The following is a 72,089-nucleotide window of genomic DNA, read 5'->3' as shown; positions in this document are numbered from 1 at the left end:
CTTCTGGAGCTGGTACTTCTCAGACGGAGAGGAGCTCCGAACCGATGGGAGATGTTCATTATCGCCGATTAGCGAGACGGATGGACACCATGCATGACATCCACCAGAGGTTTGCTTTTGATTTGACACAGGCTCTAGGTAGTGCTTTTCAGGCACAGGGGGTCACAATTCAGTGGCCAGTATTCGGAGCGGGGATGCAGTATCCTCCACCTGATTCACCTCCAGCAGAGGAGGGGGAGGACTCAGACTCCGAGTAGGTATGTGGGTGCTCTAGCCTTTTTATCACTTTCAATGGGGACATTGAAAATTTTAAGTTTGGGGGTGGTAATCTAAGGAAGAGCATATATTATATATTTTATTGCATGTGTTAGTTAGTTCATGTAGTTCACGTTTATTTTATTTTATCTTTGATTATTTCTCACGTTTTTTTTATTTATTTTCTCACGTTTTCTTCCTAGTTTTCTCATTTTTTTTATTATTTTACATGTTTAGTGGTAATTATCGTAGTAGTATCACGAGCATTTGCATGAATTATGAAGTTAAGCCAAGTTAATTGCCTATGATGAGTTATGTGCGTAGTTCTTGATTAGTAGTTTCAATTGCAATGCTAGGTTAGTACTTGGAAATTGCTTGTGTTGGAAATTGTACTTCACATATGTTCTTGAGATAGGATTTAGACGAATTTCCATGAATTCTAGGATTGAATTGAGCATCCTTCAGCTTAGGTCTGTAAATCTTAAGTTTGGGGGAACTGAGGGGTAGATATGCCTTTCTAAATAGGAAAAAAAAAAAGAAAAGAAAAAGAAAAAAAATAGTAGTAAATAAATTCACTAGAAAAAAAATAAGTGGTAGAATTAACTAGGTTGAGCTCATTAGTACTCGAGTAATTAAGTCTGAGGGGACTTTGTGCCTAACAACCTAAAGCCCTTCGTGGTTTGGGATTGTTGACCCAACGCTCGCTACATGGGTACTAGTGCATAAATCTTTAGGGATCTCAACCATTGCACGGTTAAATAAACCACTAGAATAAAGTGAATAATTGGTGTGTGAAGTCTTTTGGTGTTCGTAACGCATTTACACTGCGAAGCGCTCTGACCTTAGACCAAGCAATTAATCACCAATAGAAAAAGAAAAAAAAAATATATAGTGAATAAAATAGAAGGGTGTGGACATTCTTTGGGACCTTGGCTTTTAGTAGGACTTAAGTGACGGGGTGTTAGTTTTAAACTTTTACGATTCTTGATGGGGATTCTGTGGGAGTAGTAGTTTTTATCTTGTCTCAATAAAAGAGCATGCTTGCACACACTGGCACTCCACACTTGTAAATAGAGGAGTAATTGACTTAGTAGCGAGAGAGATGAATTTCGAGAACATTAGCACAATCTGAGGTATAAAAATTGGCAAGGCAATTACTTCATAGTTTACTCATTCATCACGTAGTTGCATTCATGCATTGCATTGTATTATTGTTAGTGTCGTTGACGCTTGAGGACAAGCATCAGTTTAAGTTTGGGGGTGTGATAAGTGGTATTTATACACACTTATAGGCCTTCATTTCCACTTAAATTGGTTGGTTGTACTTAAGTGTTTAGTGTCTTTTGATATGTTTTTATTGTTTTTCTGTGCAGGTCACGAGTTGAGGTGATGAAGTGATTTTCTATCATTTTAGGTTGGTTTTGGTGCATTATTTGCAAGAATAGAGAATTGTGGATTCATCACGACTTGGGATTTTGTGGGTATATCTTCTACAAACCCTCACGAGAACACACTCGTCCACTAGAGCTATCTAGGGGTTTAAAGGGCTTGTTGCATGTGCTAAATGCAACCGTGATCACCTACGGAAGTGGTACTAGAAGCGAGGAAGGACATGCACGCGAGAACGAGCGAGAAACGAAGAAACGAAGCTGCCATGACAGACAGTAGCGCGCCCGCGCTAACTTCTAGCGCGCCCGCGCCCAGCAGAACTTCCCCGGGCCGATTTTTACAGCTTTTCTGATGGATTTTCGCAGCGGTCGAGGCCCGGTTGACTTGGTCAATGTATTTTACTTTCTCGTGTGTAAAACCCTAGCCGTATAGAAGTAGTTTTAGTAGAGAACAATAATATAGTTTAATTTTTATCGAAGCACATTATCAGTTGTATTGGATCGTTCTTTGCGAGGAAGTGACAGTTTCGAGCGAGATCGTGAACATCAAATCTGTAACGTGTGATCCTTATTATTATTAATTCAAGCATTTTTATTCCATTCAATTCTTGTCTTTTATTTATCATGTTTTCATTAGAACCCATGATGTCGATTAGTTCGATTAGGAACTAACCGCCTTCATGGGATTCTAATGGATTTATCGATGTAATCTAGTAACGAATATAATTACTTGATCTTGTGATGTACGTTGATTTCTTTGCATGAGCCGTGCTTATTCTTCTTAGGAGCGTAGCTAACTTCTAAGTTGTTTGTTAATTCTTTCTGAAGCGAGAGTGGATGATTGAATTTAGAACTTTGCCATGTAAACATAGGATTATGTGAATGAAACATAATTTGTGATAGACTTGAGCTATTTTTATCACCCTGTGTAATCACGATAGACGACTTGCTATTAAACCTCTCTGCTTACACTACCGCTATAGAGATATAGGGTCTGAGCTTTGTTGGTGTCCATGAGATTTCTGTCTTAATTGTGGATTTTGATTGGTATGATATGTGTGCAACGAGAGTTGGCATGTATTACTTTCGTGTTGTCTGATTAGGATCAACAGTCGCATGTTAATCAGTAATTTCAATTCTAGATGAATTCGATAATGAAGTTAGAATCCCATGTGTTTTCCTATTCTGATTTTGATTAGTAAATTTAGTTATTAGTATAAAAGAAAACCATCCTTGTTAATTGTCTTGGCAGTGAAAATTGATCATACATTGTTGCATAGGTGCGTATTCTTAATTCACCAGTCTCTGTGGGAACGAACTTAATATATTACTTGTGATCACGTGCGCTTGCGTGTAGATTTTTGCGAACATATTACCTGATAGAAATCAATTCTTTAAGTTTGCTGGACCCAATCAAGTGTGGGTCCCAAAGAAGGTTTAATCAGTATGTCTTTTGCAGGGTGCCAGTGGAGTTGTTCGTGTTACATGGGTGCTTGACAGTGGAGCGTCAATGCACATGACTGGCAATAAATCCCTACTGGAAGACATAAGAGAAGGAGCTGGCCCTACAGTCAGTTTTGCTGATAATAGCAAAGGTCGTACTGTGGGATATGGCAAGTACAAAATTGGAAGGATCATCATAGAAGATATTGCAATAGTTGAAGGACTTCAACATAATCTCCTAAGTGTCAGTCAATTCTGTGACAAAGGATATTATGTTCATTTTGAAAAGGAGATATGTATCATTAAACATATCAAGGATAAGCGTCCTTCACTATGTGGCATAAGGAAAGGCAATATATTCGTGGATGATTTGTCTTCAGGACCAGGAAACGAAGTTCACTGTTTCTACGCCAAAGCGTCTGCTGAAGATAGTTGGTTATGGCATAAGAAGCTCTCACACCTCAACTTCAAAACCATGAACTCTCTAGTCAAGAGAGATCTAGTGAGAGGCTTGCCTTCCCTGGAATTCTCAACTGATGATCTTTGTGAAGCTTGTCAGAAAGGAAAAGCGAAGAGAGCATCTCACAAAGGCAAAACCATCAATACCATTACAGATCCACTTCATTTGTTGCATATGGATTTGTTTGGCCCTGTGAATGTTGCATCCATTGATGGAGGAAGATATACCTTGGTTATTGAGGATGACTTCTCAAAATTTACTTGGGTTTACTTCCTGGCTTCTAAGGATGAAACCCCGTTGACAGTGATTGATCATATAAAGTTAGTTGAATTGGGTAAAGGTGTGCCAGTCAAAGCTGTAAGGTCAAACAATGGCACAGAATTCAAGAATCAAACTCTAATCAACTTTTACTCTGAAAAAGGAATTAGAAGGCAGTATTCAACACCAAGGACTCCTCAGCAGAATGGAGTCGTCGAAAGAAAGAATCGTACACTGATTGAAGCTGCAAGAACTATGATTGCTGAATCAAAGCTTCCACTGTACTTTTGGGCTGAAGCTGTGTCTACTGCCTGCTATACCCAGAATAGAACTTTGATCAACAAGGATCATATGAAAACTCCATTTCATCTGTATAACAACAAGAAGCCTTATGTCAAATATCTTCATGTATTTGGAGCCAAGTGTTATGTTCTCAAGGATGGTGAAGAGAACTTGAACAAGTTTGAGCCAAAGGCATCTGAAGCAATTTTTGTTGGTTATACAAATAATGCTTATAGAGTTTTTGTAATTGATACTCTGTCAGTGAAAGTTAGTGTCAATGTAACATTTGATGACACTAAACTACCAAGTTTACAATCTGCTGATCCATCTGAATCTCTGAGGTTTGACAACTATCCAGATTCTGATTCAGATGATGATGTGCCACCTGAGGTTGCAACAGGTGATGACAACAATGATATTGATCCAGGCAATGGTGGAGGAAATGGCAATAATGCTGGAGATTCCACTGATGCTAGTGGTGGATCATCAAGTCAACCTGGCAACAGCTCAGGGAGAGCTGGTGGATCAACTAGTCATACACATCAGCCTAATGATAATACTGCTAAATCATCAAGGACACAACTTCCAAGGGAAAGGATTTGGAGCAGAGATCATCCCTTTGATCTGATTATTGGTGATCCTGATGTTGGTGTAAGGACTTGAAGTGCTACGACAAATGAATGTCTATTCTCTGGTTTTCTTTCACAATTAGAACCAAAGAAAATAGATGAAGCACTTGCTGATCCTGATTGGGTTCTTGCCATGCAAGAAGAACTCAATCAATTTGAGAGACAAGAAGTCTGGGCTCTGGTTCCAAGACCAAAAGGAAAGTCTACAATTGGATCTAGATGGGTCTTCCGTAACAAGTTAGATGGTGATGGCATTGTTGTGAGAAACAAAGCCAGACTGGTTGCAAAAGGTTATTCTCAGGAAGAAGGAATTGATTATGATGAAACCTATGCTCCAGTTGCTCGTCTTGAAGCCATCAGAATATTTCTTGCATTTGCTGCACACTCCAACTTCAGAGTTTATCAGATGGATGTGAAAAGTGCATTTCTGAATGGAAAGCTGGAAGAAGAAGTATATCTGGAACAGCCCCCTGGCTTTGAAAATCCATAATTTGCTGATTTTGTGTACTTCCTATTCAAAGCTGTATATGGGCTTAAGCAATCACCAAGGACATGGTATGACACCCTCTCTGATTTTTTAATTGAAAATAAATTTACTAGAGGTGTCATAGACAAAACTCTCTTTTACAAATTGCATGATAATGATATGATATTTGTTCAAATATATGTTGATGATATTATATTTGGTTCTACTAACGATAACTTGTGCAAGAGATTTGCTAAGTTAATGCAGAGTAATTATGAAATGAGTATGATGGGTGAGCTATCCTACTTCCTTGGTCTTCAAGTAAGCCAAAAGGAAGATGGAATATTCATTTGCCAATCCAAGTATGTCAGAGATCTTCTTCGAAAGTACAATCTAGAAGACTGTTCACCGGCAAAGACACCCATGGCCACTGCCACTAAGCTTGACCAGGATAAATCTGGTAAGAAAGTTGATATCTCAAGCTATCGAGGTATGATTGGCTCATTACTCTATCTCACTGCTAGTAGACCAGATATTATGTTTGCAACATGTTTATGTGCTAGGTTTCAGGCTGATCCTAAGGAATCACATCTTATAGCCGTCAAAAGAATCTTTAGATATCTTAAGGGTACACCTGGTTTAGGTATTTGGTACCCTAAGAATACTGGTTTTGACTTAACCGGCTATACAGATTCTGATTATGCAGGTTGCAGGATTGACAGAAAGAGTACGTCTGGAAGTTGTCAATTTCTAGGACGTCGGTTGGTTTCCTGGTACAGCAAGAAGCAACACTCAGTGTCCACTTCTACTGCTGAAGCTGAATACATAGCTGCTGGCAGTTGCTGTGCTCAGATTCTCTGGATCAGGAATCAATTAAATGATTATGGTATGTCTGTCGACAAAATTCCAATATTTTGTGACAACACCAGTGCCATAGCCATTTCAAACAATCCAGTGCAACACTCCAGAACCAAGCACATAGATATCAGGTATCATTTCATTCGAGAACATGTCATGAATGGTACTGTGGTGTTACATTTCGTACCCACAGCTGATCAAATTGCAGACATCTTCACTAAACCACTTGATGAATCCACTTTCTCTAAGTTGGTTTGTGAGCTAGGGATGTTAAATATGCCATGATTCTCTTTGTATATATTTTATATGTATTTTATATATTATTGTATATTTTTGTGAATTTTCTGTGTAATTATATCTATTTTATTAGATTTTATATAATTGTTTGTAAATTATCTGATAATTTTCTGTGTAATTATGCATGTTCATATATTTCTCGTTAATTTTCTAAGTGCTGCATACTCCCCTGTAATATTCTCTGTGCATTTAGATAATTATATGTATTTATTTTGTATTTTTCAAAATTAATTAAGCATAAATATTTGATTTTAAGTTAATTCATTTTAATGAATTAAAGTTAAATTCATAAGTATTTATATTCAATTAAAGTTGAATTTTATGAAATATATGTGCAATATATTATATATTATGTGTATTAGATTTTTGATTAAATGTGCAAAAGGTTTTATTGTTTTTAAATAATCAAAAATCATAATATTCACTAATTTTTCTTTCTAAATTCTGTTTATTTCAGTCGGTATAACATTTTTATAAAATGTCATACCGCTTCTAGCGTGTCTGGTAAGCCTCAAGAACGCGGCATGACTTTTCTTTGAAAAGTCATACCGTGTTATGCATACTCCCTTTGTATTCATCGGTATGACATTTCTGGAAATGTCATACCGAACGCTCAACATGACTTTTGAAGAGCACGGTATGACATTTCCGTAAAATGTCATACCGACCCCCACATCTCCATATGACTTAGCATTTGAAAGTCATACCTACCCCTTTTCATCTCCTACACGCATACAGACATATACACACCGTCGCCATTGTTCTTACTCTAATCGGTTTTCAAGTTTTATCCACAAAACTTGCTGGTTACTTTAATTCAAGCCCATAAAGCTTGCTTGTTACTGATTTATCACGAAAACAAGTCGAAGTGCTGCCCGATTTCGTTGAGTTTCGAACCCCGAGTCACCGAGTTGAACCGAGTTGCTCCGATTCTGATCATTTCTTGCCCGATTCCGTGATCCTGTGATTGTAGTTTGTTTATTTCAGTTGATTTGTGGCAGTTTTGGGTTGTTTGAGTTGAAACCCCTTTTTCTTGATTTCGAAATTAGGGTTTCCATAACTTTATTTGGGGATTTTTGGACTAAGTTGAGATTAAGGCATTGTTTGGAGACTTATTTGAGCCATTTTAAGATTAATTAAGTTTTAATTCGAATTTACTCAATTAATTCGAATTATTAATTAATTAATTGATTTGTTAATTATTAATTGAAATTTGTGAGAAATTTGAAAATTATTATCAGCACTGCTATTACAGCCTCTGCAGAACTCCAAATTCAACCGATACAGGATTTCTACTCTTCAGCATTAAATACTACGTTGTTGGATAATTATCGAATGTCTGGAGAAGTACATATAGGACGTACCATTCATATCAACTCTGACGATGTGAATAGGATACTGGGATTTCCGAGGGAGAATTTTGCTGAGCTACCTACTGAAACTGAGATCACCCAATTCTTTCAGACTATATTATATCAGGGTGAAATAAATTTGCCTCGGATGTTGAAAAGCAATCTGAAGCCCGAGTGGGACCTTTTCTTCGACACTTTGGCTAAAGTGTTTCCCCCTACCACTCGCAAGAACTTCAACGTTATAACTTCCTTGCTTCAGAAGATTGGATTCTGCATTGCTTTTAATCGACCGATCAACTTTGGTAAGCTTATACTCCAATCCATTCTTACCAAGTTGGGACCACTGAGAAACAGATTTGTTGAGCAGAATGCCAAAGTCTCTTGCTTTTATCCAAGGTTTATTATGCTGTTTCTGAATGACAAATTGACTGACGCTGAGAAGGAACACTACTCTAATTCTCCTGTGGCACCAGTTCCTCGTGCCTGTTCCAAGTTGATGACTCAGTTGGACAACAAGAATAAATTTGCCAGTGTTCCATTAATCACCACTCCTCACATGCTCCAAATGTTCAATGCTCCTCTTCAACCATATCAACTTCAAGTGGCTCCTCCACCTCAACCTCAACAACAGCAACAGCAACAGCAACCACAAGAACCTCAACCCCTGCAGATTCAACAACCTGCACAACACCATCAACAACAACTTCTACAACAACAACAACAGCAGCATTCACCTCAACAATCCCAAGAAGCACAATCTTCACACCATTCATCCAACCAATCATCATATCACTCCCCTATCCATCAACAACAACAATCTAACCCTTCATTTGAAGATCAATCTTTGGATTATGATCTCTTCGAGCATCAACCATCTTCATCTGAACCTCTCCCACACCAAACACAATCCCAAATCATACCACAAACACAATCTACCTCACAACCCCTTCCCTCTGACTCTCCTATCGACCCGGAGCTGCAGTCCTTCCGTCAGGACCTACAGGTAGCTCAGGTACTTTCTAACTTATCATCTAATTTTAATGTTGATACGTCAGATTATGGTTGTGATCTTGTTTGTGACCTTGATTTTGTTTTCCAGCCTACCAGCAATGAACCTGACAACACACAGGTTCATAACCTAGCTGACGATTCAATTCAACAAACTCTCGTTTCTCCAAACACATCAACCAACACTTCAATGCAACCTGTTCGTAAAGTTGCGAGGAAACGGAGTTCGAGTAGTTTAATGAGTCAACCCACAGCTCTGTCTCCCTCAAAGAAGCAAAGGGTGGAAGCCTTGGAGACAACTGTAGCCTCATCTTTGCCTTCCCAACAAGTCTCAGATTTTGAAATGGCATATGAACAGTCTCTGGACCCATTCTCTCTACAGGATGTGGCCATTGAAATTGACCGTCCGGCCGCGGTAACTTGTACAGAGTCAAGCACTGCGCTAGCACTCACGCTAGTGCCAGCCCAAACAGATACACAGGTTACTATGTTTACTAAGTGCACAGATTTTCAAAATCAATGTATTATATATGAAAACTTTGCTGATCACCCTTTCTTTTCTGATCAGGCGGAACTTGGCAGCGTGCAAGTTAATCTGCCCTCACAGGCTTCCGGAGGACAATTTGTTCCTCCACTACCTTTGAACCCATCTCAGGGGACATTGGTAGTATATACAGGTACAGCGGGAAGAGTGACTGAACATAGTGATGTAAGGCAAACACCGAGCGATACACATGCACGTGAGGCTAGTGAAACAGCTTTGAGTGTACGTGAGGTGAGTGCACACACTGACCCTGCTCTGTTTGAGGAACAAATGGCAAAGCTAAGAGCTGAGCTTTCCAGAATGATTGCTGAGAATGAGAAGCTAAAGGGTGCACAATTGGTGACCCTGGAACAGAAAGCTGAGGAGAGGCCATCCAGTTCTTACAGAGATGAGCTTAAAGAAGAGATCCATGACTTGGCTGTTGAAATGAGGTCTAATCATGAACTTTACATGTCCAAATTTGAGACCATCGACAGCAAGTTAGATCAACTCCTCAGAAACTCCAACAAATCTGATGATCAACCCTCTGGAGAGGATCCCTCAACTAAGGGGGAGAATAGAGACAAAGGTGACAGGGATGATAGAGGCAATAGCTCAAATCAAAGCAACAAAGATAATACCACTTCTGGATCTGCCCCTGACAAAGAAACTCATAAGTCTAAAGGCAAAGAACCGTTACATCAGTCCGACAATGTTTTCAATTCTGATAGTTATGATGACTATCCACAGGATATGGATGATGATGACCTCTTCGATGCTACCTATCGTCAAGCAGAAGAAGAAGAAGGTAAATTTGATGAGGGTTATTTGTTTCAGGATGAAGAACCTGTTGACCTAGAACATGAGGAGAATGTCCGGAAGTTCAAAGCTGAAAATGAAGCTAGGAAGCGTAAGCTTCGTGATTTCCAAAAACTTCTAGAGGACAAGTTGATCACAGAAGAACAAATCAAGATCGAGAAACAGAAAATCTATGATGCTGCAATCAAGCAGAAGAATCTTGATATAAGGAGGAAAGAAGGAAAAAGCTGGGACATTGCAAGAAGAATCTTTAATGGACCTCAAAGGGAGCCTTTCGACGACAAAAAGTTCTTATCTCTGATCTATGATCTTAGAGAGGTAAACCCTGACGAGGATGTCTTTATGCATGCCTTTGCTTTGGAATTAAATTATGTGACTGTGGGGGTCAACAATTTGCTAGAGCAATGGGAGCTAATTGTCTATACACAGAGGAATGGTTCTTTCAGACTATCTGTCGAATCTCTGAAATCATTCTATGTATCTGAGCTCTGGGTGCTTCGAAACAAGGTTAGGCGAAGCTCCAACCTGAATGAACTCCTTCGTGACAAACTGCTGGAACAAGCTATATTCAACAGTCCTCAGGTTGTCAGGAATCCTTACTGTGTTAAGTTCGTTCACAAGGAGATCTTCAGCACTGTCTATCTCAACGAAGAAGCCTTGCCAAAGTATCCAGCTAAACAACTTGCTCTTGCCTCCACTCTTTTAAGAACCAAGGGCTTTGCTTCTAAAGCTAAGTCTGATGCTGATGATGTGATTCTTGCTTACTGCACTCGAAAGAATATTGCTCAGTACTTTCGAAGGATGAAAAATGTTACAAAATCTCAGCCATCAGACTTCCGCGAAGACCCTGTGGATTTGGAAGTACTACATCAACTGGCTCTGACAAAGGAACGAAAGAAGCGTGGTGAATCCACTACATCTGAAGTGCCAACCAGGGAAGAACCGTCAACTCCTATCCTTCACAATTCTGATATCGAAGAAGGAGAAGTTGATCTTTAGATTCATTAGGGATTTGTAATATATGTTCAGTAAGAACATCCTTTTGTAATCTAATGTAATCTTTTGAATTCTGGTGAATGTTTAATGAAATACCAGAAACTTTTTGCTATTTACAATTCATGTTTAATCCTTTGTCTTATCAGTTAGTTGAGTTATCCTCTCGATAATTTGCATGTTATATTAACAAACAAATAGGGGGAGATTGAAAGGCATATGTTTAGCCTATTTGTAATTAAAGAGGTACCAACTCAACTCTGATAAGAAAGCAAGGTAAATAGCAAGTACTGTTGAAAGAATCCGTACGAAGAACGTCAAGTGACTTATTGAAATTATATGTCTGAAGAATTTCAGGATGCTGCTGCACACCACTGGAAGAAGTTCATTAATATGTTCAAGCCTCAGTGTACAAATAATCTTTTGTAGCACGTCCAGAAGTCCAGAAGGTATAAAGTTTTAATACTTTATTTATTCAGAAGATTCCATACTATTGTTACTAATGAAGAAGAACTACAAAGACAAAGAATCGACGAACAAGCCACGTCTCAAATGTTTATTTGATAAAGAATATTTAATTCAGCTAGATACAGATGAACCAGACAGTACATTTGTGTGTCAGCTACTCTGATTAAATGTTCTGCATCAACTATAAGTGGCCGTTCAATCAAGACGAAGATCTACAGCGTTTAAACATGTCTGGAGTCCCTGCTGCTTAAAGAAAAGAATTATTTAAATATTTCTTTAATCACTTCACTCTTCAAAATAATTAAATTGGTTGTATAATTTATTTATTAAATTGATTCACCTTCGGATTAATTTAATTTATGAATTTATATGATTAATATAATTAATTAAGTGATTATTGAATATTTATTTAATTAAAATCAAGTGTTTACATACATTTAGCAGTCGGTATGACATTATTCAATAATTTCATACCGTGTCACTCATCATGGCATTGTCAACATGACTTAGAAATGTCATTCTGGTGTGTTTTGTATGGTTTTATCATTCGGTATGAGTTTCCTTAGGAAAGTCATACCGTGTGCACTCACATGACTTCCCCTTGTATGACTTAAGAAAGTCATACCGTGTCAATCAGTATGACTTTCTTGGTTAATGTATGTCTTGTGCTTGTATGACTTTAATAAGTCATACCGTTTGAGCCCTTATGACTTAATATGTCATACCGAATGGTTGTGTATGACTATGGCTAGTTAAGTCATGCCAAAGGACCCTTGAAGGCCAAGGAAATAATGTCATACCGTGTGTGGCAGTATGACATTCCTTTTAAATGTCATTCCTTCCTTCCTTTTGGCATGGCTTTGCTTTGTAATGTCATTCCTAAGCTACTAAGTCATTCCTTTCAATGTCATACCTAGTTCCAAGTGCTTTGCCTATATATATGGCTTCACTTTCTTCATTTTAAGTTGTTCAAGCATTGTAAAAAGCTTTCAAGTTGTTTGTAACTTGCAATTGTTATATCCACAGTTTTCTGTGCTTTGATCACTCGATTGTTTTAATCACTAAGTTAGAATACATCCTGTCGAATTTATTCTACGAACTTTAGTGGACATTAAAACAAACCTTATTAATTATATAACGACTTAAAACATTGTTATATTAATTAATTAAAATCTGATTAACAAGTTTAATTCAAATCAGATTATTCCGCCGCGATTTTTAGTGACGATTGTATTCAACCCCCCCTTCTACAATCGTTTCAGGACCTAACAAGGCAAGTTAGAACAAAAAACCCATAAAAGAACATTAACAATATCATAGTGTTACGGCATATGTCAAATGTACTAATCATAAACCCTTGTATGATATTTCTTTGCATATTCCTTAGCTTGTTTTATCATCACCACTGACTGATTTCGGTCAGGTATACCGGCTTTGTACATACAATTCCAAAATTTCATTTTATCAACATAAAAAAACTTCAAAAAAATTTCATAAAACAGAAGCAAATGGTGAAAATGAGAAACCGATACCAGCAGTACACAGATGCAAACTACCCGATTCTATTCTGTTCTTATATGATACTCAGTCAAACAACAAGCCTTCTGCATGCTCTTGTAGATCATAATCCTCTATGCTGAAGGAATCAGATTTTGCAATCTTTGAGTTGGTGTCATCTTTGTCAAGGTCTCCCACAGAACTTTTTATGTAACTTTTGATCTCTTGTTGAAGACCAGTGGTTAATGTTGGTTCTCGAGCTAACGAAAACTGAGTTTTTCTGCCAGAATCTGCATTCTTATCTCCTCCATCTATTGCAGATACTAAAGGACTGACATTAGCAAGCAAAACAGAATCCATGGGACTATGCAACAACTGACTATCACCAACTATTTCCTGTTAAGCACAAGGACAGATTATTAGAGAAAAATGTTTTAGATAGTTTTGTACCGTTTGCTTCTTTCATAGGAAAAATAGAGAGAACGTAAAGGGAAATGCTGGATGATGAATGTAAATGGTCAAGGAATTAAATATATAAAAACCATATTCATTTATTAGTGAATATTGAACATGTATTCACAAGCAAAAAAACTAACAATATTAGAATTTCAACAAGCCATTAGTATATATTTTAGACTCTTGCAAGGATAATAACAAATCTACTACTGAGAAAATGGAAAGATTTTTGAAATATGAAACAAAAATTAATAATTATGATTTGCAAAATGTGCTTCTATTTTAAGCATGATATCACATGGCAGCATGCTCACAATAAACAAGAGATAATGTTGTTGGAACCATGTTAAAATTTACAAATAAGCATAAAGGAACACAACACTGATCATGCAGCATGAATGAAGTAAAGGAAAAGAACCAAAGATGTCACTCTGCCTTCCTCCTGTCATGATCCCAGAAACCTAATTCATCACTAAAAAAAGGACACTTCCTAACAACTAATTCTAACACGTTAGGCAACATTATATCATTAATATAGCATTTGTATAGTGGAGAGTTGCACTCACAGAATCACATCTTCCAATTGACCTACTCCTATGTCTATCATCATCATTTTAGTTGGACCCGATCATTATTGATGACTGGGAATTTTAAATGCTCAATGGATATGGTTATTAGGTTATACAATTATTTGTGTAGATTATACAGTAAATGATAATAACATACAGGTCTAGGAACTGAACCTTTTTGTGATTGAGACAATTGATTGGGCCATTAGTTGCTGAAATGTACGGAGTTACTTCAGGTAACGATGAACTGGAACCCACCAGCCTTGCATCTCGAAAGGAATTCACTGATGCATCTTCCGCTGCTGAGAAATCAGAACTATCAAATGTTGATATGGATACACATTCATCAAAATATGACATGGCTTCTTCTGTCAACGTTTTGACATCCTTTTCCGTTCACTGCTACTCTGCTGATCAGATACAGATAAAGAATAAAGTCACATCAATCTTTCAGCAAATAAGAAAATTTATTATGTAAGTGGCAACTTATTTATAGTTTAGATATTTAATCAGTAGAAAGACACATATATCATCACACTTTCAACGCAGCCAAATAGGTGAAGTACCAAAGTTTGGGGACGTCCCGGGGACAGCTTGGGGACGTGCCCAAAAATCCGGGGACTACTGAATAAAAATGGGGACTTTTCGGGTGCTAAAAATGACAAAAATATGCGTCCCCAGTTAAATAAAAAGTGAGAAACCCTATATCTAATTGTGGAACTCTCACTTGATGAGCCTCAAAAGGAGAATGAGTTGCTTTCTGATGATGTTGATATTGATGATGATAATGTCTTTTATGTTTTTTGTATAATGTTTAATAATTTGGATGTTGAATATTACCTCTATCTTATATACAAAAAAATTATATTAATATATTCCTTACCGAATTTAAAGACTGATATAAAAAAACCCTACACTCTCTCCCGCAGCCGCTCTTTTCTTTCTTTCGTTCACAGCCGCAGGGGCTTCCACCGGATCTCTACCGGTGGAAAGCCCCAAACAGTATTTATTTTTTTGTTTTCTCCCTTCTTTTAATAAATTTTGTGATTTTCCTAAAGATCTTTCTTGTTAGGTAAGATTGATCCAATTTTTCTTAAACTTTGGCATAAGTTTATTTTTCGGATCTAAGAATTCAAAGCCTTTTCCGATTTGACCTACTTTTTCTTAGATCTCAATTCCACGGAACTGCGGATTTCTCATTCTTACAGGTAATTTTATTCTATAAAGTGGTCCGAGTTATTCTGTTTTGTGGTTTTGTTCCCCAGATCTAGGGATTATCTTGGTTTAGTTAGTATTTTATTTAAGTATTTGCAGATCTAAAGTTGCTAGTTTATCACGTTTAGTTCGTGTTTGATCTTGGTTTTTTATGTTGTCGCACCGTTTGTGCGAGTTTTGTTATTTTCTCACCATTTGTGTGAGTATAATTCTTGATTTAGTAATGAAAGTTGTTAGGGGATTGCATTCTCAGTCGATAGCTCAAACTAGTTGTGGCGGAAGCGAATGTGGCGAAGTATGTGTACATATCATCTTCAACAAATCACATGATTTTATCTCCAATAAGAATGGATTGATCAGTGATTGTTTCTGTGTTTTGTTTGTTCGACGCGACTGTTTATGTAGATGCCGTATGGCTTTTTATTATTGAATTAACTCATTTATCAAAAAAATATATATATGCCTTACCGTGTTGGAAAAATCTTAAATTTAGGTGTTATTAATTATTTGTTTTATTATTTGTTTTTATTTTGTTTTATGTTTCTTATTTGTTAAATAATTTGTAGCTGTTACGTGCATATAAGTGGAAGCAAGAATGGGTTTGTTAGGAGACTAGGTCTTATTAGTTGTTTAGCGTTAATAGGAAGTGTAGGTGTAGTGGATATATATCAGCACTTATTTGCTGGTTTTTCTCCAGGTTTGGTGCCACAACCTTTGGTGGGCTTGGGCTATTTATATTCTGGTTGTATGTAGTCAGTAATTATCCTTTTGAGTAATGTATACTTTTCTGCAAACGTGAACTCCAGTTCCTTTCATATACAAACACATAGCTCAATATTTATTCACAACAAACACTCTTTTGCATATTTGTTTAAGTCATATGTTCCTACAACTGGTATAAAGAGATCCTTTTCATCACTTGGTATCAGAGCCAGGTCTTTTCATCACTTGGTATCAGAGCCAGGTTGTTTATGCCAAAATATATGTCGAGGTTGATGACTATGGAGGCATCAAAAGTCAAGGAGGGAACAGTGAGTATAAACTATCCAATGTTATCAAAATCCAACTACACGGCGTGGTCATTGAAGATGCAGGTCTTCATGGAAGCTCAGGGAGTTTAGGAGGCTATGGAGCCTAGTGACCCGGAGGTGGATGTAACAACACGGATGGATAAATTGGCGCAAGCAGCAATTTATCAAGGCCCCGAAGATGGATGTAACAACACGGATGGATAAAATGGCGCTGGCAGCAATTTATCAAGGCATTCCAAAGGAGTTTATGTACTCTGGCCGGTAAGAAAACGGCTAAGGTGGCAGGGGATTAGTAAAGACTATGTCTATGGGGGCAGAAAGAGTTCAAGAGGCAAAGGTGCAGACACTCAGGTCTGAGTTTGAGGCTCTGTCCATGAAGGAGACAGAGAGTTTGGACGAGTTTTACATGAAGCTAGGTGGTATTGTGACAAACATACGCACCCTGGGTGAACCGATGGAAGAGTCCTACGTGGTGAAAAATATTGTGTGTTGTCCACACAAGTTTGTACAAATTGCTTCTACGATAGAACAATTTGGTAACCTTAAGACAATGACTGTTGAAGAGCTAATCGGGAGGCTAAAAGCTCATGAAGAGAGGGTTCGTGGGCATGTTGAAGACAATGGGAATCAGTTGCTTCTAAATCAGAAATGGAAGGCAAGAGGTTGTGAAGGATCATACGGCAAAAATGATGGACATGACAAAAGCAAAATAAAGTGCTATAATTGCAACATCTTTGGACACTATGCTGCAGAATGTTATAAATATCGACGAGACAAAGAACAGAAATAAGAAGTGAACCTCGCACAGGTTGAGGATGATGAACCAGCTTTGTTTTAGACAGAGTGGCGTGCCAGACGGGAAAAATAAAAATGCTAGACGGGCAAATAAGACATGCCAGACGGGCAAAACAGAAGGCCAGACGGGCCAACCAGACGGATTAAGTTGAAAGCCAGACGGGCGGATCACAAATTTAAGATTAAGAGATTGATTGTTGAAAGAATCTTAAATTTAGGTGTTATTAATTATTTGTTTTATTATTTGTTTTTATTTTGTTTTATGTTTTTTTTTGTTAAATAATTTGTAGCTGTTACGTGCATATAAGTGGCAGCAAGAATGGGTTTGTTAGCAGACTAGGTCTTATGCGTTAATAGAAAGTGTAGGTGTAGTGGATATATATTAGCACTTAGTTGCTGGTTTTTCTCCAGGTTTGGTGCCACCACCTTTGGTGGGCTTGGGCTATTTATATTCTGGTTGTATGTAGTTAGTAATTATCCTTTTGAGTAATGTATTCTTTTCTGCGTTCCTTTCATATACAAACACATAGCACAATATTCATTCACAACAAACACTCTTCTGCATATTTGTTTTAAGTCATATGTTCCTACAACTGGTATAAAGAGATCTTTTTCATCATACCGTACCCCATAATTTTAAAATTACCGTCATGTCCGCGTCTCCGTATATGTTCCCGTACTATATAATCTATATGGCCTTAGATAATACTCACCAAGTACCACATACCATATAATGTATATATCCTTAGATAATACAAACATTACATCTCTGGTGCCATTTAGGGACTTGTCGGAGGTGCAACCCGAAATAAAATTAAAAAGACCTCAAATCTTTTAAAAATAAAGTAACTTCATGTTAAGTTAGAATTAGGTATTAGCAACAACTTGCTTTTATGCCTCAACATTTTCCAGTCTATGTAAATTGCTAAGTATTGGTTTACATGCTCAGCCAAAAGAAATCCCATTCATTTGGACTGTTTACACATCTAGAGGAGAATATATTGCAGAATAACAGACTAACAGAGCTCAAAGACCTACTGTCAGTAATATCACCACACACACACACACACACACACACACACACATATATATATATATATACACAATGGCAGAGATTTAATATATTAACAATCTTGGAGAATAGATATATTGCTTACTCTTCTTCCTATGTAAGATCTTTGAACACTAGATACTTTCGGTTCTGAAAGTGTCTCCTTTAGTATTCTACTTAATTCTTGACCACGATGTTCCTCAACTGCAAGATCTGATCGAAGTTTTCTAGCCTGTTCTTGAGACTTCATTGATTAAGACATTATTTGTTTAAGGGAAATTTTTAATGGTACACTTCTAGTTTTGGCTTTTCCAAATGGTACGCAAAATGTTTTGGCTTCTCATTGGTACACTTATACTATTCTAACATTCTATGCTATACCCCTTCCGTCAACAGCTGTTAACCAAACGTTAACTTTTCCATAAAAACAGTATAAACATGTTAAGAAATGTAAAAACCGGCCAACAAAACAGTAAAAATGATCCAAAAAGATTCATAGACACTAATTTAAAAATTCCAACATGATCCAAGTAGATGCAACAGAAGTTCAGGTTTCAACAACATATTAAACATTCTAAACACACATCAACCACAAAACATAAGGCATGAATGTTCTTAAATATTAGATGAAGCAGGCTGAGAAATGTTAATCTCAGTAGCCTGTGATGATTTAGATGCTTTTTTTGCTGCCTTAGTTGCTGCCTTAGTTGCTGCCTTAGTTGCATTGGATTGGTCTCTCACTCTTGGATTTCTTATCACCACAGGTTCACCTTTTTCTTGTGGTATATATAGATTGGATTGGATTGACTATGTGGTATATATATATGCGAAGGGTAGATATGTATAGGTATTAATGTTTTTCAGAGTTAGTTAATCTGTTTAATCCTACTACTGAAATACTACTTTACCGTCGTATAGAATTGAACGAGACATTGATTGAGAAGTGATTGGAATCGGTATTCAGAAATAGCCAAGTAATGTTGCAAGTTGAATTAGGGCGAAATTTGCTAGATAAAGTCTTGTCAGAAACTGACCAGTAAGGAATGATATGGCGGTATATAGTGTTATTAGAAATCTAAGCTAGACACCGGAGTTAAGGCAAGTACTTCTACCTTTCTCTTGGAAATTAGAAGCAAGTGCACTTTCCTTAAACTTTTACTTATTGCAAATGCATGACTTAAGTACGATATATTTTGATTTGAAAGGTGGACTTACCAAATTGATACACATGGTTTCAAAATCTCTATAAATAATTTTTATAACTCGGTTTAGTTCCTTTGATTGTAAGGCTTATCTGTTATAAGTATACTTCTGATGGAATAAACCTTTTCTTGAAAATATAGAGTTGTAGCTCTTAAATCTAACATTGGGTAGTTTTGCGTAAGAGGTTAGACACCGGCCCAGCGTGAAGGGTGGCTCCTTCAGCCCGAATCATCTGTTATAGCCAGGAGTCTTATTTAAACCCGATTAAATATTGATTAATTTCAAAGCAGATTATCTTATGTTCAAAAGATAATGGAATTTATTTTATCTCTATAGCTTTAAATTCATATATTGAGGCAGAACTGCTTTACCATTGTATACCATTTCACTCTTTTATAATGAATTGTTGATTTACAACATCATGTTTAATCTAGAGGTTACTTTTACTTCAAATGTTTAAATTCACTTAAAAATGTATATCTTGTGGCTTCAACTATCATATACTTGCTGAGCATTATTGCTCATTCTTGCTATTCCTTCAACCCCTTTTCAGCTAGGATAAAGATGATTCACTTAAGACTACGCGTAAGAGTAATGATAGGCAATGATCTCAAGTGGTTGAGTCACAAGCAGTTGGTCAGGTAGAGTATCCCAGAAGATGTCATTAAGACTAGTTGGAGTTGTGCAATTCAATTCAGTTGAAAATTAGATTTGTTTATTTGGTTATCAGCTACTCTTCTTATCGATGTTTAACTGATATTGTAGTTTAATTTGTAATTAGATTTAATAGTTCGGCAATTCATGCCATGTCGGATGAGTATAAGATTTGTAGTATTGATTTCTGATTTCAATACAATAGCCTGTATTTGATCCTGTTTTCAGGGGTGAAATTGATTTTTAATTTAAATCATTTTTTAAAATATACAAGTTTTAAAATATCCATTTTTACTTTCTAAAACAATAAATACAGGTTTTAAATATATTTTTCTTTGAGTGGCACCATATCCCGGCCCCAGCATCCGGTGGATGTCATAGTATGCTTGCAGTATTTGGGAGAATGAGTATGGAATATGGATAATAAATATGCGTGGTGGTATACAAGTAACAACGTCATCCATGTAAAAATATTAATGAGAATGCTACTTAGGAACAATTTCTAATCCATGAATATCCTTTTCAGTCAACATTGAAATTATGTAAGAAGTAAATGTAAATCTTCAGAGCATAATAAGATGAATTTCTCTTGCATTTACAACATTCGATCTTGATTGTTCCAGGGTATGTCTTTGTCTTTATTCAAACTGAACTAGATGGATCAACCAAACCATCTATTGCTATTACAACTACAGGTGTTAACGGAGGAATCTGGTGATAACAAGATTCGGGGAGGGTTGCTGGAACTTGTGGTGGACGATGACGGCGGACGACGGAGTATGGGTGGTGATTTTAGGTTTGGCTGAGATCGTTCAGGGAATCAGGGTTTCTCACAAGATAAGGTAATTCAGTCCTAAATAACAGTAATTCAACGTTCACAGGGTATACAATTGTAAAGCAAGTATAAAGGAAGAGTTTCACTTGCCTGGATAAAGCTTACTGAACTCTTGTATAGATGCTTCTAGGGGTTCCTTGCCTGGCCTCCTACTTGCACCTATAATTAATAGTATCCTCGTCACTAACTACCCTTTCGTGTATAAATATATATATATATATATATATATATATATATATACATATATATAAAATATACACTTAAACTTAATTAAAACAAGTAACATAATCATCAAGTAATGCACATAACAAGTAAAGCATGGCATTTGTTACTTAACTAATATCACTTAATGATCCTCTAATTATACATAAGTCACTTAAGCAATTAATCAAATAACACATAAGGTCTAAGTCCAATACCTTCTAACTAGACTCTATTGACCTTAACTTAACCAATTATTAGTAGGGCACACTTGTGCCCCACCTCCCAAGACTTACAAGTGAAGTGCAACCTAAGTGACTCACTAGTATGCTTACCTTGGCGACACTTGGGTGCCTTGGTAAAAATAATGCATCTATACTAAGTGAATTGACTTAAACTAACTTGCACTATCTAATATGACTTAAAACTAACTCATGGACTCAATATGAGGTCAAGGCCTCACTGATCACACACTCAAATGAAATGCATCTTAAGTTAGTACTAGAATGTGGCTCCATGTGTGACACTTGTGTTCTTTAGTGGAAATGAGGCATCTCCACTTAAGGCATTGGCTCTAAAATAATTTCTATAGGTTTATACAATGCTAAACTAACATTATGAAGTGGTGTGGCTCAAAGGCCTTGCCTATATGGGTCCTTAAAAACTAGTGTACTTAAAGTGACCATTCTGCATTGGCAGTTTGACACCTCCTGGGGGTTTTGGCAAAAATAAGTGTTTCCACCATGTGCATTGGTGAAATTGTGATTCTTCTGGATACCTAAGACTTAAATCTAAGTTGTGCACTTGGAATGACACCAAGGCCTTGCTCAGGCCTCCTTGGGCCTCCATGCCAGGTTGGCACAGAACACCCTGACATGCTGTGTGGACTGCCCTGACTTTACCAACTTTCAAATCACTAAAATCACTCAATATACCAATCCAATGACTCAAATAGCTTCCTAAGACTTCCCTAAACTCATCTAAATCAAGGCCCCATGAGGGCCTCATCAATGACAAGGTTTTTAACACTCAAAAGTGCAAATGACACAATTGTGCCCTGGTCTGGGGTGTAACCTGAAATGTGTGTGCGCATCTATGTAAATGATGGTTTTTATGACTTTTATGGCTACTGGAGACTTGTATATACCAATTCCTAACTCCAGGAGACTTGGGCCTATGAGGGCCTAAGCATGACACATCCAATTCTCTAGTTTTCTAGTGCCAAAAATTCTGTCATGGTGTGTGTGTGTCTCCTTCCACCTTAACACCCTCCAAAACTCCATAAACCAACAAACCAAGCCTCAAATCCTAGTCTATACTATCCATATATCTACTGACTATTCATACTAAGCAAGATATCACAAAATTTGACTATTTAAAAGCACAAAACCGAGGCAAATGTAACTCAAAAACAGGGCAGATTTTCATGAAGCATTCTTGACCAAATTTTCAAATAAAAAAATCATGGTATTCACACAATGGCTACTGACTACTACTAGATATCATCATACACACCATAAACTATCATTTTAACACTTAGAACATGGTATGCATTACTCAAAAATCACATACAAAACTCAAATTCATAGCTTTATATTCGGTTTTCACATAACTCAACATGCATTACTATAATCTCTCAAATATAGCTCTAAATCACATTGTAACATCAAGAGAATAGACATGCAAGGGCTGATTATTCACCAAAATCTCACCACAACCAAATACCCTTCAAAAATTCAAGAAACAAACTCCCAAAACCATGAAATTTTCGAGTGACCACACACATACATTGGGCTCTTCCTTAGAGTCATGGCCGGATGTGATGAAACATGAGTATGACTTGGTAAAATAGAGGTGTAAACCCATCCAAGATCATCTCAAGTTCATCTTTAGGAGCCACCAAAATAGAGACCCTAAGCTCATAAGAACCAAGGCCCTATTTCGGCTCCAAACTCAACATGCAAAGCAAAACTAACCTTGAACTTGAAAGTACTCACAAGATATTGCTAGAGGAGAGTGATCCATGCTTGGTTTTGTGAAGAAATGAAAAAAAAATGGTGGAAAGGGGATGGGGGTGAGCTTCGGCCGAATGGAGGAGAAGGGAGAGAAGAGAGGAGAGTGGAGAGAGTTTGTGTGGGTTTGTGTGTGTTAAAATGTGAGTTTTGTTTGGTTTATGTGGCTTGACTTGACCAAAAGAGTGAGTGGGTTTGAGAGATTACAAGACTATCCTTTTGACAAGTATAGGTGGATTTGCATGCAAGGGTTTATTGGTAACTTATATGGTCAAGTGAGGTGATTGTATGGTCTTACCCTCGGTCATAATGCTAGTCAAAGTTGCATGCAAGGTCACACTAGTCATTTGCTAATTAATAAAAGTGTGATTAAAGAGTATTAAAAGAAAGAGTTTTAGTAAATAAAGTACAAATCTATAAATCATGAAATTAATATCACAAATAATATGGGATTTTAGAAGTTTAATAAAATTGTTTTCACAAATTTTGGACAAGGAATGAATTTAAAAGAATATATGCGATTTAAGCTCTAATATTAACATTACACATAATTATAAAAGCACGGATATAATACACGTAAAATCTCGAGAAGATCGAGTATATATATATCAAGTCGCTATTTAACAAGTCTTAGTTTATCGGCTACTTACAATACATCGATTATCACTAATTTATATCAATATCTATTATTATTAAATCGGGTAGCGACAACGATCACATTTATTAATATAAAGTCAAAACCGTCGCAACTAGTAATATTATTTAATCGCGTAGCGAAAATTATTCGCCAAAAATCCTACAAGCACATTCTAACGATATACGAAAGTCACGTAACGATAAACGAGTCAAATTCACATAATTTGGCAATTAAAACACGAAATTTTATATATCACCAAAAATGAAATACTGTAATATATATAAGTCAAATATTACAGGCGTTACATCCTTCCCCCCTTAAAAGGATTCTGACCCCAGAATCTAAGTAAACAAATGAGGATACTTATCCAACATATCACTTTCTAATTCCCACGTTGATTCTTCAACCTTGGGATTCCTCCACAAAACTCTAACTAAAGGAACTGTCTTATTCCTTAACACCTTATCCTTTTTATCTATAATGCTAACCGGTTGCTCGATATAAGACAAATCGGGCTCTATCTCGACTGGTTCATTCTCTATGATGCACTTGGTGTCGGGGTTGAACTTCTTAAGCAATGAGACATGGAATCTTCAACAGAACGGCTTCTCCCACTTCAAATTCAACATCCTTTCTGTGCGGGTCAGCATACTTTCGTTGTCTATCTTGAGCTGCAATCAATCTGCTTCGAATCACATCTACTGCTTCTTTTGTTTGCTGGATCAATTCTGGACCAATTACTTTCCTTTCTCCAACTTCATCCCAATATATCGGAGATCTACACTTCCTTCCATAAAGAGCTTTGTACGGGGGCATTCCAATGCTAGCATGATAACTGTTATTATACGAAAACTCAACCAATGGCAAATGCTCGTCCCAATTTCCTTTGAAGTCTAAAGCGCAAGACCTTAACATGTCTTCGATAGTTTGAATTGTACGCTCGCTTTGTCCGTCCGTTTGTGGATGATAGGCAGTACTCATCTTGAGTCGGGTTCCCAAATGTTCTTGAAATTGCTTCCAGAATCTAGAATTAAAACGAGGGTCTCGATCTGACACAATAGATACTGGAACTCCATGACGAGTAACAATCTCTTTCAAATACATGTGAATCAGCTTGTCCATTGAGAATCTCTCGTTAATTGGCAGAAAATGAGCCGACTTGGTCAATCGATCAATGATTACCCAAATAGCATCATGATTACATTTCGTCCTTGGCAATCCAACTATAAAGTCCATTGCAATGTGCTCCCACTTCCATTCTGGTATCTCTAACGGCTGTATCAATCCACTTGGCTTCTGATGTTCAGCTTTTACCCTTTGACAAGTGTAGCATTTACTGATCCATTGAGCAATTTCCTTCTTCATATCTGGCCACCAAAAGTTTTGCTTCAAGTCTTGGTACATTTTTGTGCTTCCGGGGTGAATAGAAAACTCTGAATTGTGAGCATCTTTCACGATTTCATTCTTCAATTCCTCCATGTTTGGTATCCAAATTCTTGATGAAAATCTTAGGATTCCGTGATTGTCTTTCTGAGTACAAATTTCTTCTCCGGTCAACTCATTCATTTTCTCATTCATCACTTCTTCTTGGCACTTCTTTATCTTTTCCATCAATTCAGGCTGAAAAGTCATGGTACAAATCATTTCTGTAGGTGCACTTGGAGCTCGAATTTCAATTCCCATCTTCTCAAATTCCTGTGATAGTTCTTGAGCCATGGTCAACATATTCAACCTTTCTTTGTGACTTAAGGCATCTGCTACTACGTTCGCCTTTCCGGGATGGTAATTAATCCTGCAGTCGTAGTCTTTAATCAATTCCAACCATCTTCGCTGCCTTATGTTCAACTCTTTTTGTGTGAAAATGTACTTTAAGCTTTTGTGATCCGTGAATATTTCACACTTCTCACCATAAAGATAGTGTCTCCAAAGCTTCAAAGCAAACACAATTGCTGCCAATTCCAAGTCATGAGTCGGATATCTTTGTTCATGTGGCTTGAGTTGTCTTGACGCGTAGGCTATCACTTTCCCGTGTTGCATTAAGACACAACCTAATCCTTTATACGACGCATCACTGTAGATAACAAAATCTCCTTGATCATCTGGCAAAGCTAGAACTGGAGCGGTAACTAACTTCTGCTTCAACTCTTGAAAGCTCTTTTCACATTTGTCGGTTCATTCAAACTTTTCATTCTTCCGAGTCAGTCTTGTCAACGGTACTGCAATCTTTGAGAAATCCTTCACAAACCTTCGATAATATCCGGCCAATCCCATGAAACTTCTAACTTCAGTTAGGGTCTTTGGCCTTTCCCAATTCATCACAGCTTCTATCTTCGCTGGATCCACTCGAATCCCTTCACTTCCAACAATATGCCCTAAAAATTGTACTTCTCGTAGCCAGAATTTACATTTAGAGAACTTTGCATATAACTTCTCCTTCCTTAAAGTTTCCAAAGCTATCCTCAGATGTTCAGCATGTTCTTCTTCAGATTTTGAGTATATGAGAATATCGTCGATGAATATAATGACGAACTTGTCTAAATACTTCTTGAATACACGGTTCATCAAATCCATGAAGGCGGCTGGCGCGTTTGTCAATCCGAATGCCATAACCAGAAACTTGTAATGCTCATACCGAGTTCTAAAAGCGGTCTTTGGAATGTTTTCCGGCTTAATCTTCAATTGATGATATCCCGAACGCAAGTCAATCTTCGAAAAGTAAGTTGCTCCTTTGAGTTGATCAAATAAGTCATCGATTCGAGGCAAAGGATACCTATTCTTGATTGTCAACTTGTTCAATTATCTATAGTCGATGCACAATCTCATGCTTCCGTCCTTTTTCTTCACAAAAAGAACTGGAGCTCCCCACGGGGATACACTCGGCCTTATAACTCCTTTATCCAACAGTTCTTGCAATTGCTTGGCCAACTCCTGCATTTCTGCCGGCGCCATTCGATACGGTTGTTTTGAAACTGGTTCCGTGCCGGGTGCTAAGTCGATAGAAAACTCAATTTGACGGTCGGGAGACAATCCAGGAAGATCGTCAGGAAATACATCAAGAAATTCATTAACTATCGGAATGCTTTCTATATTCGGCGTCTCTTTAGATTTATCAATCTGTTAGGTCCTGAAACGATTGTAGAAGGGGGGGTTGAATACAATCGTCACTAAAAATCGCGGCGGAATAATCTGATTTGAATTAAACTTGTTAATCAGATTTTAATTAATTAATATAACAATGTTTTAAGTCGTTATATAATTAATAAGGTTCGTTTTAATGTCCACTAAAGTTCGTAGAATAAATTCGACAGGATGTATTCTAACTTAGTGATTAAAACAATCGAGTGATCAAAGCACAGAAAACTGTGGATATAACAATTGCAAGTTACAAACAACTTGAAAGCTTTTACAATGCTTGAACACTTGGAAATGAAGAAGTGAAGCCATATTTATAGGCAAACCACTTAGATCTAGGTATGACATTGAAAGGAATGACTTTTAAGCTTAGGAATGACATTACAAAGGAAGATATGACATTGTTACACAAAGCCATGCCCTAAAACAAGAAAGGAATGACATAAATAAGGAATGTCATACTGCATAGGCACGGTATGACATTTCAGACTTGGCCACTAAGTCATTCGGTATGACATACAACTCAAAAGCCATTAGAATCACTTCGGTATGACATTTTTAAGTCATTATAACTCAAGTCATACACACAACCGACAATCCCTGGAATCAGGACACGGTATGACATTATTATGTCATACCAGTGTACTCCGTATGCAAGCAAACGGTATGACATTCAATCAGAATGTCATACCGAACTGAATGAGCACCCAACAGCCATTAGAATGACTTTTTCAAGTCATTTCTGAGAAAGTCTGGAGACGAGGCACGGTATGACATTATTTAATAATGTCATACCGAGTCAGGTGATGTAATAAACAGTTTAGTTTAATATATATAAATATTAGATAATTACCCACTTAATTATATTAATTATATAAATTCATAAATTAAATTAATTCGAAGGTGAATTAATTTAATAAATAAATTATACAACCAATTTAATTATTTTGAATAGTGAGATAATTAAATAAATACTTATAATATTGTATATCTTCATCAGCAGAGACTTCCGGTTTGATTAAACTTTGTATATCTTTGTCTTGATCGAACGGCCACTTGTAGTTGATGCAGAACACTTAATTAGGATAGCTGACACACAAATGTACTGTCTGGTTCATCTGTATCTAGCTGAATTAAATATTCTTTATCAAGTAAACATTTGAGATGTGGCTTGTTCGTCGATTCTTTGTCTTCGTAGTTCTTCTTCATTAGTAACAATAGAATGGAATCTTCTGAATAAATAAAGTATTAAAACTTTATATCTTCTGGACTTCTGGACGTGCTACAAAAGATTATTTGTACACTGAGGCCTGAACATATTAATGAACTTCTTCCAGTGGTGTGTAGCAGCATCCTGAAATTCTTCAGACATATAATTTCAATAATTTACTTGACGTTCTTCGTACGGATTCCTTCAACAGTAGATGCTATTTACCTTGCTATCTTATCAGAGTTGAGTTGGTACCTCTTTAATTACAAATAGGCTAAACATATGCCTTTCAATCTCCCCCTATTTGTTTGTTAACATAACATGCAAATTATCGAGAGGATAACTCAACTAACTGATAAGACAAAGGATTAAACATGAATTGTAAATAGCAAAAAGTTTCTGGTATTTCATTAAACATTCACCAGAATTCAAAAAGATTACATTAGATTACAAAAGGATGTTTTTACTGAACATATATTACAAATCCCTAATGAATCTAAAGATCAACTTCTCCTTCTTCGATATCAGAAGTGTGAAGGATAGGAGTTGATGGTTCTTCCCTGGTTGGCACTTCAGATGTAGTGGATTCACCACGCTTCTTTCGTTCCTTTGCCAGAGCCAGTTGATGAAGTACTTCCAAATCCACAGGGTCTTCGCGGAAGTCTGATGGCTGAGATTTTGTAACATTTTTCATCCTTCGAAAGTACTGAGCAACATTCTTTCGAGTGCAGTAAGCAAGAATCACATCATCAGCATCAGACTTAGCTTTAGAAGCAAAGCCCTTGGTTCTTAAAAGAGTGGAGGCAAGAGCAAGTTGTTTAGCTGGATACTTTGGCAAGGCTTCTTCGTTGAGATAGACAGTGCTGAAGATCTCCTTGTGAACGAACTTAACACAGTAAGGATTCCTGACAACCTGAGGACTGTTGAATACAGCTTGTTCCAGCAGTTTGTCACGAAGGAGTTCATTCAGGTTGGAGCTTCGCCTAACCTTGTTTCGAAGCACCCAGAGCTCAGATACAGAGAATGATTTCAGAGATTCGACAAATAGTCTGAAAGAACCATTCCTCTGTGTATAGACAATTAGCTCCCATTGCTCTAGCAAATTGTTGACCCCCACAGTCACATAATTTAATTCCAAAGCAAAGGCATGCATAAAGACATCCTCGTCAGGGTTTACCTCCTAAGATCATAGATCAGAGATAAGAACTTGTTGTCGTCGAAAGGCTCCCTTTGAGGTCCATTAAAGATTCTTCTTGCAATGTCCCAGCTTTTTCCTTCTTTCCTCCTTATATCAAGATTCTTCTGCTTGATTGCAGCATCATAGATTTTCTGTTTCTCGATCTTGATTTGTTCTTCTGTGATCAACTTGTCCTCTAGAAGTTTTTGGAAATCACGAAGCTTACGCTTCCTAGCTTCATTTTCAGCTTTGAACTTCCGGACATTCTCCTCATGTTCTAGGTCAACAGGTTCTTCATCCTGAAACAAATAACCCTCATCAAATTTACCTTCTTCTTATTCTGCTTGACGATAGGTAGCATCGAAGATGTCATCATCATCCATATCCTGTGGATAGTCATCATAACTATCAGAATTGAAAACATTGTCGGACTGATGTAACGGTTCTTTGCCTTTAGACTTATGAGTTTCTTTGTCAGGGGCAGATCCAGAAGTGGTATTATCTTTGTTGCTTTGATTTGAGCTATTGCCTCTATCATCCCTGTCACCTTTGTCTCTATTCTCCCCCTTAGTTGAGGGATCCTCTCCAGAGGGTTGATCATCAGATTTGTTGGAGTTTCTGAGGAGTTGATCTAACTTGCTGTCGATGGTCTCAAATTTGGACATGTAAAGCTCATGATTAGACCTCATTTCAACAGCCAAGTCATGGATTTCCTCTTTAAGCTCATCCCTGTAAGAACTAGATGGCCTCTCCTCAGCTTTCTGTTGCAGGGTCACCAACTGTGCACCCTTGAGCTTCTCGTTCTCAGCAATCATTTTGGCAAGCTCAGCTCTTAGCTTTGCCATTTGTTCCTCAAACAGAGCAGGGTCAGTGTGTGCACTCACCTCACGTACACTCAAAGCTGTTTCACTAGCCTCACGTGCATGTGTATCGCTCGGTGTTTGCCTTACATCACTCTGTTCAGTTACTCTTCCTGATGTACCTGTATATACTACCAATGTCCCCTGAGATGGGTTCAAAGGCAGTGGAGGAACAAATTGTCCTCCGGACGCCTGTGAGGGCAGATTAACTTGCACGCTGCCAAGTTCTGCCTGATCAGAAAAGAAAGGGTGATCAGCAAAGTTTTCATATATAATACATTGATTTTGAAAATCTGTGCACTCAGTAAACATAGTAACCTGTGTATCTGTTTGGGCTGGCACTAGCGTGAGTGCTAGCGCAGTGCTTGACTCTGTACAAGTTACCGCGGCCGGACGGTCAATTTCAATGGCCACATCCTGTAGAGAGAATGGGTCCAGAGACTGTTTATCTGCCATTTCAAAATCTGAGCCTTGTTGGGAAGGTACAGATGAGGCTACAGTTGTCTCCAAGGTTTCCACCCTTTGCTTCTTTGAGGGAGACAGAGCTGTGGGTTGACTCACTAAACTACTCGAACTCCGTTTCCTCGCAACTTTACGAACAGGTTGCATAGAAGTGTTGATTGATGTGTTTGGAGAAACGAGAGTTTGTTGAATTGAATCGTCAGCTAGGTTATGAACCTGTGTGTTGTCAGGTTCATTGCTGGTAGGCTGGAAAACAAAATCAAGGTCACAAACAAGATCACAACCATAATCTGACGTATCAACATTAAAATTAGATGATAAGTTAGAAATTACCTGAGCTACCTGTAGGTCCTGACGGAAGGACTGCAGCTCCGGGTTGATAGGAGAGTCAGAGGGAAGGGGTTGTGAGGTAGATTGTGTTTGTGGTATGATTTGGGATTGTGTTTGGTGTGGGAGAGGTTCAGATGAAGATGGTTGATGCTCGAAGAGATCATAATCCAAAGTTTGATCTTCAAATGAAGGGTTAGATTGTTCTTGTTGATGGATAGGGGAGTGATATGATGATTGGTTGGATGAATGGTGTGAAGATTGTGCTTCTTGGGATTGTTGAGGTGAATGCTGTTGTTGTTGTTGTTGTAGAAGTTGTTGTTGATGTTGAAGTTGTTGTTGATGGTGTTGTGTAGGTTGTTGAATCTGCAAGGGTTGAGGTTCTTGAGGTTGCTGTTGTTGCTGAGGTTGAGGTGGAGGAGCCACTTGAAGTTGATACGGTTGAAGAGGAGCATTGAACATTTGTAGCATGTAAGGAGTAGTGACAAGGGGAATAGCTGCAAATTTGTTCTTGTTATCCAACTGAGTCATAAGTTTGGTGCAGGCACGAGGAACTTGTGCCACAGGAGAGTTGGAGTAGTGTTCCTTCTCAGCGTCAGTCATCTTATCATTTAGAAACAACATAATAAACCTTGGATAGAAACAGGAAACCTTTGCGTTCTGTTCAACAGATCTGTTCCTAAGAGGTCCCAACTTGGAGAGAATGGCTTGAAGAATAAGCTTTCCAAAGTTAATCCGACGATTATAAACAATGCTGAACCCAATCTTCTGAAGCAACGAGGTTATTACATTAAAGTTCTTACGAGTGGTCGGAGCAAACACTTTAGCCAAAGTGTCGAAGAAAAGATCCCACTCAGGCTTCAGATTTCCTTTCAACATTCTAGGCAAATTGATCTCTCCCTGATATAAGATTGTCTCGAAGAAATTGGAGAGTTCAGCTTCGGTAGGGAGTTCAGCAAAATTCTCCCTTGGAAACCCCAAAATCCTATTCACATCATCAGTGCTGATAGTAATTGTACGTCCTCCATGTATATCTCCAGAAACCCGATGGTTATCCAACAAAGTAGTATTCAGGGCTGTCGAGTAGAAGTCCTGAATTGGTTGTATCTGGAGGTCTGCATGAGCTGTAATAGCAGTGCTGACGAGCGATTGGCTATTCAGAAACCGGACCCACGGTCTAAATCGAGCTAAACTAGCCTCGGGGTCAAAGAATCCATTCAAGTTTGTCTCCTCGATAACAAAGCGACCGGCCATTTTTAAAATTAAAAATTGAATTAAGTGAGAATTTTTCAAATAAAATAACAATTTTCAAATTTCTCACAAATTTCAATTAATAATTAAATATCAAATAGTTAATTAATTAATAATTCGAATTAAATGAATAAATTCGAATTAAAACTTAATTAAACTTAAAATGGCACAATACAAGTTCCAAACGCGGTCTTAAGCTCCACTTAGTCCAAAAATCCCCAATTAGACTTTACAAACCCTAAATTCGAAATCCAAAATCAAGGGTTTTGAAATCAGTTGAGGCAAACCACCACAAATCGACTTAAACAGACAAAATACGGTCCAGGTGGCACGAAATCGCTGCAAACTCGGTCAAACTCGGCAAGAATCAGACAAACTCGGTCAACTCAGTCGACTCGGAGAAATGGGTTTCGAAACTCGGTGAAAACGGGCAGCACTTCGACTTAAAATCACGATTAGGAGTAACCAGCAAACTTTTTAGGCTTGAATAAATCGTAACCAGCAAGTTTATCACAAAAACTTGAAAAAATCGAGTAGAGCAATAATGTCTGTGTATGTGCGCGTGTAAGTGGTGAAGTGGAGAAGATGAGTGAAAGCGGTATGGCATTCAAATGATAAGTCATATGGGTTTTGAGTATTCGGTATGACTTTCTAAGACAAAGTCATACCGAGATTTCCAATACGACTTCCTGGGGTAGTGCGGTATGACATTAATAAGATATGTCATACCGAGATATGCATGTAGTACACAGTCAAACACGGTATGACATTTTCAAAATGTCATACCGATCCAGAAAAGATTGTGACATACGCTTCAGCCGGTACGACTTTCTTTTGAAAAGTCATACCGAGCTAACAAAACAGATATTTTAAGAAAAACATATTATGATTTTTGATTAATTTAAAAACAATAAAACCTTTTGCACACTTAATCAAAAATCTTATACACATAATATATAATATACTACACATATATTTTGTAAAATTCAACTTTAATTAAATATAAATACTTATGAATCTAACTTTAATTCATTAAAATGAATTAACTTAAAATCAAATATTTATGCTTAATTAATTTTGAAAAATACAAAATAAATACATATAATTATCTAAATGCACAGAGAATATTACAGGGGAGTATGTAGCACTTAGAAAATTATAGAGACACATATGAACATGCATAATTACACATAAGTTAATCAGATAATCAAACAATTTTATATAAAAATAATAAAATAGACATAATTACACAGAAAATTCACAAAAATATATAATAATATATAAAATTCATATAAAATATATACAAAGAGAATCATGGCATATTTAACATCCCTAGCTCACAAACCAACTTAGAGAAAGTGGATTCATCAAGTGGTTTAGTGAAGATGTCTGCAATCTGATCAGCTGTGGGTACGAAATGTAACACCACAGTACCATTCATGATATGTTCTCTAATGAAATGATACCTGATATCTATGTGCTTGGTCCTGGAGTGTTGCACTGGATTGTTTGAAATGGCTATGGCACTGGTGTTGTCACAAAATATTGGAATTTTGTCGACAGAAATACCATAATCATTTAATTGATTCCTGATCCAGAGAATCTGAGCACAGCAACTTCCAGCAGCTATGTCCTCAGCTTCAGCAGTAGAAGTGGACACTGAGTGTTGCTTCTTGCTGTACCAGGAAACCAACCGACGTCCTAGAAATTGACAGCTTCCAGACGTACTCTTTCTATCAATCCTGCAACCTGCATAATCAGAATCTGTATAGCCGGTTAAGTCAAAACCAGTATTCTTAGGGTACCAAATACCTAAACCAGGTGTACCCTTAAGATATCTAAAGATTCTTTTGACGGCTATAAGATGTGATTCCTTAGGGTCAGCCTGAAACCTAGCACATAAACATGTTGCAAACATGATATCTGGTCTACTTGCAGTAAGATAAAGTAAAGAGCCAATCATACCTCGATAGCTTGTGATATCAACTTTCTTACCAGATTTATCCTGGTCAAGCTTTGTGGCAGTGGCCATGGGTGTCTTTGCCGGGGAAGAGTCTTCTAAATTGTACTTTCGAAGAAGATCTCTGACATACTTGGATTGGCAAATGAATATTCCATCTTCCTTTTGGCTTACTTGAAGACCAAGGAAGTAGGACAGCTCACCCATCATACTCATCTCATAATTACTCTGCATTAACTTAGCAAATCTCTTGCACAAGTTGTCGTTAGTAGAACCAAATATAATATCATCAACATATATTTGAACAAATATCATATCATTATCATGCAATTTGTAAAAGAGAGTTTTGTCTATGACACCTCTAGTAAATTTATTTTCAATTAAAAACTCAGAGAGGGTGTCATACCATGTCCTTGGTGATTGCTTAAGCCCATAGACCGCTTTGAATAGGAAGTACACAAAATCAGCAAATTCTGGATTTTCAAAGCCAGGGGGCTGTTCCAGATATACTTCTTCTTCTAGCTTTCCATTCAGAAATGCACTTTTCACATCCATCTGATAAACCTTGAAGTTGGAGTGTGCAGCAAATGCAAGAAATATTCTGATGGCTTCAAGACGAGCAACTGGAGCATAGGTTTCATCGTAGTCAATTCCTTCTTCCTGAGAATAACCCTTTGCAACCAGTCTGGCTTTGTTTCTTACAACAATGCCATCACCATCTAACTTGTTACGGAAGACCCATCTAGATCCAATTGTAGACTTTCCTTTTGGTCTTGGAACCAGGGCCCAGACTTCTTGTCTCTCAAATTGATTGAGTTCTTCTTGCATGGCAAGAACCCAATCAGGATCAGCAAGTGCTTCATCTATTTTCTTTGGTTCTAATTGTGAAAGAAAACCAGAGAATAGACATTCATTTGTCTTAGCACTTCTAGTCCTTACACCAACATCAGGATCACCAATAATCAGATCAAAGGGATGATCTCTGCTCCAAATCCTTTCCCTTGGAAGATGTGTCCTTGATGATTCAGCAGTATCATCATTAGGCTGATGTGTATGACTAGTTGATCCACCAGCTCCCCCTGAGCTGTTGCCAGGTTGACTTGATGATCCACCACTAGCATCAGTGGAATCTCCAGCATTATTGCCATTTCCTCCACCATTGCCTGGATCATTATCATTGTTGTCATCACCTGTTGCAACCTCAGGTGGCACATCATCATCTGAATCAGAATCTTGATAGTTGTCAAACTTTAGAGATTCAGATGGATCAGCAGATTGTAAACTTGGTAGTTTAGTGTCATCAAATGTTACATTGACACTAACTTTTACTGACAGAGTATCAATTACAAAAACTCTATAAGCATTATTTGTATAACCAACAAAAATTGTTTCAGATGCCTTTGGCTCAAACTTGTTCAAGTTCTCTTCACCATCCTTGAGAACATAACACTTGGCACCAAATACATGAAGATGTTTAACATAAGGTTTCTTGTTGTTATACAGATGAAATGGAGTTTTCATATGATCCTTGTTGATCAAAGTTCTATTCTGGGTATAGCAGGCAGTAGACACAGCTTCAGCCCAAAAGTACAGTGGAAGCTTTGATTCAGCAATCATAGTTCTTGCAGCTTCAATCAGTGTACGATTCTTTCTTTCGACGACTCCATTCTGCTGAGGAGTCCTTGGTGCTGAATACTGCCTTCTAATTCCCTTTTCAGAGTAGAAGTTGATTAGAGTTTGATTCTTGAATTCTGTGCCATTGTCTGACCTTACAGCTTTGACTGGCACACCTTTATCTAATTCAACTAACTTTATATGATCAATCACTGTCATCGGGGTTTCATCCTTAGAAGCCAGGAAGTAAACCCAAGTAAATTTCGAGAAGTCATCCACAATGACTAAGGCATATCTTCCTCCATCAATAGATGCAACATTCACAGGGCCAAACAAATCCATATGTAACAAATGAAGTGGATCTGTAATGGTATTGATGGTTTTGCCTTTGTGAGATGCTCTCTTCGCTTTTCCTTTCTGACAAGCTTCACAAAGATCATCAGTTGAGAATTCCAGGGAAGGCAACCCTCTCACTAGATCTCTCTTGACTAGAGAGTTCATGGTTTTGAAGTTGAGGTGTGAGAGCTTCTTATGCCATAACCAACTATCTTCAGCAGAAGCTTTGGCGTAGAAACAGTGAACTTCGTTTCCTGGTCCTGAAGACAAATCAGCCACGAATATATTGCCTTTCCTTATGCCACATAGTGAAGGACGCTTATCCTTGATATGTTTAATGATACATATCTCCTTTTCAAAATGAACATAATATCCTTTGTCACAGAATTGACTGACACTTAGGAGATTATGTTGAAGTCCTTCAACTATTGCAATATCTTCTATGATGATCCTTCCAATTTTGTACTTGCCATATCCCACAATACGACCTTTGCTATTATCAGCAAAACTGACTGTAGGGCCAGCTCCTTCTTTTATGTCTTCCAGCAGGGATCTATTGCCAGTCATGTGCATTGACGCTCCACTGTCAAGCACCCAGGTAACACGAACAACTCCACTGGCACCCTGCAAAAGACAACTTGATTAGACAGTCTTTGGGACCCACACTTGATTGGGTCCTGCAGTCTTAAAGAACTGATTTCTATTAGGTAATACAACAGAGCCTCTTGGGCTGATATTTGGCTCACTCTTGACTGAACTTACTTCCTTAACAAAAGCCTTATAAACCTTGGTTTTAGGCTTTGGAACATAAGTTTCCTTCCTAACTCGAGGAGGACTAGCAGTCTTTGATCTAGCATGCTTGTGGTTTGTGTGTTGTCTTGGTGTCGTGTTTTCATTTTTAGCATGCAAATTTTTAAAATAAGCAGACATAGTATTGAAAGCACAGAGCATACAGTTATCAACACCACAGAATTTATGACATGAATCAAATGTAGGAGCAACAGGAATATCAGTCATCACAGTAGGAACATCAATAGATTCTACTCTAACTTTGTTAACAGTTTTAAAGTTCTCAGTAGAATGACATCTGTTATCTCTGTTCTTACTGTTCACGAAACTATTAGGCTTGTTGAATTTGGTTCTTTCAGAGTTGACACCTAAACCAGCTTTAGGCAACCTAACATTGCCTTTCACTTTGATTGGTTTCAGGTTTGTCAAAATCTCATCTCTCTTCTCATTACTCTCTTTCAATTTAAGGTCTTCCTGTTTGAGTTCATATCTAATGACAACAGGAGTCTCTAAAAGAGGTTCAGCTTCTGAGGTTTTAAACAAAGGTTTAAGGGAATCTTTCAAAACAAAAGGAATCCCTCTTTCCTCAGCACTCTTCTTAAAAGGAGTAATGTTACTAGCCTTACCTACGGATTTGTTATAGTCAAAACCTATTCCAACAGTTCTCTTGATCTCTTGTTTATCATTAAGTTCTTTGACTATAGTGGAGGCATCCTTAAAGGCTTTACACTTAACTTTCTCTTCGTCTAGCTGAAGTCTTAAAGCAATCTCACCTTTCTCTAGAACTTTGACTTTAGCACATTGTAATCCTAAATCCATAGTCAATTGTTCTATTTTAGGTTTTAATACTTTCATCTCATTTATCTTATAAGCATGAATTTCTAAGACTAAAGTATCAATTTTAAGATTGGCAGCTTTCATCTTTTTAATAGCATCATCTCTTTCAAGTCCTAATTGCATAAACAGTTTAGGGCATGTAGGATCTACCTGAAAGCTTCCAGCAGGAGGAGGTGAAGATGATCCAGCATTAGCCATGAGAGCAACATTCCCAATCTGCTCTTCTTCATCACTATCTGTATCATCCCAGCTTTTCCCTTCTGCTAGATATGATTTGCTCTTGAAGCTTTGACCTCCAGAAGTACCATGATGCTTTCTTACTAAGGCATCATACTTCTGCTTCAGCTCATCATACGAATCCTTTCTCTTTCCTTGAACCTTGGGCTGCTTGCACTCAGTTGCAAAGTGTCCAGGTTCACCACAGTTGAAACATTTAAATTTACTTCTGTCCACCATCCCAGTCTTGTATCCTCCTTTGCTTGTTGAAGATGAATAGCCTCCCTTCTGAAACTTACTAACAGTAGGTTTGTATTTATAGGAAGGGTTCTTCCGGAATCTCATGTTTCCAAACTTCTTAGCAAACAGGGATAGAGATTGATCTTCTAACTGTTCAAGCTCTTCCATTGTATAGAACTCTTCGTCACCACTGGAAGAAGCAGTCTGACCCATCTCAGGTACAACAAATTCCTGAGTAGTCTTAGAAGGAACAACAACCTCCTTCTTCTTTTCTTCCAGTACAGGTGACTCAACAACTAGAGCTCTCGAATGGTTCTGTGTTTTACCCCAGCCATATCTCTGTTTACTCTGAACTTGCTCCAGTTCATAAGTTTTCAAAACTCCGTAGAGTCTTTCCAGAGAAATCTCATTCAGATCTCTGCTTTCCCTGATGGCAGTGATTCTGTGTTCCAGATGTTCGGGAAGGGTTAAGAGAAACTTCATGTTGACCTCTTTCTTGTCGTAGAATTTCCCATTTAGATTTAAATTATTTATCAAATTATTAAGTCTGATAAATACTTCTGAAATCCCTTCACCGGGATGGGAACCAAACTGTTCATACTGAGCCATCAGTATCTCTTTCTTGTTTTCCCTAACTTCTTCTGAGCCTTCATTGATAATCTCTAACGTATCCCAGATTTGCTTGGCGTTCGTACAATTTACAACAGCATTGTACATCACTGGATCTAGAGATTCAACCAAAATTAGTTGAAGAGCATCATCTAAATTCATCTGTTCACTCTCTTCATCTGTGTACTCAGAAAGTTCTTTCGGAATGATCTGATGAGGTATTAACACACCATCCTCTTCGTGTGCTAATATGACATTCATCGGAGTAGTAACACCTTTGTCCAAAATCCCGATGTATTTTCTGTTCGCGGTGCGGAGGAATAGGAACATGTGCCTCTTCCATAGGCCAAAGTGTTCCTTGCTGAACGGTGGGATTTTAATGCTACTGATCTTTTGTGTACTCATGTTTAAGGATTTGGAGTGAATAGTGTTTGGATGAGATTTGGATTTTTGAAAGAAAAATATTTTAAATCAAAATTAATTTTTGGAATAAAATTAATTCGAATAAAAAATATTTGGACGTTACAGAGTGTGTATAGGATCTGATACGGAAAAATGGTATCAACCGCTCTGATGCCAATTGTTAGGTCCTGAAACGATTGTAGAAGGGGGGGTTGAATACAATCGTCACTAAAAATCGCGGCGGAATAATCTGATTTGAATTAAACTTGTTAATCAGATTTTAATTAATTAATATAACAATGTTTTAAGTCGTTATATAATTAATAAGGTTCGTTTTAATGTCCACTAAAGTTCGTAGAATAAATTCGACAGGATGTATTCTAACTTAGTGATTAAAACAATCGAGTGATCAAAGCACAGAAAACTGTGGATATAACAATTGCAAGTTACAAACAACTTGAAAGCTTTTACAATGCTTGAACACTTGGAAATGAAGAAGTGAAGCCATATTTATAGGCAAACCACTTAGATCTAGGTATGACATTGAAAGGAATGACTTTTAAGCTTAGGAATGACATTACAAAGGAAGATATGACATTGTTACACAAAGCCATGCCCTAAAACAAGAAAGGAATGACATAAATAAGGAATGTCATACTGCATAGGCACGGTATGACATTTCAGACTTGGCCACTAAGTCATTCGGTATGACATACAACTCAAAAGCCATTAGAATCACTTCGGTATGACATTTTTAAGTCATTATAACTCAAGTCATACACACAACCGACAATCCCTGGAATCAGGACACGGTATGACATTATTATGTCATACCAGTGTACTCCGTATGCAAGCAAACGGTATGACATTCAATCAGAATGTCATACCGAACTGAATGAGCACCCAACAGCCATTAGAATGACTTTTTCAAGTCATTTCTGAGAAAGTCTGGAGACGAGGCACGGTATGACATTATTTAATAATGTCATACCGAGTCAGGTGATGTAATAAACAGTTTAGTTTAATATATATAAATATTAGATAATTACCCACTTAATTATATTAATTATATAAATTCATAAATTAAATTAATTCGAAGGTGAATTAATTTAATAAATAAATTATACAACCAATTTAATTATTTTGAATAGTGAGATAATTAAATAAATACTTATAATATTGTATATCTTCATCAGCAGAGACTTCCGGTTTGATTAAACTTTGTATATCTTTGTCTTGATCGAACGGCCACTTGTAGTTGATGCAGAACACTTAATTAGGATAGCTGACACACAAATGTACTGTCTGGTTCATCTGTATCTAGCTGAATTAAATATTCTTTATCAAGTAAACATTTGAGATGTGGCTTGTTCGTCGATTCTTTGTCTTCGTAGTTCTTCTTCATTAGTAACAATAGAATGGAATCTTCTGAATAAATAAAGTATTAAAACTTTATATCTTCTGGACTTCTGGACGTGCTACAAAAGATTATTTGTACACTGAGGCCTGAACATATTAATGAACTTCTTCCAGTGGTGTGTAGCAGCATCCTGAAATTCTTCAGACATATAATTTCAATAATTTACTTGACGTTCTTCGTACGGATTCCTTCAACAGTAGATGCTATTTACCTTGCTATCTTATCAGAGTTGAGTTGGTACCTCTTTAATTACAAATAGGCTAAACATATGCCTTTCACAATCACATGAGCCAAATAACCTTCACAACCTTGCCTTAACAACTTCTTAGCTTCAATTATCGTCAAAAATGTCTTAGCTTGTAGAACCCTTTAAACTCTACTTTCTTGCCTTGAGGAGACTTAAGGATTATCTTCTTCTTCTTACAGTCTATTTGAGCACCATTTTCTGCTAACCAATCCATACCTAATATGACATCAAATTCTCCTAATCGAAAAGGTATAAGGGAAGCAGGAAAACTAAAGCCAGAAATCTCTATAGTACATCGGGGGCAAATACTTCTAGCAGATACTTGTTCTTGATTAGCAACAATGATAGAAAGAGGTTCATCTAACGGTTCAATTGCACAATTTAACTTGCCAACAAAAGATTCAGATATGAAAGATCTAGTAGCTCCAGAATCAAATAGCACTTTAGCATGGATGTTGTTGACAGAAAGCGTACCTGCCACAACCTCGGAACTCTGAACGACATCTTTGATATTTATCTTGAATGTCCTTGCTTGAGCCGGATAAGAGGGATGGTAAACAGGAGTTGCAGACTCAAAAACTTGAGTAGAAGGTAGTTGCAGAATCGGAGCAGAAGATGTCATTCCTTGATTGTAAGGGGTAGCTGCCAACTGCATCAACTTGCTGGTTCCAGGAGCTTTACAATCTCTTGACACGTGACCGGTCTTTCCACACTTGAAACATGTAACAGAAGGCTTCGGGTTCTGGCACTCGTTTGCATAATGACCCTTCGAGTTGCACTTGAAACAGACAATACTAGCCTTATTACAATTTTCCGTGTGCTTCTTGTTGCAGAACTTGCATCCTGAATTTGCTTGTTGACTCCTTTGACCACTCGGTCCTTGAATCTTCCTCACGTTCCTATTATCACCTTTCTTGAATCCTCGGGACCTCCTTGATTCTGAACTCCAAACTTCTTGAAATTCTTTACACTTTGGCTCCCTTGAGCCGAACCTTCACCTTTACTCACAAACTTTCTCTTCTTGTTATCTTTCTCCTTTTGATTCTGATCAATTTCTCCTTCTATCACCATTGCCTTCTGGACCACTTCAGCATATGTGACCAATTCAAAAGCAGCCACTCTGCTTCGTAACCAAGGCTTCAATCCTTGTTGAAACCTCTTTGCTCTTTTCTCGTCCGTGTCCAAATAATCTCCCACGAACCTTGCTAATTCTGTAAATTTCTTCTCATACTCTCCAACAGTCATTCCTTCTTGCTTTAATTCAAAGAACTTCAACTCCATCTGAGTTTGCATATACCTTAGAAAATACTTGTCTAGAAAGATCTTCTTAAATCTATCCTAAGCAATAACATTTCCTTCTTCTAAAGCACGGGCTGACTCCCACCAGTAATTTGCTTCATCTTTCAGAAAATAGGAGGCATACTCAACCTTCTTATCATCGGTTACAACAGCCAAGGTGAAAGCCTTCTCCATCTCTTTAAGCCAGGATTGAGCTTCAACAGGGTCTTGAGTCCCTCGGAACTCGGGTGGTTTCACAGCTTGAAAAGATTTGAAAGTAGTAGGTGGTGGTGGTGCTTGTTGTTGTTGCTGGAGTTGTTGTTGGAGTAGTTGTTGTTGTTGAGCAAGGGTAACAGATTGTTGGTGAAGAAGTTGCAGTTGAGCCAAGGTTGGTGGTGGTTCTTCGGTATTTTCATTGTTGGTGTTGCGGGCTCTTCGAGGAGGCATGATTCTGAATGTAGACAAGAAAAGCTTATTCACAGTTCAATATATGCATACAAGTTATATCAAAGGGGAATATTGGGTACAGAGGTATTATTCAAAGGTTATTCACATGTTAACGGTTTATTATTGTTATTATGGCATCATGGTATGTGTGTGTATTATTAGAGTCTAAGGTATCACATTGCAAAGGTATAATTATCCAATCAAGGTCACAATCATGGTATATTGGAAAAGGGTTTAACATGGCAATTTATATCTAAGCATGGTATATATGTAATGACAATATTATGACAATACGAGATGAATAGTCAAAGTGCGAATATTAAACACTAGTTCAAATGATAAGTACGGAACGGTACGAACGGAAAATAAAATGCGAATAAAGTCTTCCCGAAACAATCCGGGGGTACAAAGTACGAAATGAAAAGTCAAAGTACGGACAACATGATAATAGAGATAATTAGACTAAGAGATAGTCTAGGGGAATGGTGATGATGCTGGTGAAGCTGGTGGACTGGCAACTGGCTCACGGAGACTGCTAATCACACGGCGGAGCTCGTCAGTAATGGCGGTCAAAGTGATACGGCTCTCACGCTCGCGGTAGGGTGGAATAGCTGCCAAACGATCCTCGGCCATGCGAATGATCTCCTCGACCCTAGCAATCAAACGGGGACGGTTGCCCTCATCATCAAAGTCCTCACGATACAGCTGATCAATCCGGTGCTGAAGAATCGTGTTCTGGCCCTCGAGTCGATCAGTAAGCCTCACCATCTGCTCGTAAAGCGGGAACGGAACAGTAGCCGGGCATCCGGGACTAGAAGATGACGATGCCTGCCAACAGTTATGTATATATATACACGGTTATAGTAAAAAGGGTGAGAAAACTTAAAAGATTCTAACGCCCCAAGTCCCACATGATCTAAGTCCTTCTTAACCTCTAAATCCTATCTTATGTTCATTTATCCTATGTTGTTCAGTGACTCAAACCTGTCGCTCTGATACCAACTGTGACGGACCCAACATAAATAACCGACTAAAGCATGCATATCGGTGTATATAATTAAACTACAGAGTTATAAATATTATTCTACAAGTCTAAATCCACACTCCCGGAATCACCAGGAATGAGTATGAACAACATCTAAAGTTATTACAAACCCAAAGTAAAAAATCCAAATTAAGTCTAAGTCATTACTAATGTTTTTAAATCCCCAAAAGTTCAAAAGATAACCACTAGGGAACTACGAGTTCCCAACCTGCTCCATCATACGGCGATACGCAATCCCATTGCCTGAGGTGGTCTTACGAGCGGTCTGCTTGAATCGGGCCATTCTCGGGTTTCACTGAAGGGTTATAACAACAACAATATATATGAGCAAAAAGCTCATCAAGTGAAAGCAGTAAATATATAACAGTTCACAATATGCAAGATAACAAGTGAAAAAGCAACAACAGATATCACCAGGTATAAACACAAGTAAAGGTGCAATGTGGGATATCAATTTATTGGAATTGGAAACACACAGCGCTACGAGCATTGAGGGGTGATCAGCCCACACCAAGCTCCGAACCACATAAAGTGATTCAACCAGGGAGGATCCTCGGCACACATTGGCCATAAACAGACATCAGGCTCCCCGCTACTGATGTTGCAATAATTGACTGGCGCCTCAGTCTTAATAAATTATTATCCAATTCCTTTTAAGGTCTTATCAATTCAATTCATTTTCAAAAGGGGTCTTGATCAAAGACAAGTCATAAGCAAGGGTGTTTTCAAAAATACAAGTGATCTTTCTAAAGTAAAGGATGTTATTAAGATCAGGGTTCCGAATGAGATAATTCAGTTTCATGTGGGGTATCAAGTTCTCATTATTCATCAAAGGACTATTGGAGTATAATCATGTGGTTGTAAGGTGATATTATATGAAAAAGGTAATTCAAGTATTAAGGGTATTATTGGAATCCAAAGTCATGATCATGAGGTGTGATAAGGTAATTCAGTCCTAAATAACAGTAATTCAACGTTCACAGGGTATACAATTGTAAAGCAAGTATAAAGGAAGAGTTTCACTTGCCCAAGCTTACTGAACTCTTGTATAGATGCTTCTAGGGGTTCCTTGCCTGGCCTCCTACTTGCACCTATAATTAATAGTATCCTCGTCACTAACTACCCTTTCGTGTATAAATATATATATATATATATATATATATATATATATATATATATATATATATATATATACATATATATAAAATATACACTTAAACTTAATTAAAACAAGTAACATAATCATCAAGTAATGCACATAACAAGTAAAGCATGGCATTTGTTACTTAACTAATATCACTTAATGATCCTCTAATTATACTTAAGTCACTTAAGCAATTAATCAAATAACACATAAGGTCTAAGTCCAATACCTTCTAACTAGACTCTACTGACCTTAACTTAACCAATTATTAGTAGGGCACACTTGTGCCCCACCTCCCAAGACTTACAAGTGAAGTGCAACTTAAGTGACTCACTAGTATGCTTACCTTGGCGACACTTGGGTGCCTTGGTAAAAATAATGCATCTATACTAAGTGAATTGACTTAAACTAACTTGCACTATCTAATATGACTTAAAACTAACTCATGAACTCAATATGAGGTCAAGGCCTCACTGATCACACACTCAAATGAAATGCATCTTAAGTTAGTACTAGAATGTGGCTCCATGTGTGACACTTGTGTTCTTTAGTGGAAATGAGGCATCTCCACTTAAGGCATTGGCTCTAAAATAATTTCTATAGGTTTATACAATGCTAAACTAACATTATGAAGTGGTGTGGCTCAAAGGCCTTGCCTATATGGGTCCTTAAAAACTAGTGTACTTAAAGTGACCATTCTGCCTTGGCAGTTTGACACCTCCTGGGGGTTTTGGCAAAAACAAGTGTTTCCAACATGTGCATTGGTGAAATTGTGATTCCTCTGGATACCTAAGACTTAAATCTAAGTTATGCACTTGGAATGACACCAAGGCCTTGCTCAGGCCTCCTTGGGCCTCCATGCCAGGTTGGCACAGAACACCCTGACATGCTGTGTGGACGGCCCTGACTTTACCAACTTGAAAATCACTAAACTCACTCAATATACCAATCCAATGACTCAAATAGCTTCCTAAGACTTCCCTAAACTCATCTAAATCAAGACCCCATGAGGGCCTCATCAATGACAAGGTTTTTAACACTCAAAAGTGCAAATGACACAATTGTGCCCTGTTCTGGGGTGTAACCTGAAATGTGTGTGTGCATCTATGTAAATGATGGTTTTTATGACTTTTATGGCTACTGGATACTTGTATATACCAAGTCCCAACTCCAGGAGACTTGAGCCTATGAGGGCCTAAGCATGACACATCCAATTCTCTAGTTTTCTAGTGCCAAAAATTCTGTCATGGTGTGTGTGTGTCTCCTTCCACCTTAACACCCTCCAAAACTCCATAAAGCAACAAACCAAGCCTCAAATCCTAGTCTATACTATCCATATATCTATTGACTATTCATACTAAGCAAGATATCACAGAATTTGACTATTTAAAAGCACAAAACCGAGGCAAATGTAACTCAAAAACAGGGCAGATTTTCATGAAGCATTCTTGACCAAATTTTCAAATAAAAAAAATCATGGTATTCACACAATGGCTACTGACTACTACTAGATATCATCATACACACCATAAACTATCATTTTAATACTTAGAACATGGCATGCATTACTCAAAAATCACATACAAAACTCAAATTCATAGCTTTATATTCGGTTTTCACATAACTCAACATGCATTACTATAATCTCTCAAATATAGCTCTAAATCACATTGTAACATCAAGAGAATAGAAATGCAAGGGCTGATTATTCACCCAAATCTCACCACAACCAAATACCCTTCAAAAATTCAAGAAACAAACTCCCAAAACCATGAAATTTTCGAGTGACCACACACATACATTCGGCTCTTCCTTAGAGTCATGGCCGGATGTGATGAAACATGAGTATGACTAGGTCAAATGGAGGTGTAAACCCATCCAAGATCATCTCAAGTTCATCTTTAGGAGCCACCAAAATAGAGACCCTAAGCTCATAAGAACCAAGGCCCTATTTCGGCTCCAAACTCAACATGCAAAGCAAAACTAACCTTGAACTTGAAAGTACTCACAAGATATTGCTAGAGGAGAATGATCCTTGCTTGGTTTTGTGAAGAAATGAAAAAAAAAATGGTGGAAAGGGGATGGGGGTGAGCTTCGGCCGAATGGAGGAGAAGGGAGAGAAGAGAGGAGAGTGGAGAGAGTTTGTGTGGGTTTGTGTGTGTTAAAATGTGAGTTTTGTTTGGTTTATGTGGCTTGACTTGACCAAAAGAGTGAGTGGGTTTGAGAGATTACAAGACTATTCTTTTGACAAGTATAGGTGGATTTGCATGCAAGGGTTTATTGGTAACTTATATAGTCAATTGAGGTGATTGTACGGTCTTACCCTCGGTCATAATGCTAGTCAAAGTTGCATGCAAGGTCACACTAGTCATTTGCTAATTAATAAAAGTGTGATTAAAAGAGTATTAAAAGAAAGAGTTTTAGTAAATAATGTACAAATCTATAAATCATGAAATTAATATCACAAATAATATGGGATTTTAGAAGTTTAATAAAATAGTTTTCACAAATTTTGGACAAAGAATGAATTTAAAAGAATATATGCGATTTAAGCTCTAATATTAACATTACACATAATTATAAAAGCACGGATATAATACACGTAAAATCTCGAGAAGAGTATATATATATCAAGTCGCTATTTAACAAGTCATAGTTTATCGGCTACTTACAATACATCGATTATCACTAATTTATATCAATATCTATTATTATTAAATCGGGTAGCGACAACGATCACATTTATTAATATAAAGTCAAAATCGTCGCAACTAGTAATATTATTTAATCGCGTAGCGAAAATTATTCGCCAAAAATCCTACAAGCACATTCTAACGATATACGAAAGTCACGTAACGATAACGAGTCAAATTCACATAATTTGGCAATTAAAACACGAAATTTTATATATCACCAAAAATGAAATACTGTAATATATATAAGTCAAATATTACAGGCGTTACAGTAAGAGTTTGTAAGTGTGGGAGTCGATAAATTCAAACACGGGAGAAGAATATAGTCTTGACATGATATTGATGGATGAAAAGGTCAATAAATTAACTGTTACTGATACATGTTTGTTAGTTATTCTTTTATAATATTTGTTTTGTTCATCGGACATGTTTGTTGTTAATTTTTATATGGTTTACTTTGTATACTTGAAAATATTATTCATACAACACTTCCGCAATATTTGTTTTCAAGCACCTTTTAAGTGAAGCTATTTATACAGTATTAAAAAAATAAAGGTTGTTGCAAGTAAGGGTAGTTATAAACCGCTATCTCATGGATTTAAATTTATGTTTTTGCGGACAACCAACCTAAAGAAATTGGAGGAAGGAGTCACTAATATACCCCTGCATAGATTGGAGTTCATACGTCCCAACATGATTAATGTTCATACAACTATAGCATAATGTTTATCCCTATTAAAACTAGGGATGGTTTAGGAGTTGCATCTCAATATTAGACTTTTACACACCTATGAATTTTGCAAGCTTATTGTTTATTTTATTGGCCGATCGATGTATATGGCTAGATGTCATCAATCATTTCTTTTAAAGAGCCGTTTGTTTTTCACATGCGAGGTTTGGTGTGTATGTCTAAAAAGTAGTGTTTGGAAATTAATGACAATGTTAGTGAGAACATAATTACATTTCACAAAAAACACAACTGAAATTAAGATTCGTCGTGCTTTATTTAAATCATTAATTACATGAAGAAATTTGTTTTCATTTTTTCACTCATGAATTATAGTCTAATTGTGCAATTTTATATATTAATATTTGTATTGCATCGAGATGTTTATAATATAAAATTTATTTTATTCTACAAATATTAATTTTGAATCATTAATATAATTTTTACAGGCTACCGCAAATTTAATTTATTCTACAAATACTAATTTTGGATTATTAATATAATTTTTAGCCCGCCGCAACGCACGGCTTCTCAACTAGTATTATACAGAGGGGCGTTGAGGTTGCGCCTCTCATAAAACTCCGTTCTGTTTTTCTAATTTTCTAGAATCCTCAATTATAAAATATCAAAAACAGAAATGGCCTTCTTCAGTTTTGTTATATTGGAATAAAGTTCAAAATTATATTTCTTTATTTCGAAATTATTTGAAGGAAGTTGCAATCACTACCGAATATATTGGAAGAAAATTTCAAAATTGCTTTTTTCCGGTTTTGAACTTATATTAGAAAAAGAATCCTAATAGTAGTAAAATAATATTGTAGTGTATTTAATGGAAGGAAGTTTTTAAATGATAGGAATTGCAATACTGAGGAAATCAAAATACTTTTATAGTTTCAAATTTCTTGGTAGAAAATTTCTTGAGGTCTATCAAATAACTACTTTTTTCTATATTTTTTAATTTTGAATTTTAAATCTCAAAAATAAAAACTATTTTTTATTGAATTAAAAATATTGGAAGAAAATTTAGCTATAATTAAAACTAAGGATGGTTTTGGAGTTGCATCTCAATATCTTTTAGGCTTTCATGAACCTATGTTCATGCAAGCTTACTGTATATTTTATTGGCCAATCAATGTATGGAATGATCCGGATTTTTAAAATCTATTTATTATTATAAAAGTGATTTTCTTCAAAGAAGGGAATAAGATTTAATATTTTATTCCTGTTTAATTAATTTTCAAAATTTATATTTAAATTCCGGGTTATTGTGTTGTCAATCCAGGTTGTCTTTTCAAAACTGAATTTCATATAATTGTTTTAAAAGATTGGTTTGTGATATTATATGAATTTTTGTGAATTATGTGTTACCTGATTTATTTAATTGGCTGCTTATATGTGTTCGTATTTTAAAGATTTCAATTTCTATATACTCAGAATAAAATATCGTTTATTTAGATATTTTTATATCGGTTTATGGTTTGTTATATGATTTTATAATTGATTTAAGGGTTTAATAAATAATTATTTTAAATCGTTTATTAGGCATTTTCGAACCCCGGGGGGGCTTCCGGGAAAATTTCGACATTAGGCTATTTGGGACATTTCGAGCACTTTTCGTGTTTTAACTTCTTCGATGTGGAGTACGGTTTTCCCCGTATTTGGTCCGGCAGAGTTTTGCGGGTATATTTTTATGGTTGATAATTATCTAGTCGTCTCGAAATACGTGAAGCATATTCAAGGAATATTCCAAAGAATATTCCAGGATTATTCCGAAGTATATTCAGAGAATATTCCATCAAAAAGTATATTCCAGATATATTCCAGAGCATATTCAAGGAATATTCTCAAAACTTCCTTCTATCGATTTTCGCGCGTGTAACCATTTCACCAATTTTATTTCTCTGAGTATCGAGAGAAAACAAACAGTGTTCTTCGTGTTTTTCGCAATCAAACGTGGATTTGAAGGCGTTATTTGAATCCGATGGAGGTGTATGAATAGTCAAATCAAAGCTCTCGACGCGTAGAATCTAGTTTAATCATCGATTTAAGTGCAAATTCAACAGGTGATTTAATATTCTCTTTAGAAAATTTGAATTATTCTGATTTAAAGGATGAATTTTCGTAGATGATCTTGTTTATGTGATTTGATGATTCCATGTTGTAGAGCGTCTCCTGCCATTCGTTTTCATATATTATACGTCGATTTTTGAGTTCCGTAACATATAGATGTAAGATCAATCGGATCTTGGCCCTGCGTTTTATGATACTTATTAAAAGTTCGAACAGAATATTAACCTTAATCGCTACGGCGCAAGCGATTCAAATCCACGTCTTCTACTGTATTCCTTGATTCTCCTTGGACGAAGTGTGGCCTTCGATCTCCCAAGGTGTGCCTCTCCTTAAAGCTCCGAAAACCCAAAACCCTAGTTGTCTCCTTGAGAAAAACGTCTGCCTCTCTCTGACTCTAGGATTAATTCGTTTTGGTGTATCTTTCAGCTTTAGGAGAACGAGAATATATATAGGCTACAGCAGGGATCATGGATCATTAGGTCAGGCCTTCCAATGACATTCCGGGCCAGGCCCAATGTCATTAAATATTAATTCTATCCACTAAAGAACTAATATTTGCACTACCTTTCCTAATTCCGTAAATTAATTATTTAATTCGGCTCCCATATTAATTGCTTATAAATTCCCCATGTTTAAGATATCGTATGTCCATTAATAAAATTAATTTCTGACAATTAATTTAATTAATATCTTTTATCCTTGATCATCCACTCAACCTTATAATTATGCAAGAACAAATCTGCCTGCAGGACTAAAGCATAATTATCTTTATGAGCTTTCAAGAGGACATCATCACCCGAATATATTTTTCGGACACGGTTTCCTTTTATAGTCAATATCCCACTCTGTATATAATGTCATTGCCCAATACATAAATTCGTAATTTAAAATAAATTACTTAATTTATGAGTCAAGGCATGTGCATTAAATACAAGTGTCAATCACTATATCCGGATTAAGAACTTAAGCATTAATAACATCATAGAATCTTAGTTCTTTACTGTCAGAATTAAAGAGACAATTATTCTACTATTTTGATCCCGTTCAATATACACAAAGTATATAAGTATTATTCAATAGTCAAGATAAACTATTTCCAAATAATACTTCAGCCATTCCAGTGGTTTGTCTAACACCACCTCGACTGTGAACCCTTATTATATTATATAAGGAGTCTGACAATCTAATCTTCTGCTATCCCATTTGATACTAGATTGTCTACAATATATAATATACAGACAATGTGAAAACATGCATTGAAGATTCTCAAATAATTGTTATATACTTCAAACGAATATTTCAGTATAACCCTAACAATAGAAACATGGGTTTGATTCCTGAGGTTGTGTTCTTGAATGTTCTTGAAGCTTTTCAATTGAAATTTGGGTATTTGTTTTCTGGTTAATCCGGGTTAAAACTAAGGTTACCAGTGTGTTTCAATGATTGTGGGGAGCATGCGCATGTGATTAATGATGGTGGAGCTGGTGTGGTGCCGAGGACAAATTGCAGTTTGTTTCCCAACATTATGAAGATGATGAAGTTTTAGTATCCGGGTTTTGAATCCGACAAAACAGCCCTGTAACTTTTGAAAGTTACAGTTTTGACCCTGGCCAAAAATTTTCAAAAGTTTACAAAATAAACCTTTCTGGTTTAAATTTCTAAAATTGTTTTATTTAAGTATTTTAATTTTCAAAATTAGTTTTTAATTATTTCTTTATTCAAAAATAAATCTAAATTAGTTTATTAATTAATTTTAATTAGTAATTAATTATTTTAATTGGTCAATTAATTTAAATATTAATTGATTAATTATTTTAATTAATTATTAATTGATATTATCTGATTAATTAATTAGATTTAATTATTCCTTTGATTTAAAAATTCCGATGAATAGTTTCGAGCTTTGAATTATTTTTATAAAATATATTCGAGGCTCGTTGATTGATTTCAAATGATTTTGAACTCGATTTCGAGTATCTGGACTTGTTTATTTATTCAAAAAGTGATTCTTTTACCGGTTTTAATTCCGAAAAATGTTTAAAAATTCCAAAAAATTCCCAAAAAATCATTTTTAATCCAAGACTTGATTTGACATCAATCGGGATGGGAAACCTTATGTGAAATATGTTGTCTGCTATATGTTTGATGTGTTATGTGCCGATAGAAGAGTTAGGAAACAGTTTTAATCGTAACTTTTGATCTGTAATTCAAAATTGAGCGAAACGAAAGAGAGATAAAATCTTGTAAAGTCTATTTTGATATGGAATGATTATATGATCGAGTCTAGAATGTGATTATGTGCTAATAAATATGTAGTATGTGCTGATATGTGATCTAATTGCTACGACTTGATAATTATATGAGTACGTGTTCCTTTCTGACGCGATAAATGATTTGGGAGACAGAGCATCGTGTCTTGATTGATGTGGGATAAAACAAATGGTTGATGGAACTTTGAGTTGATTGATTGGTTATTGGTTAGAATAGGTTAACAGGTGGATAGTCCGATAAATAGACAAGACGCTATCGGATTTTCGATGGAACCTATATGATTATTGAGTTGTAATATGTTATGTGGAATATGACTTGACTATATGGTAGAGTCAAAGCATGATTATGTGTTAAGTGTTATCTGATAGCTTGAAAGGAATATATATAAGTGGGTATTGATATACGTGATATGTATATGCGATAGATTGTTTAGTGATCATAGTATTATCTTATTCTCGTAAAGGATTCGGACGAGACGTGTACGCTCGAAGATGTTCAGAAAGTCAAATGGTATTGCAGAGTGAATAAGGAATGAATCGAGGAAGCAAAGCTATATTGAGAATAGAGTATAGCCAGAGATTGTCTAGAGGTTATGATATGCTAGATTGTGAAGAGTTGAAAGATGAGACTGAGCTATGAGTGAGGAATCAGATTTAAGGCAAGTATCCCTATCTTCACTTATCGTTCAAGTGATGTTTTCTTCAAATCCTATTATGCAAGTATCTTGAAACCTTCTTTTAGATATATTGCAAGTACCACTGACCATACTCTTTATGGTTCAGATTACGTATATGAATAATATAGAGCAAGAATGCATGTCTTTATCAAATGAATCAAATATCAAATGTTTTAGGTTACGTATTCCCTTGTTATGATTCAAACATCTTTTCAACTGTGTTTTAGGGGAATAGTAACTTGTGATCATCTACCCCGAATTAGATTCAAATTCAGAAAATGTTTAATGATTATCATTGCTAAACTTGTGATGTGTTGGAAAATGTTTAGTGATTATCATTGCTAAACCTGTGATATAATTCTTGGAGACATGGTATTGATTCATGAATATCATGTAATGGTTTTGAAAATGGGATAGATACAAATCAAATTGGAAACTGGAAATGGATCAGATGTTCTTTTGGAGCTGCGTAAGAGGTCCGTTATTCGGTAACGGCCCATCATGTGTTGCGTAAGAGGCTAAGTCGGGTGGTGCACATGGTTGCGCATGAGAGTGATGCTAAGTGGCAAGGATTCTAAGTGGTAGTTATACATTAGAGATCAGGTTGGTTGTTATCTGATTTCAATACTGTAACCTGGATGCGATCTTGTTTTTAGGGGGTTAAAGTGTTTCCTTTTAAACCTTTTATTAATGCTTTCAGGTTTTAAATTATTTGGGTTTCAGAATTACAGTTTTTCAAAAGTGTTTTAAAAGGTTCAAAATTGTCTTTCTTCGAAACCTTATTTTAAAAAAAATCAGGGTTTTGAAATATTTGTTTTTACTTTCTTTCAAAAGTTATAGGTTTTAAATTGTTTTTCTTTTAGTGGCACCAAATCCAGACCCCCGGATTTGCGGGCTGTCACAATGTATATGGCAAGATGTCAACAGTTTTGTCTAAGAAATAGTGTCGGGAAATGGCAATGTCAGAGCATCTCCAAAAACTCTTCATTTAGGCTCTTAACTTGAAATTTGAGAAAGATGAGAAAAAAATTGCTCCAAAAACCTTTTAGTGGCTCTTTAATCACTAAGAGCATCTCTAATGGGGGTGCTAACTAAAATTGCTTAAAATGACAAATCATTAAAAATACTGTTATATTATTTTCTCTCTCCTTATTTGTACTTTTGACAACTTTTACATAAAAATTTGCTCTAATGGTTGGCAACCAAAGTTGCCACATATTTAAACAAGTATAAGTATAATAAGATAAGGAACTATATATTTTTTAGGGTGATATATACACTTTTAGGGTGATATATACATTTTTTTTCTATTTTAGGAGGGTGTCAAAAGTTGGCAACTTTGTTTGGCACTCCTTCCACTCCAATGAAAAGCCAACAAGAGTGTCATGTCACATCATGACATATGGCACTTTACCTCTTTTTGGCACCCTCATTGGAGTTGCTTTAAAAGCCTCTTATTTCTCTCTCCCCTTTTCTCAAAGTTAAGAGTCACCACATAGCTCTTAACTTATTTCTATCAAAAAATTCCCCTTCAATTCATTCCCACTTTTGAATTTGGATCTTTGTTACAGTGGAGCCCAATATGAATAATGTGACGGTCCGAGAATCCGGGGGTCTGGATTCTGACGTCACCACATAAAAACCCATTTTTAAACACTTTTGAAATCCTGTATTTTTTTTTTTTTTAAAAGATAATGAATCCAAATAATTTAAAACTTGAAAACATTTAATAAAAGATTTGAAAGACGTTAAATAAAAGATTTAAAAGAGAACATCTTCACCCCCAAACCAACAGGATCGCTTCCAGGTTACAGTATTGAAATTAGAATCAACCACTATTATTACACAACATCTCTTACCAAATCAGATCATCTTCGATAAGAAGAATCACCGCCAATCTATTCCAGCTATGACTTACATCTGAATTTCCATAGCTCAACTCTAGCTTGCACCAACCTCATCAACTTTCCTGAACACTCCTCGACCACTGGATTCTCAACTCTGTCTCCTCGCCTAGCATTAGCCTTATTCACAATCTCAATCAATCATCTCATCTTTAAGCCTTTCTGAAATGGTTAGAAAGGAATAGCAAGGGTGAGCAACAATGCTCAGCAAGTAATAATAAATAATGATAGTTCTGAAATGATATAACAGAAGATCACGAGTTCAAGATATAAGAGGATTCAACCTGAGTTCATGAGTTCATGGTATTGTATAGAATGATTTACAATACCTTGCAGCATTTAAACTGAGAAATTCAATCTTTCCAAAGAATTATTGAATTGGACTATCACATTTTAATTAAAAACCAAGGTTAGGATGCTGATCAGTCATACCTAACCCCGAGCAGGCCCCGCCATGCTCTATCACTGGATCCAAGGCACTCATTGGCCTAACATGACCACGAATCTGGTCTGACCACTCATTTGGTCCACATAATTTTATAAAAACAATAATCCAATTCTCTAATTCAATTCAAGAAGCCAATGTAAATCAACTGAACATCATCATAATCATCATCAACAACAGAATAATTCCAAATCAAACTTTGATAATAATCTATTCATAAATGATGATCCATCATTTCATAAATCACAGTTCAGGAAATCCTCAACTATTCAGTATCCTCCATTATCGGCTAAGCAACTGAATTTAGCCTGCTAAACCAGCATGACAATGGCAGGTTGAATAATCAAGAAGATCCCAATTCATTCAAAGCTCTAACTATCACTGAGCAACACATGCTTCAATGACAATCTGAACTTCGAATTAATTTGTAAAACGGAAATTCTTTAGAAACTTGAAGATTAGAAAGAATGGGTCAGAATACTCGCACTTTTGAACATTGAAAAGAAAGGTATGAATACTTGAAACATATACCAAATGAATGGATCAGAATATTTGCAATATATCCAAGAGAAAGGTTTAGGATACTTGCAACACATCAAAAGAATGAATCAGAATATTTGCAATATATCCAAAAGCAGGGTGCAGGATACTTGCCTTAAATCTGACTCCAGTCTCACATCTCTATCTCATCTTTCAACTTTCACAATCAATGCATCTCGTAATCTCTAGACCATCTCTAGCTATACTCTATTCGCCACTTCGCTTCGCTTACTCGATTCATCCCTTATTCGCTTTGTAACACCACGTGACTTTTGGAACGTCTTCGGGCATACACGTCTCGTCCAAATCCTTTACGAGAATAAGATAACACTATAATCACTAAACAATCGATCGCATATACATCTCACGTACATCGATACCCACTTATATAACCCTTTAAACCTATCAGATATCACTTAACACATAATCATGCTTTGACTCTATCATATAGTCAAGTCATCTTTCACATAACATATCACAAATCAATTATCATATAAATCCAATCGATAACTTGACAGCGTCTCGTCTATGTATAAGACTATCCACCTGTTATCCTATTTTGTTCAACAACCCATCAATCAATTCCAATTCTTATAATCCATATGTTCTTATCCAATATCAGTCATATAAATCATTTATCATGAATAAGCACGTATATCACGTAATCATCAATTTATAGCAAATAAGTCACATATTGACACATATTGCATATTACATAACATATAACCACATTCTAAACTCGATCATACTATCTCATTATATTAAACTAGGCTTTATAAGCTTTCCTCTCTCTTTCGTTTCACTTGATTCCGACTTACGGATCAAAAGTTATGACCAAAACAGTTTTCTCACTCTCCTATCGGCACATAACACGTCCAACCAATGGCAGACAACACACAACACACAAGGTTTCTCATCCCAATTGATATTAAATCAAGTCTTGGGTTAAAAATGATTTTTCGGGAATTTTCCAGAATTTTCACACATTTTTCGGAATTAAAATCGATAAAAGAATCACTTTTCGAATAAATAATCAAGTCCCAAATACTTGAAATTGGACTTGAAATCATTTATAAACAATTATCGAGCCTTGGAAATAATTTGGAAAAATATTTTAAAGCTCGAAACTATTTTTCAGAATTTTTAAATCAAAAAGAATAATTAAATCCAATTAATTAATCAATTAAAATCAATTAATAATTAATTAAAATAATTAATCAATTAATATTTAAATTAATTGACCAATTAAAATAATTAATTACTAATTAAAATTAATTAATAAATCAAATTAGATTTATTTTTAAATAAAGAAATAATTAAAAACTATTTTTGAAAATCAAAATAATTAAAAACATTTTCAAAATGAAAAGGTTTATTCTGTAAGATTTTAAAACTTTGTCACAGGGTCTAATTTGTAAAAACTGAAACTATCAGGGTTTGTTTTGAAAGAATGAAAACCCGGGTGACTCAAAGTCACCATCTCCAAAAGTTGGGGGTACAAACGGCAATTTGCCGTCGCCGCCACCCCAACTCGTCGGAGACGGCCACAGAGGCCACCACTGCCTCCCAGAATCTCCAGAATCATCCTAACCACTGCCAAGAACTTGTACATGCACTCGAAAACGCCAAAAACCGTGGGAGTTCGCCGGAATTTTAACGTTAAACTCGCCGGAGGCGAGTTTCTTTCGAAACTCCGGCGGCCGACTTCCCGGCACTCCACACCACATCTGATCACACGTACACCATCCCCTCATCCTCCTGAACGTTCCAGTAGCTTCAATTTCTACCCAGAATCAGTAAGGAAGAAACGCCCAATTTTCAATTGAAAATATTCATAATCTCCCAAGAACATTCAAGAACAAGCTTCGATAATCAAACCCCTTTTTCTATATGATCCTGGACTCAAAATTCAACATATAATATACCAAAACGACGAGAAAAACATGTACTACAACATGGAATCATCAAAACAATCAAACAAACACGTTTGCAAAAATCCACTATTTAAATCATAATAATTCGAATTTTGTAAAAAACATGTAAAATCACCTGCTGAATCTGCAGTGTTATGATTGATTATACTATATTCTACGCGTCGAGAGCTTCGTTTTGACTATTCATACGCCTCCATCGGATTCCAATAACACCTTCAAATCCTCGTTTGATTATGAAGAACACGAAGAACACCGCTCAGTTTCTCTCGGTATTTGTGAAAAGAAACTGGTGAAAATGATTTCTACGGTGAAAATCAGCTATAGAAAAGTCTATTTATATTTACAAATAATTGGTACCCCTTTGGATCGTTTATGACATGAAAATACGTATTTAATAGCTTTATATTAATAAAGCGGGGTCCAATTGGTACCGGTTTTCGAGATAATCATCAAAACGGGGCTTTTTAACTCAATTATTGGTCTGCGGGTCCCATTGCAATTATTACAAGATAAGGATGAATAAAATATCTCGTTTCACGTTTATCGAGACAAACTGGATAATTATCAACAATTACAATACCCGGAAAACTCCGCCGGACCGACTCCGGGGAAAACCGTACTCCGGATCGAAAAAGTCAAAACACGAAAAATGTCCGGAATATTCAAATTAAGCTAAAGGTGAGTTTTCTCGAAACTTCCGGAAATAAAATCGTTGCTCCGTCACGAGTGGACGGTTTCCAAAAAGATCAAATAATTAATAAATAAATACAAATATACGCAATTAAATCTGTAAATCGATTATAAAATAATCTAACATTCCATAAATCGATACAAAATATCCAAATAAACTACATTTTATCCTGATCATATAGAAATTGAAATATCTCAAATCCGAGCACATATGAGCGGTCAATTAAATAAACCAGATAGTACAATATTCACAAAAATTCATGTATTAATCATATAATATCCGTTATTAACCACAACTAATTAACAATCAATTCCACCAACACCACTTAATCACATAACACGTATATTCACAGAATATTCATACAGAATTTTCAAAACAATATTTGAAAATAAGTTTTGAAAATACCATTATTTATAAATAACACAATAACCCGGGTTTAAATATAAAACTTTGAAAACTCATTAAACTGGAATAAAATATTAAATCTTATTCCCTTCTTTAAAGAAAAATCACTTTTAATACTAATAAAAATATTTTTAAAAATCCGGGTCATTACAATCTACCCTCCTTACAGGGATTCCGTCCTCGGAATCAGAGAAAGAAGGAGGACGCATAATCTGTAAAATCCATATTAATCCACAGAACAAGTATAATCATATAAAACTATTCACATAATCAATTCGCTTTTCAACTAAAGCCAACAATAATATTTAGACAAATAGATTTATAATAATCACATCTAATTTTAATAATATGGGATATTACATTCTACCCCCCTTATAAGGATTCCGTCCTCGGAATCCCCCGAAGAAAACTAAAACGTACACACTTCGTAATATCATATCGTCATCCGCCTTTTGATCAATCTTGGCATACCTTTGACTTCAAAGAAATAGGAAAATCAAACTTTCACAATTACAAAATTCATTTCCCAAGAATCAATCTTTGGGAAAATTTGGAGGAACAAGATGTTTTCAAGATAGGTCACATTGGAATATAAAAGTGACTGGGAGATCAATAAGATCAATTGAACTTAATGTTGCGTGTCCATATTAGACACTACTAAAGGTTGTTAACCTTCTTGTAATCACAACACACACAAGTGATGGCGTCCCATCCAACTCCTATCACACAGATAGGTATACCTTGTGTCCCCTATACATAGGGTTGTTCATCCCAATCAGATGGAAAGAATCCAAGAAATCTCAAGGAGCATCAAAGAATGTTAAGGATTATCGAGGAATATATTAAGAAATATTGAAAAGATATCAAGGAATATCAAAGAGTGTCAAAGAATATCAACAAATATTAAGGGATATCAAAGAATATGAAAGAATATCAAGGGATTCCACTGTCTCTTAATAAACACGCCTTTGTCACACATCTTTGCTTTCCAACTCATACCAATAATCAATATCAATGTCATCTTAGAATTTGAGAAATTAAAGATCTCATTTATCAAAACTTTTGTAGAAAAGATATCATGATAATATCTCACTGATGAGAAAAACAATACAAAAGAATCTTAGTTGAAGAGAGGTATTGCCAAGGTCTTCTCAGATTTTCGCTCTGCTTCAATAAATCATTGTTCGATATATGTCTTCTTTTCAACGTTCTCGATAATCGATCGATGTTGACTCGTAATAGCCTCGTAAGATGTCATCGTAGACGTTATAGTTCATAATAAGTCTGGCCCAAGTAGTTCACGTTCTCATGTTTCATCCAGTTGCCTTTGAAGTCCATAGCACAACACGTAGCGTATCTTCTATTTTCTGACTTGTCGCCCTGTGGGTTATGGGCCCACCTTGTCTCGCTTAACTTAAAACATCATCGTCGAGAATTAACGTTCTAACTTACTCGCAAATATCACTTCTAATAACCTGACTCAACTTCACTTACTCTCTATCATGCACTTCTCATCTATCAACCTCTATCTACAAATCTCTTCTTCTAATCCAAGACAACTCATATCTTACAGTAACTCTTCATATCTCACTAACACCATATATCTCTTCCAAATATCTGACATGGTCAACATACTATGAACCATGCATCCAAATCAATACAATAGACCATTTTCAACTATGCAGTATAGTCAGAATACTCTGAACTCTGCATTTTCACCATTCTCAACTCAATCATTCACTATCAAACTCTTCTATCTAGGTCTAATCTTGACCTTTCACGCAATTCATCATCTCAATTAGTCAACATACTAGAAATCCAAGTGTCTAGACTTAAGAATCAAAATCTCTCTAAACCTATACACTCAACTTGATCGTCTAACCAGATTCTATACCTCTATCACATCTCTAGACTATTTCTAAATAGTCTCACAATACCTCTATACGAGGTCACCCACATTCTTCTCTAGAAAACTTAAGACTATAATCTATATTCAAATTTCAATAACTTGTAACCTGTTGCTCTGATACCAACTGTGACGGTCCGAGAATCCGGGGGTCTGGATTCTGACGTCACCACATAAAAACCCATTTTTAAACACTTTTGAAATCCTGTATTTTTTTATTTTTTTTTTAAAAGATAATGAATCCAAATAATTTAAAACTTGAAAACATTTAATAAAAGATTTGAAAGACGTTAAATAAAAGATTTAAAAGAGAACATCTTCACCCCCAAACCAACAGGATCGCTTCCAGGTTACAGTATTGAAATTAGAATCAACCACTATTATTACACAACATCTCTTACCAAATCAGATCATCTTCGATAAGAAGAATCACCGCCAATCTATTCCAGCTATGACTTACATCTGAATTTCCATAGCTCAACTCTAGCTTGCACCAACCTCATCAACTTTCCTGAACACTCCTCGACCACTGGATTCTCAACTCTGTCTCCTCGCCTAGCATTAGCCTTATTCACAATCTCAATCAATCATCTCATCTTTAAGCCTTTCTGAAATGGTTAGAAAGGAATAGCAAGGGTGAGCAACAATGCTCATCAAGTAATAATAAATAATGATAGTTCTGAAATGATATAACAGAAGATCACGAGTTCAAGATATAAGAGGATTCAACCTGAGTTCATGAGTTCATGGTATTGTATAGAATGATTTACAATACCTTGCAGCATTTAAACTGAGAAATTCAATCTTTCCAAAGAATTATTGAATTGGACTATCACATTTTAATTAAAAACCAAGGTTAGGATGCTGATCAGTCATACCTAACCCCGAGCAGGCCCCGCCATGCTCTATCACTGGATCCAAGGCACTCATTGGCCTAACATGACCACGAATCTGGTCTGACCACTCATTTGGTCCACATAATTTTATAAAAACAATAATCCAATTCTCTAATTCAATTCAAGAAGCCAATGTAAATCAACTGAACATCATCATAATCATCATCAACAACAGAATAATTCCAAATCAAACTTTGATAATAATCTATTCATAAATGATGATCCATCATTTCATAAATCACAGTTCAGGAAATCCTCAACTATTCAGTATCCTCCATTATCGGCTAAGCAACTGAATTTAGCCTGCTAAACCAGCATGACAATGGCAGGTTGAATAATCAAGAAGATCCCAATTCATTCAAAGCTCTAACTATCACTGAGCAACACATGCTTCAATGACAATCTGAACTTCGAATTAATTTGTAAAACGGAAATTCTTTAGAAACTTGAAGATTAGAAAGAATGGGTCAGAATACTCGCACTTTTGAACATTGAAAAGAAAGGTATGAATACTTGAAACATATACCAAATGATTGGATCAGAATATTTGCAATATATCCAAGAGAAAGGTTTAGGATACTTGCAACACATCAAAAGAATGAATCAGAATATTTGCAATATATCCAAAAGCAGGGTGCAGGATACTTGCCTTAAATCTGACTCCAGTCTCACATCTCTATCTCATCTTTCAACTTTCACAATCAATGCATCTCGTAATCTCTAGACCATCTCTAGCTATACTCTATTCGCCACTTCGCTTCGCTTACTCGATTCATCCCTTATTCGCTTTGTAACACCACGTGACTTTCTGAACGTCTTCGGGCATACACGTCTCGTCCAAATCCTTTACGAGAATAAGATAACACTATAATCACTAAACAATCGATCGCATATACATCTCACGTACATCGATACCCACTTATATAACCCTTTAAACCTATCAGATATCACTTAACACATAATCATGCTTTGACTCTATCATATAGTCAAGTCATCTTTCACATAACATATCACAAATCAATTATCATATAAATCCAATCGATAACTTGACAGCGTCTCGTCTATGTATAAGACTATCCACCTGTTATCCTATTTTGTTCAAAAACCCATCAATCAATTCCAATTCTTATAATCCATATGTTCTTATCCAATATCAGTCATATAAATCATTTATCATGAATAAGCACGTATATCACGTAATCATCAATTTATAGCAAATAAGTCACATATTGACACATATTGCATATTACATAACATATAACCACATTCTAAACTCGATCATACTATCTCATTATATTAAACTAGGCTTTATAAGCTTTCCTCTCTCTTTCGTTTCACTTGATTCCGACTTACGGATCAAAAGTTATGACCAAAACAGTTTTCTCACTCTCCTATCGGCACATAACACGTCCAACCAATGGCAGACAACACACAACACACAAGGTTTCTCATCCCAATTGATATTAAATCAAGTCTTGGGTTAAAAATGATTTTTCGGGAATTTTCCAGAATTTTCACACATTTTTCGGAATTAAAATCGATAAAAGAATCACTTTTCGAATAAATAATCAAGTCCCAAATACTTGAAATTGGACTTGAAATCATTTATAAACAATTATCGAGCCTTGGAAATAATTTGGAAAAATATTTTAAAGCTCGAAACTATTTTTCAGAATTTTTAAATCAAAAAGAATAATTAAATCCAATTAATTAATCAATTAAAATCAATTAATAATTAATTAAAATAATTAATCAATTAATATTTAAATTAATTGACCAATTAAAATAATTAATTACTAATTAAAATTAATTAATAAATCAAATTAGATTTATTTTTAAATAAAGAAATAATTAAAAACTATTTTTGAAAATCAAAATAATTAAAAACATTTTCAAAATGAAAAGGTTTATTCTGTAAGATTTTAAAACTTTGTCACAGGGTCTAATTTGTAAAAACTGAAACTATCAGGGTTTGTTTTGAAAGAATGAAAACCCGGGTGACTCAAAGTCACCATCTCCAAAAGTTGGGGGTACAAACGGCAATTTGCCGTCGCCGCCACCCCAACTCGTCGGAGACGGCCACAGAGGCCACCACTGCCTCCCAGAATCTCCAGAATCATCCTAACCACTGCCAAGAACTTGTACATGCACTCGAAAACGCCAAAAACCGTGGGAGTTCGCCGGAATTTTAACGTTAAACTCGCCGGAGGCGAGTTTCTTTCGAAACTCCGGCGGCCGACTTCCCGGCACTCCACACCACATCTGATCACACGTACACCATCCCCTCATCCTCCTGAACGTTCCAGTAGCTTCAATTTCTACCCAGAATCAGTAAGGAAGAAACGCCCAATTTTCAATTGAAAATATTCATAATCTCCCAAGAACATTCAAGAACAAGCTTCGATAATCAAACCCCTTTTTCTATATGATCCTGGACTCAAAATTCAACATATAATATACCAAAACGACGAGAAAAACATGTACTACAACATGGAATCATCAAAACAATCAAACAAACACGTTTGCAAAAATCCACTATTTAAATCATAATAATTCGAATTTTGTAAAAAACATGTAAAATCACCTGCTGAATCTGCAGTGTTATGATTGATTATACTATATTCTACGCGTCGAGAGCTTCGTTTTGACTATTCATACGCCTCCATCGGATTCCAATAACACCTTCAAATCCTCGTTTGATTATGAAGAACACGAAGAACACCGCTCAGTTTCTCTCGGTATTTGTGAAAAGAAACTGGTGAAAATGATTTCTACGGTGAAAATCAGCTATAGAAAAGTCTATTTATATTTACAAATAATTGGTACCCCTTTGGATCGTTTATGACATGAAAATACGTATTTAATAGCTTTATATTAATAAAGCGGGGTCCAATTGGTACCGGTTTTCGAGATAATCATCAAAACGGGGCTTTTTAACTCAATTATTGGTCTGCGGGTCCCATTGCAATTATTACAAGATAAGGATGAATAAAATATCTCGTTTCACGTTTATCGAGACAAACTGGATAATTATCAACAATTACAATACCCGGAAAACTCCGCCGGACCGACTCCGGGGAAAACCGTACTCCGGATCGAAAAAGTCAAAACACGAAAAATGTCCGGAATATTCAAATTAAGCTAAAGGTGAGTTTTCTCGAAACTTCCGGAAATAAAATCGTTGCTCCGTCACGAGTGGACGGTTTCCAAAAAGATCAAATAATTAATAAATAAATACAAATATACGCAATTAAATCTGTAAATCGATTATAAAATAATCTAACATTCCATAAATCGATTCAAAATATCCAAATAAACTACATTTTATCCTGATCATATAGAAATTGAAATATCTCAAATCCGAGCACATATGAGCGGTCAATTAAATAAACCAGATAGTACAATATTCACAAAAATTCATGTATTAATCATATAATATCCGTTATTAACCACAACTAATTAACAATCAATTCCACCAACACCACTTAATCACATAACACGTATATTCACAGAATATTCATACAGAATTTTCAAAACAATATTTGAAAATAAGTTTTGAAAATACCATTATTTATAAATAACACAATAACCCGGGTTTAAATATAAAACTTTGAAAACTCATTAAACTGGAATAAAATATTAAATCTTATTCCCTTCTTTAAAGAAAAATCACTTTTAATACTAATAAAAATATTTTTAAAAATCCGGGTCATTACAAATAAACTATGATATAGAGAAAAAATATTGAGAGCATTGTTGGAGTTCATGCTCTAAACTTTGTACTAAATTGCTAAAAGTCATATTTTTTATATTATATTTAGGGCCCAATTAAAAGGCTTTTGGAGATTCTCTTAATGAAGAACATGATTACTTTTCAAAAAATCCAAAACTTAAATTAAGATTCGTGTACTTTAAATCAATAAATTATATGTATAAATTTATTTTTATTTTTTCACTCATGAATTATAATCCAATTTTTTAATCTTAAATATTAATATTAGTTTTGAATCACGATGTTTATAATATTAAATTTATTTTATTTTATAAATAATAATTTTGAATAATTACTATAATTTTTATAGGCCGAAAGGCTTCTCAACTGGTTTGAAAGTAAAGTTTAAAAAAAACTCAAACATACAAAGAGAACAAAAATTGTTCTTTGAAATGATGGTGTGTGAGTGTGACTGACTGATTGTGTGTATAATTAAGTTAAAAAAAAAAACAGAATAATCCCCTTTGCAATCAATTTTAAGTATTTTCATTCACTCACCTTCCCTTCCACTGTACTCCAACTCTCCCTTCAACTGATTCTAACACTCACCATTTCTGACATTGCCACTTCAACCTCTATATCTAATCTGACCAAACCCTAATTTTAAAGATATATATGATCCCCTCAAAACAATTCAATTCAATCTCATATCCATCTCTCCATTCCAAATCTTGAACAACCCATATCTCCAATTTTAAAATGATGGTCGAAAACCTAACATCCCCGACGCCCCTCCATCATACCCGACCCGAATTCCGCAAACGGGTCACAACATTTTTCACATCTCACAGAACACTCTTCACTGTCCTGTGGATCATAGCATTCTCCTCTGTGTTTGTATGGCAGAATAATTTTGTTGATCAGTTTTCGATTTTTCGGAAACTGGATAGAATGAGAGAGATGCCTAAATTGAGGCCAGTGGTGTTTAATTTGACGGATTTTGGTGGGGTTGGTGATGGGGTTAGTTTGAATACAGAGGCATTTGAGAGGGCTGTGTTTGCGATTTCGAAACTTGGGAAGAAGGGTGGTGGGCAGCTTAATGTGCCAGCTGGGAAATGGTTAACGGCGCCGTTTAATCTTACTAGTCATATGACTTTGTTTCTTGCTGAGGGTGCTGTTATTCTTGGCATTGATGTGAGTACCCTTCTTTCGGATGTTGAAGATTGAACTTGCTTACTTGATTATGAAATTTGTGTTATTTAATTTATGTGCAGTTGAATACATAGAGGATGTTTGGATTAGTTTTTGTGAAGTGGCAAGGGTCAAATATAAAGGCACTAGCTAAGCAAAGATTAAATGAGCGATTTTTCGCCAAGATGGGATCTAGTGAAAATAATTTTTATATGTATCTTATATAGCACTCACACTTGAAAATAAGTTGATGCTTATAATGGTTAAAACTATAACAGTGTGTCATGTCCCGAACATATGTTAGTTCAGGTTTAAGTTCTAACCTTTAAGCATAAATTTACGAATTTTGTGATTCTACGGGTGGTTTTTGGTCAAAATGAATCTCACCAAAACAATCACTGCCTTGGGCTAGGAAATCTTGCACCGATCCACGAAGTGCGATTATGCATACGAGTAAGTGTGCTTCTCACAAGTAACAACACTGAATAAACAATTTAGTAACATTGAAAAACAGATTGCAAACATTGTAAGTTACAAGCAAAAAAAAGCTTGTATGTTAAACTGTTTACAGGCTTGTTATAGCGCATTCTAACTTCTAAGCTGTGTTACCATGCATTGAAAGGGAAGATTATTGGTGCCAACGATGTCTTTAAATCTTTTGAAGAGTATTGATATATACTGGAGTCAAGTTGCCTTTTAGGATCTTTAGATCACAGTGGGTTTAGAATTTTTCTCCATTGTTAATGTTTTGAGAAAGTTGCTCTGATGTACACCACTTACCATTTCGTATTATAAATTTATGGCTGTCTGCCTTTGGGAGCAACTGATTATGGTATTGGTATAAATGGCTAATATATGGAAATTGCAGAACATTGATTTAAATTATAATACTAAAAGAGCTTGAAGATTTAATAGCATAAATTGATTTTTTACATCTGCCTTCACTAGCCACAATTGATATATATCTTTTGATAGCTATCATTTCATTTGTGTAAAGCCTCCACTAATGCAATCAGCTACTCCTTCCTTATTTGTCCTACTGCCTACATGAATTCAACTTAGCTTTTAGTGTCATTTGGTGTATACTCACAAAGTATTTGCAGCTAGTTAATTGGTAATGTGAAGGTATCACTTGAGTTGTGTTGTGTTGAACGTAATGTTCGACCTGGGTGCAATTGACATCCGTCAATTTAATGTATCTAATTATTTGATGACACCGTAGGGAGCTTGTTTTGAATTCAGCTTAACTCTAACTTCAAGGTATTCTAAGTTTTGAAGAAAAATCATGGCTCCTAATTTCTTTTTCTAACTACTATATTTTCTCCATTTTATGTCAATTATATAATCAGATATCTAAAGATGAGTGTTAAAATGGTAACATTTTAGTTTTGACAGCTGAATACAAAATGATTAGGTTAGCTTAGTTAACTAGTTGTTATTTTGCCTGTACTGAAACCAGTTGTGCAGAAGAAGAATATTCTAATTAAAAGCAAATATTTTGATGAAGTCTAACTAAGTTTCTTATTTGTCTTGTATTCCAATAATTAGTTGGGTAATATTTTAAGTTGTCATAGATGCAATATTTTGTATGTAAGTTGATCAGATGGACCATTGATCGAAGAAAATTTTGTATGTATACATATAATATTTCTTTTTTGTTTGTAATGACTCGTCACATGCATTTATATTCCATATTGTTGGGATGAACTGCATATCAAGCTTGTACTTTAATGTATTGCTCTGTAATATAGCTTTCTTTACTCTATCTTTGATATAGGATGAGAAGTACTGGCCTCTAATGCCTCCACTGCCCTCATATGGATGCGGACGCGAACATCCTGGTCCCCGATATGGAAGTCTGATACATGGTCAAAATCTCAGAGATATTGTGATTACAGGTTAGCATTGTTTTTTTTTTCTCTGTAAAAGACTGGCTTGTGATAGAGTATATGTTGATAGCTTTGTTAGCTTGTAAAACCACATTTGCAGCATATAGTTAAACCACATTTGTGATAGAGTAATTAAGTGTAATGTTTGTTGGTTTTTAAAATAGAAATTTTTTGTTGGTTTGACTTTGATAACAGAGTGGAGGTGGGACTGGAATGATAATAGGAAAAATATTAAAGAGGCCAGACTGAATAAAATTTTGGATGTGTAAATATTACATGATTAGACTGGTGAAAGATACTAGTCATTGGAAGGTATGACTTATGAGCATTCATTTGTGTTGTGGGTGATATTAGCTCTTTAGACTTCTGGCATGGAATTAAGAAAGTTTAGTCATATATACAAGTCTACTAAACTTGCATTCAATTCCTTCCAAAAAGATAGAGTATCACGCTCTGTTGGGTTAAAGGAGAAATATTTAAAAGATTGTCAACAAAATTAAAGGCTGGAAGAAAGGATGTTAAAAGGAAGAATGGAAAAATATTACAAACTTTAGTTAGCAGGAGGTTCGTGGTGTGTGGGATCTGATCATCCCCACTTATGAGTGGAATACACTCGATATGTCTGTTTAGGTGTGTCGGAGCCACAACAAATAATATCATATGCATATAAGCATAAAGGGTAACTTATTTACAAGATAAGGTCGTTGTAGGGGGATCTAGCCCCAAAATCATGGCTAATTAACATATCTTTAATCAAATATCTTATCAAAGTTACATTATAAAGAATAAAGTTAATAAGTGATTCGAGCATCGCCGGGGTATAAGATAATTTTAATTAAGCCAGCACATGTATATGTTGTGCTCCCTTAAAACTCATCTGAGGTAGTGATATCTGATCATTGATCACTAAACCAAATTTGCAAAATATAGTTTACTGTTTCTTATATTTGCTGCATTTTAAAGTTACAAGTAAAGACCAATTATCTACAAGAATGAGATTTCATTGTGCACATGCTTTCATCTTGAAGACATCTTTTGGAAATATTTTTAGTTGTTTGATTAAAAGGTTTGACACCGACTTGTGACGGTGTTCCTCATAGTGCCATTGGGCAATTAACTAAGTCCACAAATTGGAACTCGCGCGAATGAGATTTACTTAAGACATTCTACTAGTGTTAGTTTAAGGCCTCTGTTTATTTGTTTATGTATATATATACATGTATGTAGAGGCACTATGTATACATGTGGCTGTATATTTCTGCCCTTTTGGAACGTGATCGTGTTTGGTAGTATGAGATGATCATGCAATAATTGATCAGCTGACATGGATGTAATGGAATTAAGGTTCTGATAAAGTCCATCGTACTGTTAATAACAGGGCATAATGGTACCATTAATGGACAGGGTCAAGCATGGTGGAAGAAATATAGACGAAAACTTTTAAACTACACTAGAGGCCCGCTTGTGCAAATCATGTGGTCAAGTGACATTCTGATATCTAACATAACTTTGCGTGATTCTCCCTTTTGGACACTCCATCCATATGACTGCAAGAATATTACAATTAGGGATATGACTATTTTGGCTCCCATATCTGAAGCACCAAACACGGATGGTATAGATCCTGGTAAGTATTTTCTGTGGGTATGTTGTAATGTTTTAAAATGTTAATTAGCTACTATGATCTCGTTGAGAATTAGCTGATTTTGCAACGATCACTTGTTTACTAGTGTTGTTTATAAAGTTTGTATTCAAACAACCTGTTGTACTTGCGGTGATTAACTTTTCAAGGTTCCCTGTATTAATATATATACACAAAGAACATAATTTATTATTTTGCAAGTGCTAAGATAGTTGTTGGAAGCCGAGGAACCCATTGTGAAGGCTAACAAAGTGTACGTCAATTGATATCGTATATGTGAAATCACAGAATGGAGACCTTTTCTGAAAATCGTTCTAGAACCTTTTGTATATTCTTACCCCTGCACACACACGATTTAGTGTTTAATTTTCATGTCTGCGTATCGTATTGATGGAACATTTCTCTAGTTGCTAAATGCTAGCTTTCTGTTTTCATGGTCAGAACAGATTCATGTGAAGATATGTTGATCGAGGACTCTTACATAAGTGTAGGGGATGATGCCATTGCAATAAAGAGTGGTTGGGATCAATATGGGATCTCATATGGACGTCCTTCGAAGAACATTCATATTCGAAACCTTGTTGTTCGCTCTATGGTCAGGTAAAAACTTGTATCCACTTCATTCTCTTCTTTGTGCATACCCTTTCTGTTTATTGCTGAGAAGTGATCAGAAGGCAAAATGTGCCTTAAAGAGTTTCTTATATTCTCAATGGTTATCCAATGAGTAGCGTGCTCCATCATATTCATGTCTTCTAATAGAGCAATCACCTATGTTGGCTGAACTATAACAGTGCTGGCATATCAATAGGCAGTGAGATGTCTGGTGGAGTGTCAAACGTCACAGTGGAGAATGTCCTTATTTGGGATTCAAGACGCGCTGTTCGGATCAAGACAGCTGCTGGAAGAGGAGGATATGTCAAAGATATTACATATCGAAATCTAACATTTGAGAATGTCCGAGTTGGAATAGTCATCAAGACAGATTACAATGAACACCCGAACGGAGATTTTGACCCCAAGGCTGTCCCAGTGCTTCAAGATATAAGTTACACTTGTATCCACGGTGAGGGAGTCCGCGTTCCTGTTCGGATACATGGAAGCAGCGACATTCCTGTTAGAAACGTCACTTTCCGGGATATGTCAGTAGGAATCACATACAAGAAGAAGCATATATTCCAGTGTGCTTATGTCGAAGGTCGAGTTATAGGATCCGTTTACCCTGCTCCTTGCGAAAACCTTGATTTATACGATGAGCATGAACAGCTTGTCACAAAGTCCGCATTCCAAAATGCGTCGGATATAGATTATGATTTCTGAGAGTTGTCGACATATATTTTAGTTATTCAATGCTCCTGTTGTTTGAAAGAAAAGATTGTCAGCAATGCTCATGTTGTTTGTATTGTTTAGTTAGTCAAATTTTCTTCATTTACTCTGTAATTCATCTCACAGATTGTATATAGACATCCACTCTGATTACAACACATTATTGATGGCAAAACAATTTTCAGGTTGTCCTTGAGTTAATTATGTATGATAAGCAGAAAGTTAAAACAGCTACTATTTGATAAATTCGTGCATCCTCTGAGGAAAAAAAGCAAGTGTTTGCGTGAAAGGCACTAAGGCAGTGCAAGCAACCCACGTTATAAGTGGGGTGCATTACATTTGCCTTAAACATGTGATATGAATTACTGCTTTTCTGCCTGTTTTTAAGCCCCAATTAATTCATTAACAGTACCTGGACATAATTTTCGAGTGCGTTTAAAATTCTACGGTACAAGTCTGTTGGAGCTTTAATGTTTTAAAATCGGATTAAGCATTTTCTAGGAGTGTTCATCAAAC

At 36.0% G+C, this 72,089-nt stretch overlaps 1 protein-coding gene and 2 long non-coding RNA genes across 3 annotated transcripts; 1 reads left to right on the top strand and 2 right to left on the bottom strand.

Moving 5' to 3' along the window:
* Nucleotides 1–54,820: 54,820 nt before the first annotated feature.
* LOC135148258 (uncharacterized) lies at nt 54,821–56,508 on the bottom strand. Its single transcript, XR_010286224.1, has 2 exons — nt 55,432–56,508; nt 54,821–55,161 (listed from the first exon to the last, which is right to left on the bottom strand). It is a non-coding gene; the product is annotated as an uncharacterized LOC135148258 (long non-coding RNA).
* A 4,679-nt stretch (nt 56,509–61,187) lies between these two features.
* On the bottom strand, nt 61,188–62,882 carry LOC135148261 (uncharacterized). The gene is made up of 2 exons (XR_010286229.1): nt 61,799–62,882; nt 61,188–61,528 (listed from the first exon to the last, which is right to left on the bottom strand). It is a non-coding gene; the product is annotated as an uncharacterized LOC135148261 (long non-coding RNA).
* A 3,162-nt stretch (nt 62,883–66,044) lies between these two features.
* On the top strand, nt 66,045–71,760 carry LOC108197150 (probable polygalacturonase). Its single transcript, XM_017364665.2, has 5 exons — nt 66,045–66,722; nt 68,497–68,617; nt 69,987–70,235; nt 70,697–70,850; nt 71,042–71,760. Exons 1-5 carry the CDS (start codon nt 66,288–66,290, stop codon nt 71,565–71,567), a joined length of 1,485 nt encoding a protein of 494 aa, XP_017220154.1. The 5' UTR covers nt 66,045–66,287; the 3' UTR covers nt 71,568–71,760.
* Nucleotides 71,761–72,089: the final 329 nt, after the last annotated feature.

The sequence above is a fragment of the Daucus carota genome, chromosome 8, assembly GCF_001625215.2.
Source record: "Daucus carota subsp. sativus chromosome 8, DH1 v3.0, whole genome shotgun sequence".
Taxonomy (NCBI): Eukaryota; Viridiplantae; Streptophyta; class Magnoliopsida; order Apiales; family Apiaceae; genus Daucus; species Daucus carota.
Note: the sequence above shows the minus strand (reverse complement) of the source record. Positions and strands in the feature narration are given on the sequence as shown.

Coding starts and splice junctions, on each gene's coding strand:
- LOC108197150 (XM_017364665.2), top strand. CDS start 66,288: ATGATGGTCGAAAACCTAACATCCCCGACGCCCCTCCATCATACCCGA. Junction 66,723..68,496: donor CTGTTATTCTTGGCATTGAT/GTGAGTACCCTT, acceptor TCTTTGATATAG/GATGAGAAGTACTGGCCTCT. Junction 70,236..70,696: donor CACGGATGGTATAGATCCTG/GTAAGTATTTTC, acceptor TGGTCAGAACAG/ATTCATGTGAAGATATGTTG.